This window comes from Poeciliopsis prolifica, unplaced genomic scaffold (genome assembly GCF_027474105.1).
Source record: "Poeciliopsis prolifica strain line A6 unplaced genomic scaffold, Auburn_PproV2 SCAFFOLD065, whole genome shotgun sequence".
Taxonomy (NCBI): domain Eukaryota; kingdom Metazoa; phylum Chordata; class Actinopteri; order Cyprinodontiformes; family Poeciliidae; genus Poeciliopsis; species Poeciliopsis prolifica.
In genome coordinates this window covers 623828-695916 of record NW_026562440.1, presented here as the reverse complement: position 1 = coordinate 695916, position 72089 = coordinate 623828, and the positions used below count along the sequence as shown (strand labels likewise).

Below are 72089 nucleotides of genomic sequence, written 5' to 3'. Positions count from 1 at the left end.
TCCATGAAGATGTGAAAAACTAAACTTTCTCATCCTGCGATTAGACACAATCTCTCTTTTCAAAACAAATCTGTTGGCTTTAAACAAGAAGGTAAAGAGGGAGCTTCTCCTCTTTTCGTTTCCTACATCCTTCGAGGCCTGATGGTTGCCTCCAGGCAAGCCTCAGGCTCCAAGGCTCCCCTCGTGTGGCAGGATACCAGATCGGACTCAGACACTCACAGCTGTGGCCCAGGGGCCTCAGTTCCACCCAGAGAGTGACTCTCAAGACTCCCTAGAGGCATATTTAAGAGCAACATTCAGTGATTATGTGTGTACATTATCTGTGTTTTTCTGTTGTTTTGAGAGTGACTTTTAGCCTCCAGCCAGCAGGTATGTGAAGTCTCTTTCAAATTAGAAATAGAGGTTGAAGGGGGTGAGATGAGGAGATTAGCCGATTCCCCCTGGAGCTCAGTGGGTTTCTGAGCAAGGACTCTGGGAATATCACCCATATCTGTCAAAGCTAAACATGGCAAACATCACAGCAGCAGTCATAAATCACACAGCTTGTCCTGTTCACCAACCGCAGGCCACAGGTTACACTGTGTGACTTGTACTGGCCCACATGTCAGGAACAGCAGATAATGACATAAAACAGGACAGAAAGAACTGAATCAGCTGGGTCTAAAGAGAAAGTTTATGCCCAGATGAAATCTGGCCTGTGGAGTCACGCACTCGTTGAGGTGGTTGACGCTACTGGTTGCTGAGACGTTCATGCTCGTCATTCTGTTTAAAGGATGAAAGCCAAAAACTGCTTTCACTTTATTTAACCAGCTCAGTCCCACTGAGATCAAAAAGGGTGACCGACATGATATCACCAACAATAATACTTGCCGACGTTAAAAACCCTTTCCAACAATGTGAATTGAAGTTATTTTATCATTGCGTCAAACCTGTTCATGCTACCAAGCGATTCAACCTGAAGTTCAGTTTATAATTAATGCCATGAATTTGGTGCTGAATTTCCAGTTCAGTTCTTTCATCAGGGATACTAAATTTCAGAGCTGTCATGAATCATTTGACTTTCATGTTTCCATGTTAAAAGCTCAAATAGGAAAGAATGACACCCAAATGTTTTTGTGTAGTTGTCAAACACATAAAAATGTTCAATTTTCTTTACAATAAAGTGCGTTATGGTAAATGGAGACCACGTTTGGTGATACGTCTCTGTTCCAGTATACACACAATCCAATACGTGAAGACAAACTGTAAAGGCATTCATATTAATTGATGCTTCACACTGAGAGAAAAGCTGTATTTGATTCAATATTAACGTTCGAGTAATTCTGTCAGGTAATTTTATTTAGTTTTTTACTTATTTTTGGACGGCAGCAGTTTTCCCTCATCTTTGTCTTCTTTGTCATGATTCTTTTAAAGGCCTCAGCAGGAGTTGGTGTTCTGCATCACTTATGCGTATCGTCAGCATAGAAGTAAAAATATGAATTACAGTTCATTTTTATGTAAACAGAAAATATTGATGGACCAAGCACAGAACCTTGAGGGATGTTCCTGGGGGACATCCATTTTCAACCTTCACTTAACAGCTTGTGAGATAATTTCCAAATCACCCAAGAGAAAAAAAAATGTGATAATGTTCAAAAGAAGATCCATAAACTCTTTGCAGGACATTATAGAGACACAAATTTTCCTTTTACTTATGTATGGTCTTCAGCTTTCTCAGAAAAAAAAGACTCACTTTAACAGCAAACCATATAAAGGCTGCTGTTGATCTCTCTTGTATGTGAGCAAGAAAAAATCCCTTAGCTTAGCTCTGATTTTAATGTTGCTAATTCTGTTGAGACGTTTGAGTTTCGATCATGCAGAATGTGATTGAGAGATTTCTCTGTTTTCGAGGAGGGGCCGTTATTCAAACACCCTCATCATTATTTGATTTATCACAAGTAAAGACTATTTAATTTCTCATGTTAGAGGAACAAGGAGTATTGACCTGTGAATACTGAGCTAATTTCTTTATACATCGCTACCAAGGAGCTAGACCTTCTTGTAATCTTTTAAAGTGGTCATGATCAATACTTCTCAGTTGTTTCTGAAGGTCTTGCAGGTTATTTAATGGTGACTGATTTTTCACTGTTTTTTTTTTTTTGTTTGTTTGTTTGTTTTCTGTCCAGACTGTGTGCCTTGATTTTACACATTAACAAAACAAGCAAAATAGAAATGTCGGGGTTGAAATCATCCTCAGCAGATGAACAGCATTTAAACGTTGTGCCATTGATAAACAGGAAAAACAAATTAACACAGTCTAAACCAAGTAAAATTCATCATTGAGTTTGATACTCAATAATGATTCATTGCGTCAAACTTGTTCATGCTAGCCAGCGATTCAACCTGAAACATTTTTGTTTCTTGTGGAAACAGAAATGTCCCATTCTATCTGCTGATTTTTTTGTGTTCTTCAAGCAACAGCAGAAATGAGAATCCATTTTGGTTTTGTGACTGGCTTTGTCCTCTAAAGTGGTGATAGGACTGATTTAAAATAGGTTTTCTGCTAAATTGTAATGTTTGCAGAGACAAAACTGTTTCCTTCCTATGAGTGTAGGAGCCTTTTTATGTCTAAATGGATTTCAGTTTAGGGGTTTTGCAACAAAAGTAAAGCTGAGATGTGTTGAGCTCGGTTCTCTAACTGGAGCTGGATGGGTCAACAAAGCAGTTTCATATTTGGGTAAATTTCTTGGAACTATTTCAATTCTAATCTGGACATTGAAAATAACACTTGAAATTAAGATTTCAGATAACACTGGTCAAGCCATCAATAGAAAACAGGAATAGCCTACCTAGGCATTACCCCCATCTAAAGGGACACCATTTGCAGTTATTTTTTATTTTAAATTCCATTTATCTAATTTCTTCCAATATACATAGTGGCTCAGACTCAAACTATGCTATTCTTTTATATCAGTGTAAAGTCTTCCCTCCATTAATGAAGGGAAGACTTAGGAGATTAAGTTAAAAGACATGTAAAAGTTAGGAAACACTTGGAAGGCCAGCTAAGATCTGAGAAAACAGCAGATCTGTGTTTTGAAGAAGTGGGCAAGGGGAGAGGTCCAGTTTCGGAGAGGGAACTGGAAGTGTGTTTGCGTGTGTGCGTCTCTGTGTACAAAATGCACTTGTGACACAGAGCATTATTGACAAGTGGGTCTGATGCCCCTGAGAAAACCTTCAGAATTCAATCTCATTGATTCCCACAGAGGAGTAGAGGACGCTGCCTCTGGTCCATACCCTGAGTCATTACACACACACACACCCCCACGCACACACACACACACGCACACACACGCACACACACCCCCCACCCCACCCCACACACACACACACACACACATGCCCCCAACTTGTACAGTGCTGGCACATTTTAAATGTTAAAACCCACAAACTAGTTAAAGTGGAAATAGAGCCTTTAAACTGTCTTTTTTTTAAAAAACTCATTTAGGAAGCTATCAATCTCTATCAGTCTGCAACCACAACTAAACCTTTCTCAGTCCTCAAAGCCTCATGTTGAGCATCAATATGGTTCTTTATTTCCCTCCATTTTCTTTGCATGTCAGCATGAGTTTGATAGAGAGAATGCATTCACATTAATTGGCTCATGTATGTTCTCACTTCATGTGTGTTTGTGTGAATTAAAGGGGAGGAAGAGATTATGGTGGGTGTTGAATGGGTTGTAGTGGCAGTGGAGTTGGAGGGGTGGATGTATGGCACAAAGTCCATGTGTTGTATGACCTTGGTCACCGCTGAGGGGACCTAGATTCTTGCCAAGCCAATCAATAAGCTAAACAGGCAGAGGATGGCTATTTGGAGCATGGGAAGCCAAATTCAAATACTGATAGTTTATCTGCCTGTCCCAGCACCACTTCTGTGCAAATATTGGACCAGCACATTTTTCACGGTGACTTGCATTTGGAAAAAAAAAAAAAAATAGAGAGAAAGAGATTCAGAGAGGAGCAAAGGGGAGGGGGGCTGGGTGTGAGAACAGATATGGTTGAGTGGATACGTTTCAGGGCAGAATCCTCCCTCCCCCCTTCATTTCCCTCAGACCCCATCAACCTACCACCCAAACATTCAGCCAACAAGTGCATCTGAACTCTTTGTTCACATTTTACACAAATTACAACAAAGTGACAGAAAGACAATCAGAAACACTCTGTTCAGATTTTGGAAATGCTAATGGATGAAACATCAACAATTCAGGCAGGTACCAACTCTAGAAATAAAAATTGGTGGAGGAAAATCTGTGTAGTGAACTACACAGATTGATTAGCAATAAGTGGGATCTAAGTATCACAAACTAAACAACAAATAGAGAAGAACAATCTAAATAAATGTTCATTTGACAGAATATGTTTGTTCTTTTTTTTTTAGTTGATTATGATGTTAGAAGTGCATTAAAACATTTTAATTTTCTTAATATTTTTGTTTTAAATAACACATTTTTTCCCAAGCTTTCTTGTGCAGTGTCCTGGGTGTCCAGGTCCACTCAGAGCCCATCCTTAGCCGAACATCAAACTATCAGCAACGTGTTATTAAAAATATGTATTTCTTACGTCTAAGAAAAAAAAGTCAGCATTTAGATCAGATGTGTTATGATTTGTTTATGATGTAAGAACAGATAAATTAAGCATAAAGAGTTTCCACAGAGCATAGAGACCAGAAAAATAGGAACATATTAGAGTTTTTGTGACTTTTACAATTGCCTTAAGAATATGATTTTGCATAATTACAACCAAAGTGCTTTTCACACTGATCATAGTAGGAAGGGTGTAGACGATCACCATCATTTTAGCTTTTATCCATCATCCCCATCATTCAAGGAGTTTAAAGCTCTCGCCATCATTATATATACTCCTGTTAGAACCCATTGCTTCATTCCCTGCTATGCATCTTGTCTGCATAGTCTGTGTTTTTACGACTGCTTACATCAAAATGTAGAAATTAAATATTTATGCTTCAAGTTCCAAAGTGTGGAGAAGGAAAATCTGGACATTTGTATCTGCAAAAGACTTGCATTCTGAAACATGACCTAGAACATGACAGAACTTTCACTTGAACACACATGACGATGTGTTTCTGTGTGTGTGTGAGGCAGAGAGAGACAATGATGTTTGTCAGAGTGATCTGTAGTGGATGACGGCAGCTGGATCTGATCAATAATGAATGAGTGACACATGCCAACAACTGTATCCCTTCCACTCTGGAGAGACGGCAGCCAGTCCAAAATGTGTGTGTGCATGTTTAAGTGCAAAAATGTGTGAAAGCGGCAGAGTGAGAGAGAGAGAGAAAGAGAGAGAGAGAAAGAGAGACCCCTCTGAGACAATTCAAAGCTCACAGAAAAAGAGGGAAAAGTAGTGGAGAGGTGGATAATTAGATAGACAGAAGAAGGGAGGGGAGGGGAGTGCTTTGCTTTTCCCATCAGGTGTAAAAGTCAAAGCCAGCTCATGTTGTTGCGGCAGAGACTGGAACAATGACTTCAAGAGCAGCGGCTGCAAAACCACATTAATTATTAGAGAGGAGCGATCAAAGCGCAACTGTGACATGAAATAAATGAATTAAAGCTGGAAAAAAATATCGCCATCTGGATAAAGGGTTTCACGTCCCAAAAAGAACTCAGAAATCCGCCTTTGTTTCAGCAGCATTGTGTTTTACCTGCATTAAAAATATGGATGCAGCATGGATACAACAGTGGAAAAATTATAACTCTGCTAATTTGAAAGTAACTTGCCAAAGCTTAATATTCACGAGTGAAAAAGGATATAAAGTCTCTCAGTGGGAAAACCTTTTGAATTTTATTTGTTGATAAAGAATTACAACATATACTGACCTAATGTACAAAGAAAATGTATGCTGTGAAGTTCTTTGAAGTGGGTAACCTTGACTGCATCAATAGAAAATTAAGAAATCCTCAGGGCAGACAGCTACCGGCTAGACAGAGGAAGGGCCGAAAGCAAGTCTGCTGTTTAGTTTTATCAGCATAACAACATCCATGTCACCATGTGAGATTACACAGCCTGAAGATGCCATTGAGTCAATCGGCCCCAATCGCCTCATTTCCAAACAACTGTGAGAACTGGAAATGCTTGGGAACCTCCCGTATTCAGCTGACAGTCTGATGCAAAATCAAAAAGTTTACTTCATTATTAGTTGACTTAAATCCGAGGGGCAAACTGATGGAGGGGAATGTAATTTTGAGTAGAAACAGATAAAAGTTTAATAAATGATACATTTACATTGTACAACTCTAGTCATACTGGCCTCTCTAAGCACTTTTACACTAGACCCACTTGTATTCATACACTGAGATCAGTGGGCAACTTTGCCTAACAGCATGTCGATTTGTGGCAGGAGAAGACAGAGGAACAGAATTTTCAGCATATTAAAGTTTCCCAGTCTGCTGTAGTAAGACACAAAAAAAACATAGAATCCGTTAATAAATATAAATTCTCTTTAAGGCCATTTGACACAGGTATGAGTTGCATGTTGTGGGTGTTTGGTAACAGAGATCAGCCTCTTTCTCTGAAGCTCTCGCAGGCCGAACTGCTGGGATGTGTTCTTCCTGTTTCAGCTCCTCCACTTGCTTCTGGCTTTCGTCCCTCGTCTTTCTGTTTCCAGCTATCTCACTGTCTCCCTAACTCACCCTCTCTCAGTGTCTCCCTCTCTCTCTCTTGATCACTGACACTGGGCATTGCTGTCCTCCCTGACCATCTGGGCTTCTCCTCCACAAACGTGCATGTGTGTTGGTGCACTGAGGGCTTGTGTGAGGCGGTTAGCGAGGAGTCGCTCCTCAAGAGGGAATAAATGTGCATGTCTCTGTTGGTGTTTGTGTGTGTCGGTGGAAGGGTTTTCCTCCGCCAGGTGGACAGCTGCTACTTAGTAGCCTTCCAGGCCAGCCAACAAAGTCAGGAAGAGAGATACGATGGGTTTAACCCCTAGATGTCCAGAAGAATTTTTCATTAGTTTTCTTGGACCAAAGATTATACTACTATAGAGTAAACTCTTCATTTTTTGAGAAAGCAGTTTCACCACAACGAGGAAGAAATCCACTTGCATAATAAGAAAGAGGCAGATAAATACAGAGCAGCTATCTGTCTCAGTCAAACACTGTACTGGCTTTATGTGAATCTACACATTGTATACGATGTACATTTCTGTTTCTGAGCCTGGCAGTCAGATTTAATACTCTTAGCCATCCCCATGGTCCTGCCTTTGTCTGGTCCTTAAATGGAGGTTAAGTCTCTCCATCGCAGGCCTGGTTGCAGGAGCTTAATCAAACCATTAGGGCCCTGAGCTCTGAGGAACATCTTTCCACCTCCTACTGAGATCTGCTTTAAGACTTGGTGGCAGTGGCAGGCACTCAAAACTCTGGATTAGATAAGCTCTCAGCGACTTAATGGCTTCCCTCTTGCTTTCTCCCTTCTCGACGCTGCTCTCAGTCTGTCTTTATCCATCTGGCTAAAAGCACCTTCTTTAGAAGCATTTTAATATAGTTTAATAGAGTCTTAGAGCAAATGCTAGGAGAAAATAGCATCGTGCAGACACAGCTCTGAGCTGTTCTGATTATCACATACTTTTCTAGAGCACAGATTGAATTTTCCAAATAGTTTGAGGCGGAGACCTTCACAAATGGAGAACTTATTGCATGTTATAACCTCAAAAAGTTGTACCATGTCCTTGGATTTGCAAAATCACCAGCACTTCTAAAACTTGGATCTCTTAAGTCTCCCTCAGCGCGAAGATTGAGCCCTGTTTTTCATGGTCTCCATCCTTAATTGATTTCCTATAAAACATACAAGAGTGCATTGTCTCCAAAATAAAAATGATGAGTAACAATGCAGCCTTGTCCCTGGTCTCTTTTCTTGGCTCCTCGTAGTTCAGTGTTCTTGCTTCGATAAACAATATAGAAACAAGTTCCTTCTCACTCCCAGAGGATGGTGGGAATTAGTGTTTTCCCTCAAATCTGGAGTCCACTTCCCCTTCATCCGAAGCAGAGCAACATATCAAAACACTCCCCAATCACCATGACTGATGCTCCATGTTAGGAGATTAGAAACAGTGGCTTTATTTGAAGGGGACAGCTTTGGAAATATCAAGAAGAGGCCACCCTCCCTTGTGTTTAGCTTGTAGGAAGTGGACGGAGATATCCCCCCATTGTGTATCTTTCACTGTGACATTTGTTTCAAAAAACAAAAAAAAAAAGGAGACGGAAAAAGAAAGAAATGGGCCACATCCTAAAGCCTTTCCATTTTTGTAGGAATTAAACAACTGCAGGAAAAAAAGGGGATAAAATCGGCTTAGACTGTTGAGACAAGTACATCTAAGAGAATATACAAAAGGAGGGGTGTAAACGGAGGATTCTTACCAGCTAAAAACTTATCAAGCACAGGCTTTGTGCTCAATCCATTTAAGTGAGTCCCTAACACGCCCCTATTGTATGCCTTTAATGGTCGAAAAGTGACTTGTGCAGGGCTATTGCCTCTTCATGGGGATTACAGCTAAGTGCTTAAGTTGTAGTGAAACCCGGATTTACTGATGGCAAAGAGAAAAGGGTGAGTGAGGGAGGGCAGGAAAAGGACCCTTACGAAGGATTTGTGTCTGGATTGTGCTGTTTGTCTCATCTGTCTGTGAGCAGAGGATGACAGACATTCACAAACACACACACAGTTATGACAATGATACTTTAAAAGATCCATTTATTGTCTTGTATGTCTTCCTTGCCACCTCATTCAACCCTTGCTCTCTCTCTCTCTCTCTCTTGCTGTCATTTACTCTTGTCCTTCAATTAATTTCTAGCTGGGCTGCCATGTAAGACTTGGCACTGGAAGTGTCTGTTTCCACTGTTTCAGACATTATCTCCTTCAGCTGCCAGAAGATGACTCGATACTTCTTGCTTTTGGAGAAACAAGGGTGAATAAGGCAAGTTCAACTACAAAGGCAGGAAAACAAAATCATAACAAACAATTGAAGAAAATAGCTGTTCATGCACTTTGCACATTTCAGGATCACATCTAAAAACAATTTCACAGAAAAGTCTTAAAACTTTGCATGCATAATAAAATCTAATTATGTGACTTTCCTTCAGAAGTCACTTAATTGTTAAATTTGACACAAGTGTGTCTAATTTAATCTTAGTCTAAGTTCAGCTTTTGCAAAAGCCTCAGTGGCTTGTTAGAGATTGAATAAACATCACATAAAGAAACAGCAGATAGGTAAGGGATTATGTTGCTGTGTAAAGCAGGATATGTCAAAGATTGAACATTTTTATAAAATAACTATTAACCCATCTTCTGAAAACTTACATATTTGAACAAAAATGCAACACAACCAAAGAATGGTAATCCACAAAAATAACAGTCTGGGAAAGGAGTGAGGAATCGGATTGCTTAATGATGCTGTGCAGATATCCACAGCATCATTAGAAGATTGGAACCATATTGAGTTATTAAAAAAAAAAAGAGCTTTTTTGCTATTACGTTGTGGGTATTCTGCTTTGACCTGAATGGAGAAGTGTGAGTGAAACTATTTGAGGCTGAGGAATGGGTTTGGGGTACAGATGGAGTTACTGGCCAAGGCTGCATTCATGCAATAACCACCACTGAATCCACCTTTCAGACTTCACTAGTAAACCAAAAACAATGAAAACCATGAACCATATGGTACATGGTTTAATTCCACTTCACAGTCATACTCTACTTTTCTGTTCTGTGAAAAAGTCCAGCAAATATAAATACTCTATCAAATAATGTGCAAACCTTTGAAGACATATTAGTTATTAAAGCAGCCATTTTTCTGAGTAAATATAATTCTAATTCAGTTTAATTGAGAGTACTGCATGTTCATCTTGTTTCAGCACAGGAAATGAATGCTTGTCATCAGTGGCAAAGCTCTGAAAGCGCTGTCCTTTCCAAACATGAGCAACATGATACGCATTCATTTAAATTGGAAGACACCCTGATGACACATAACAGATGAGTGCGCAAGTGTCAAAGAGAAACCCATCTCCTTGAGCATTGTGTGTTGTCTGAGCTAACAAACTGAATGAAGCCAAACTCGGGAGCACCTGCTCCTATTGTCAAGCTCGCACCCACCCACACTCGCACACCTTTCCCCTCAGCACACAACATCCAATACTGAGCAAAGATGAAGAAAGGGACCAAGCCCTGAGCAAGGCAAAGGCCTACCTATTCATAAAAAGTCAGCAAACCCTGTATCTTTTCTCTCACTAAGCCTTGATATGTTCCTCAAAGCCACCGAGACTCATTGTGTATCCACCTTTGTTGCCTTGTGTGTAAGCAGGATGATTATAAAGATGATGATGATGGTAACGATGACGGGAATGGCAGTGGCTTAAGGAGAAGCAGCTGCTGAAGGGTTGAGAGAAGCGCAGACAATCAACCTGTTTACTCAAGAAAAGGTGTGCTCTGGATCATCAAAGTGGCGGCTGCTGAATGCTGACTGACCTCCATGTGTTTGTGTACCAGTCTTTGTGCCTTCACGTCCATCTCAGACAGTTTGCAATAACTGCTTCAGGTTGATTTTTGTCTTCCTTTTTGTTTGTCTTTTAACAGAGGGTTCATATGTGTAATACTGAATAGGAATAGAAGAAAGAGAAAAAAAAACTATGACTCACCAGATAAACAATAAAAAGTGGTTATTTCTTTCCTGCAACCTGGGTTTTTGCTTAACACCTCAGAAGAGCCACAGGCTGATTGGCTCCATGCCATTCTACATTGGCATAAAAGGAGTCTTGTTTAATTATTAAATGTATAAGCTGTACAATACATATTATCATATATTTCAGCTAACCTTTTAGCAGTAAAACATATTTTCTGAGAAATTGAGTTTGGGGTTCTCATTACCTTAAACCAAAAAATATAATGATAATAAAAGAGATACAGTGATTTTAAAACTGGTCAATAATTGTCACAGTGGACGGAGCTAAAACCTGCCAAAGAAAAAAAAGTTTAGTAACACAGTAAGAAACTAAAATTCAGTCGTAATCCAATACCAGCGAGCATTTCACTTGTATCCAAAGAAAATGGCCAAAACAATCACAAAACAGCCAACATTAAAAAAAAAATCCCTATTTATTTGAGACCAAAATCAAGACAGTGGAGGCTCTGACCTTTCACATCACAAGGCCTTCACGGCAAAATTAGATTCACATAAAACTTTGACATATAACTTTGATTCTTGTCATAGTAATCACAATGTTAATACTGATTACCAAGAAAAACTGCGTACCATAATGAATAAAAGCGGCATCACTATGAACCAAGATGGTGCAAGCATTGTGCTGTAGGGAATGCATTTCTTCAGAAAAAAATAGAAAATTACAAAAGTTGTGTGAAATGAAATGAAAAAATTATGCAGCCCTTTGAAACTTTTTTGGTTTAAAGCGAAAAGCCTCTTTTGTAAGGCATGTGTCAGACTTCTGTGTGTGCTGCTACATTTGTGGTGGCATGACCTGCTGTCTAATCTTACAGGCACTTCTCAGGATTTGCTGTCCCCTCGCTGTGGCGGCAGCGATGTTTTTGCCCTACTTAAGCTCCAGATGCTGAAAGGCTCCTTGCCCTGGCTCTGCTGCAAGTGCACCAAAGAGGTTAATGCACCCAGGGAGGGAGACACAACCAGCTGTTGGCCTTCTAATATATAAAATCTTCTCCACCACCCCCATCCGTTCCTGCTCCCCTCTGTCTATCTTTATCTTTCTCCCCCCCTCCAACCCTTAAAGGAAGACAGCCAAGGCGATCAAGAGTGCTCGAGTGGTGAAACATCTGCTGGGAACGCTTCAGTACAGCTGAGAGCATCTTAACTCCTTCTGAGCAATAATACGAGCCCATTCTCTGGTCAGGGACTATAGGGACTTAGAAAGAGATAAGATGAGATAATGGCTGGATGAAGGACTTGGAGGCTGCAAATGCGCAATCAGGAGCTCCGCACGGAGATGTGGGGCAGGAAGGGAAAAGGGGTGGAGGCGAAAGGATATGAGAATATGAGGCCGTCGGAAAATTGTTTGGTAAACAATGGCTTTGCATTAGCAACATAATCTGAAACATGCATTAGTTTGATACAGATGTAGGTTATAGCGGGGGAGGAGAACCCCCATGCCATTCCACATTGGCATAAAATTTATGTATGACCATATGTTAAAGACTTAAGATGTTCCATGTGGTGCAAAGCGAAGTCATGACACAGCGAGGCATAAAAATGAGCTCCATTTAAGTTGCACACACGCGCGCACACACACATGCACACACGCCACTTCATCACCAATCACCTTTCAATAAAACTCACTTAAACTGCTTGAATTATTGGCATGACACAACTTATATTAATAGCAAAACTGTAAATGTATCTAAAACATGACACCTGATTAAATTAACAAACTCTAACTGGCAGATATTGTTTGTTGGAGTTATTTCACCTAATTAATTCATAGATGAGAATGACTGATTACTAGAAAATTACTTGAAGTTATAGGTTGTCATAAGAAATGTCATCAAAGTGGCTACATTACGCCATGGCTGGTATGTGAAAACTACTCCTGTTTCATACTTAACAGTCCAAAAGAACTTTGGTTTCAATAGAACATTACCCTCAGGGCAGGGAAGCAGAATATTCCTGTACACAAACTGATATTCATTGTTTAACTAAGTCTCACTGAAGCTAGTTTGTTTCACAGTGTAAGATACAGTAAAAGTAAGATACAGTGAATAATGCATTAAAATATATTTCTTTTTCCGCATGGTTTTGTTTAAATTTAGTTTCCAATGAAGCGGAAGTCATAAAAGCAAAATCTGCAACAGTGCTCATATTAGGCTTCAAGAAGCTGCCAGTTGCATGTCCTCTTCACATGTTCTTGACATGTAAACTGTGAGTGAGAAGGAGCAACAGCTGGGATTACAGTGGCGCCTCGACAGGATTGGGATGTGTGACTTTGTGTGTCACGCGTCGCCTGGCTTTCTTTCGTGATAAGGGTTATCTTTGCCTCTATGTTGTGAAGTGAAATGTTTTGTATGTCGAGAGAAAATCTAATTTAATGCATGATTTTCACTTGTGAATGTGTGGGCGGTGTGCACATGTCTCAGCGTCACTTGGTCTGATAAAAGTCCTTTGACACTCAGCTGTTTAGCTGCATAAACTGTCTATGCATGGTGGATTAATTGAGCACACACGCGGTTCTAGTGACCTTCATATAGCAAGGAATAACTCACAAGTTTGAGCATGAACAATCGCCTATGTGTGCTTGTGCAAAGAGAGCAAACCTCCACAAATGTTCACCAGCCTGCTGAGGGCGTCCTTTGCAGCGACAGGTGCTGGTCCATGAGACAATAGAGCTCCTCCAGAGCTGGCAGCCAGCTCACCACAGAGACTCAGAAACAGAAGAGGGTGCCGTAATTGTGTGCTCAAGAGAGGCAAAGAAGAGACTTTCCAGATCTTTCCTTTCTTCCCAGTTTTGCCTGAATTCAAAGGTGAGAATAAGAGGCTTTGAAAAAAAGTGAGAGAAGAGTTTAAGATACTGTTGAGATGAGAAATGGAGTAAGTGCTGCAAAGAAAAGGAGAGGTAAATATAAAGGGAGCATGAAAGACATGCAGCTACACCCTACTCACGCTCCTTTCAGCTCAAAAGACGACTAAAAAGACTGTTGAAAGTTTTCAGCAAGTCTTTGATTCAACCGGTCTGCAATGTGACTCCCGACAGCCGCAAAAAGTAGACATCAGAAGATCTTTTTATTCCCCCCTCCCTCTCAGTGGTCACACAATACAAACCCCTGCTGCCAAATTGGATTTGATTCAACATGTTTGTTGGTTTCTGTTAGTGTATTTTTAGTAAGCTTGTAATGTACTGTATGTTTCCGGGGTGAGAGCATACACCAAAAAAAACCAAACAAACAAACAAAAAAAAAAAAACACCACCTTATCTCATGCTTTACTTGTGGATAACATTCAAAGATATAAACAGACACTTTATCATTCGGAGAAATCCTAATTCAAGCGCAATCTGTATTTGAATTTTTGACAGATTTATGTTCCCACAGTCTTTAAGAGGCATTTTTATTGTTGCCTGTTGTGCAGTAATAAAGGATATTTCTATTCTACACATAATAGCAAAAATAATAGACAAATCCTATTTGGGCTAATACTGCTTTTTTTCATATTTCTGTAAAATAAGGTCATCGTAGTCATTTTGAGAGAGTGAATTTTTAATTTGTCCAAAAGAATCTCAAACATTTTTTGTTTCCATAATTATTCTTGTGTTGTACATAAGACCACTTTGCTCAATAAAAATATCACACTGCAATTTAAATAGCTCTTTTCTTGGCTTCATGTGGCTTAGATTACTCCAAAACAATATGTCTGGATAACGATTACATAAAAAAACATTGTAAAAACCAGCTGACTCATTGTTGTCAGATTACCAAAAGCACAAATGGCATCCTGAGATGCAGGACCATGACGAATCTGATCCTGACCCTTCCCTTTGCACGTGCAGCTGCTCAACACTCCCACTCAGTTATTGTTCGGCCCACTTATTAGTATTTAAAGAAAACACACAGGCCTTTTTCTCCTTGCCTTGATTGAATAATCTCTTGTTAAGCAATAGCGACATCATAGAGTTCATTGTGATTTGTTCCAGAAAATGTATAACTACATAATCCTAAATGTTAAAAACAAACAACAAAAAATATAATAATAATAATAATAATAATAATAATAATAATAATAATAATAATAATAATAATAATAATAATACTAATAAGGACATGTGGCTGTAATTATATTTTGTCCAGAATATATAATTCGGAATATCCCAACTTTGGCAAAATAAACAGCACGTACATTCTTGTTGTTGAGTGTTGTAAAAAGCATTTAATATTTATTAGGCTTCATTGTCTACTTTAATATTGTTTTTTTTAACTGACCTCAATTAGTAATCACCAGTTGTTCACAACTGGTGTTTTTTTAAATTTTAAAACATACCTAACTTAGCACATTTTGGGGGTTGTTAGCATCAGTGTGTTTATTTTGATATGTCTTGTTGATGATTCAGATCATAATGTTATTCAATGTAGTTCCATTAATGGTGTATGGAAGTGGCATGACTGGTTAGGCACTGGTTCCTCTGGTGTATAACGTACACCTGTATAAAAACCATAACAGAAACGTATATTTCAAATTTGACCTTTGAAAACAGAGAGGAGCTAAGTGAAACATTAGCTTCCTTAAAAGCATAAATTATGCTTTAAACTATTCCATTCTGTTCACCCGTAAAATAATATTTTCATGTCAAGTTTTTTGCTAAAATTGAAAATTGTGTATGAGCTCACCATTCTTTGCGTTTGGAGCCCAGGTATCTATCCTTGTCTACAAATATCTAAAATACTCTGTTGTAAAAGTCGCCCTTGTTCGCCTTAATTGTTAAAAGTCTGACTGGTTCAATGGAAATGATTGCCAAGGAGGAGAGCTGGCCGGTAGTACTTTTATTCATGTATGTCTTCGGTCTTCTCAATGCATAGAAGAAAAGCATTATTTGCCTACTTTCAGGCACAATTAGAAAAACTAAGTACAGTAAGTCACACGTGTTCATGAAAAATTTTGAACAAATTGGAGAAAGTGAGCATGTGCAGTACATATGAACTCCAGCATATATGTTTGCAAAATACAGAGAGACAGTGCTGTACTGACTGCCAACTTCAGTTTTGTGAAGTATTATTTTTGCTATTATGTGTAGAATAGAAATATCCTTTAGTACTGCACAACAGGCAACAATAAAAATGCCTCTTAAAGATGGTATTGAATGAAAAAAGGTAAATAAATAAAATGTTTCAATGATGTCTGAATTAACTGGCAAAGTACAATATGACCTCTTGCTCCAATTATTAACAACTTTATTGTTGTGGGGATTACCTGAAGTGTTTAAATTAAATGATATAGTTATTTTAAACTTAAATATTTAATTATGGATGAAACAGTAATTTTTTTTTAGATTTAAATTATGTAACTTTGCTTGAGAAGTCGGTGGAAAATTCTGATAAAGGGGATGACAGCTTCATATTTTTTTGTCTGTAAATCTTTAAGTACTTTTCTTCCTGATGTTACATTTTATGAGTTAATGCTGGGTCTCATCTTAGGATGTTGAATTAAATCTGTGTGCGTATGCGTTTGGGTAAGGTCCTCAAAGGATGCGTACTTGGCATGTCAAACAGGGGCCAGGTGCAAGGCTGGGTCACAGTCACGAGCTTCGTTTTGGCTCAGGATAAACAGGGTCTCTTTCTCATTTCCCCAGGGGCCGCCGTTTCCTGGTGCTCTTTGTAATGGGAGGAACACAACATCACAACAGCAGAGAGGATCAAACAACATTCATTTGCTGACTCAGGATTAAGAAAAACCAACAAAGTAGAAAACATGTGTGACCTAAGAGGTTCATGAGCTGAACCGTGTTCTGCGAAGGCTGCAAATAAGAGAAAGCCACTGTCTTATCAGGCCATTTTCAGTTTAAGTGTGTATGTATATAAATTGACGGCTTAGTGTCTTTTGAGTTTGTACAGATGTGAAGCAAAGTTTCTGCATATTGTTAAACTTTTTCTTTTCTTTACAAAGTTCAGCATTGACCGTTTTTTTTTTTTTTATTACAATACTGCATCAAACTATTTTTAGTCATTCGTTTATCTGTCCAAAGCTGAAAATATTTTTTCTCTTCAGGCTGTGATTACTTGCTGTCCATCACTTTTGTGCCCCAACAAGCCCCCCTACCCACTCCACAACCTCTGGTGGAGCAGGAAGTGGAGCAGCTCAGACGTACTGTACAGTCCCTCGCGTCTGGGCCGGAACCAGGATGTGTTGCTAGGCGCATGGATGATTGTGTCAGCACTTGCTGGCCGCTTCGTTTCCTTACAGGTGATCTTCTGAATGGACAATGACAGATATACGTTTCCTGCTATTTTTCAATGCTGCAGGACGGGATCAGAAAAACACAGCACTCAGTGACCACGGGGCCACCTTTGCGAGCAAGAAAGCGGGCTCCTGCAGTCCGTGGAGCTTGACAAAGACAATCATCCCGTCAGACACGAAAACTCGAGGTGACCTCGGGACCTCAGACTGGAGGCGGGTGCTGGGTTTGGTCATTGGTGGTTTCAAATCCAGGAGATGGAGGGTGGATGATGAGGAAATATTGAGGAAGTTACTCTTGATTTCTGACGCGTTTGATGAACTCTGATGGGTGGAAGGTCGAGGAGGATGAAAGGGGTGACGGTCTGGCAGGAGGGGGGTAGGGGATGGGATGAGAAAAGGAGAAAGGTGGGTGGCATGTGGCAGCATAGCTGAAGCCATTTACTTGATTTATGGTTTTCTTTATGCTTTTTTAAGTGGGGAGACTGCAGAGTATATGCACATCAGGGTAAAGGTGATGTTCATGCTTTTCCGATTTATTACTTAACTGATTTATGCTAAATGAGATCCCCTTTGGCAAAACTTCTGCTCCCTTAACTGAAGTTGTATTTTGCTACATGTCTTGAAAACAAGCTATTAAGCCTCAGTTTGTTATTATTGCTTGAAGAGGGGTCAGTTCTTCTTCACAAAATGTGAAAATAAGAGGTTTCCTCACACCAACCACAAGAGATTTGAATCATGTCAGAATGTGGTTTTCAACTCCAGTAAAATTGTTCTTTAGTAAAGACATACACTTTTCAGTGTCTGTCAAATGCATTCATTCACTGAACCTTTTCACTATTTTTCACATTGCACCCAGAAACCTGAATGGATTTTATTGGGAGTTAATATATCAGGCTGACATCATTTCACTATTTTTCACTTCAAAGTGGTGAAATGAAAAGAAATGCATGCATGGTTTATTTACCTTTTTTAAAATAATTAACAAAATATGTTACGTGTGCTGGTTAAATTACTATACACATAAGTATGGCATGGTACGGTATGGTATGCACATTTTACAAAAATATTTCAAGCTTTGCTACAAATTCTCAGTTAAATTTCGGTCTGGACTTTGCACCAATCAGGAGCAGCTTTCTAGCACCATAATGCTGTGACCATGAGGGTTCACTTTCAGTTTTCCACAATACGTCACGTTAGCGGCAAAGCTTAGCTATATTTTTGTCACCCTTGTTCATGTGTTTTTATGCTCCCCTCTCTTCTCCCGTTTCTCGTTTTTTGTTGTGTCTTCTTGAACAGCGATCGATCGAACTGTGCTGAAATCTTTCTATTGTCTACAGTGTTTGTTGCTCAACATGTTGCTGTTTGTTTATTAGTGTCCTTTTACAAACCTTAAATGCCTTTAATTCTGTAATACCTTCACAGTACTGATGCACTTATACTAAGATCAAATTACATACAGTTTAAATCTATTCCTACTCAGGTGATTTCCAACTTCCATCCATCCATTTTCTGTTACCTTTGTCCCTTGTGGGGTTAGGAGGTGTGATTTCCAATTAAAGGCACTGAATTTCATGTAAAAGGGGCTGAACACAACTACCTTGACGTTTTTGTGGCTCTGGCATGATAAAGTGTGAAAAGGTGGAAAGAATGTATTTTACATTTGCCAGGTTCTTTAACATGCCTGACTGTACTTTCACATGTGATGGTAAAGTCACAAAAAAAGCTGGAAGAAGTTATAAAAATTACTCCAAAAGCAGCTTCTATATATAAACAACTTCCCCTCATTCACTGTGTCGCTTGCTGGGTCAGCCAGTCTGGAGTCTCTAAAAACAAACAATGCAACAAATCTTAGCATTTCTCGTTCGACTCCAAAAACTGTGAATCATGTTTTTAACTCTGGTAAAACAACTTTTTCTCCTTGTTTATGTACAGCACTTCATGTACTGGTTGCTTGTCTGCTCATACTTATCCTTCAGAAATGTACATACACTTTAGCAAGTGAAGAGGTGACAGGAAACCCTCAGGTCAACCATGGTCTGGAACCTCTGCTCAGCCATCGTGTTTTCCGAGGACATAAATCACATGAAATCCACCGGTTCCTCTCGTCTTCAAAGGCCTTTGTTTTACAGCCTCGGCACAGAGGTTATCATGGGGGCAGCAGCAATAGTGTGCATAATAGGTCTACTTATGCTCACTGATAAGATACACTGAAAGTGTTTGATTCTCACTCTCTAGGTTGTCAATAACAAAAAGGCAATCGGGTGTTTTTTCAGGCTTTCAGTTGTATCAAGTCGCTGTGTCAGGAGCTCCACTTTTTTTATTTTTACTTGTCTGCCAGGGTAAACAGGGGAAAGAATTGTTTGGGTTCCTGTCTGTGGGTTTTCTACGACTGACCCTGTCAGGGTGATTAAAAGACTCAGTGCTGCAGGTCTTGGTGCCATCATCCCCGGCTGGATCAGAAGGTTATGCACGCAGATGAATACAGTAGAAATTGATGCTGTCGATAAAAGTGTCTTGGAGTTATGCTAACTGGCTAGACGCTCCAAGGTTAAGCGGTGTTAAGCACACCTTCTCGTCCTTGTTAGACAATGTTTGCCCCGGTGTCAATCACAACCATATGTCGGGAGCTTTTATGTTTGCGTGTTCACTCACAGAGACAACTTTTCTTTCTCCCACCACAGAGACCCCTCCTTCCCACTAAAACATACTCATCTAGCTAATCGTAGGTCACCCTCACGGTAGAGCGTTTGTTGAACCAAGGAGTGCTGATGAGTAGGAGGGGTTGGGGGCCATCAGCTATCGCTAATCACTGACACTGTGGCTAACAGTAGCCCTGTGGAAGCAGTAGCCTTGCAGCCGTGTGATCTCCAGCTAACCTTGCCCACGGGCCTTTTTTTTTGTCTGCACGCCGCACACGGCTGGCTCCATCCTCTCTATTATTGAGCGGGTTGTTGGTGAGGCGGGGGCTAAATCAATGGCAAATCACTGGCACTGTTCTCAGGACAGTGACCGAAGCTCGGCATGTTGGCCCCCTCCATCTCCGTAACGCCATAGTTCCCCCTCTTTCTCGTGCGTCCCTCAACCGGTCCTCCACCCCTCTGTCACCCCTCCAACCCCTCCCGTCTGATTGACACTTGAAAGGTGGCCGAGGACGGGGCCGGAGGCGATGTTCCACGCTCTGGAACCCTCCGTGCGGGGGAACAGCTGGTGACATCTGCAGAGAGGCCCACAAAAGGCAGTTGAAAGCGTGCAATCGCGCCCCCTCCTTCTCTTCTTCCCTTGTTTCTCTCACTCTCTCCTTCTCTTTCTCCCCCCCTCTGTCTCGCCAACCCCTTCTCACCCGCCTAGTTCTCTCTTTCATTCTCCCCTGCTCCTGTCTCTCTCTTCCTGCTTCAGATGTCCCCTCTATCTCCGAAGAGCCGGCCCTTTTGTCTGAAGCAGTGATACAGGCACCCGTTTGCCTTTGAATTGTGCGCTTTATACTTGAAGAGCGTACGCGGGAGCATGTGTGTCTGAGCAAAGAGAAAAAGAGAAGACAGAAAGAAAAAGGGGGACAAGCGTGAAATAAAAGTGTTCTACAACAGCAAAACAACAACACATAAATGCCTTCAACTCAAACTCCCCCTGGTCATTTGATTTATTTATTTGCATCTTTATGGAGAGCCCCACCGCCCCCTCCTAACTCTGTGTGTTTGATCTCCTTACATGGAAAACTATCAGCTTTATTGATATCCATGAGCACGGAGCCAGTTAAAAGCTGCCTTTTAAGAGGTCCCATTGTCCCCGTTCAATGGCATTAACCCTGGCTCAGCTCGCAGTAAGTGCTTGGGAAGCGGAAGGGGGTATCGACTCCCGTTAAAAGAATCCAAACGCGTTAACTGACGAGACACACATCGCCCACAGGAATGTCAAACTTCCGAGGCGTTCCTTTTTCTCTCCTCTCTCCCTCTCCTCATCCATCTTTCTCTCACATCCCTCTGCTTCTCTATCCTAAAGAGTCAAAGACTAACCCCACACTATCTGTCCTTTTTTCAAGGCTCTTCTGTTGGACTTTTTGCTAAAGTAATGCATATCAAGGCCAGCGAATCTTACGCCTGCACATCATTAGCAAAGCAAATTCCATGAAAAGCTCCCTTTTCCATCCAACCACACCTCACACCCCTTCTATCCTCGTCTAAGGAGAGGTCAAAAGGTCGGCGTTCTCCAGGTGCCCTTTTGGCATCAATATTTCAGAGCTGTGTGAATCCCTCCTTTCAGGAAACTGGCCGCGTTGACTGAAGGTATCTTCAGGACTCAGGGGTTGGCTGATGGATGAGCACAAAGCACCCGTCAGGCTCCAAGCAGCGCCGCAACGCACACTGTCCACGTTCTGCGTATTTGTGTGTGTGTGTCTGTAAATGGAAGGCTCAGGCAGGTCCCCCGCGGTCTCCTTTGTTGGACTAACTTGCCATTTGAATGGGATGGGAGTCATGAGTGACAGAGGAAAGTGTAGCTGGTGGTAAAGTGAGATATTGACCTCTCAATCGCCGTGGAGAGGTGAGCTGGGGGAGTTAAGCAGTCAGAGCTTTGGCTTGTATATACAGGAGGTAAAATGTGAGTAAAATTCAACAGCAAACACAGTTCAGATAAGAAGCAGACATTAAAGAGGTTGACTTGTAAGAGTTTGTCACAGATTTTTCTAAAAACGAATCTCTCTTTTGGACGAAGGTCCCGTTAGCCGTTCTACTGGCTGGGTGCGCAGTAACATGAAACAAGATTCCCCCCGATGATAATATTCAGTTTCAGCTCTGCCTGCATGTCCTGTCTGCCCCTGTCCAGAGCCCCTCCAAGACAAAAGGGGAAGGAGCCTGGCGGGGGAACAGTAGCTTCTTGTTATTATGACATGTGGTAACATGAACTCCTTAGAAGACTTCTCCTGTCATCCTGACCTGAGGTCCTCTTTATTCCACAGTCAGGGGATGTGGAGGTCACAACCTCCTGGACAGATTATGCTGGAACATGCTATGCTGCGTTGAAACTGACTTGAATAAGTTTATTGGTTAAGCCGCCGATGGTCCTTTGTGAAAGTTCTCTCTGGAGACTGAATACAGATTAGTCCTTTGATTAACTATTCATATTCCTGCATAGCAGAGTATTATCAAACCTCCACATTGCCTCTGTGTTTTACTTTGAAATCTAAGAAACATTGAAGTGTTGACTTTCACATTCTGATCTTTTTTACTTCAAATTTAAAGAAGCATTCTTGAAGATTACCAGAGTGACATATTCAATTTCCAAATGCTGTAATCAATTTTGATTTCATATTATACATTAATTTGCACACAGGAGGAACTAACAAATTAAATTACTGCTGGTCTATAGCAGTAGGCTTCATTTAGGCTTATCTAATGTGTATGTTTGCAGATTAGATTGAACAAAATCATTTTTAAAAACTTATCATTTATCCTCAACTTGAGATTCAAGCTCAAGTGTTTGTCTAATCACCTAAACTCTCGTTAAGACACTTTTGAATTTGCTGTGGTAACTTTACAAATATAATAGATATTATGAATTATAATGAATCTACCTGAAAAAATATGTTTCTTTAAAATGGCAATTAATTGCCACAACAGGTGAGCGTGCCGGACACTACAGTGTCATTGATACTTGGCGTCTGACAGAACCATGCTTTTTATTTTTATTGTCATCATTGTTGCACTATTAATATTCTTGCTCTGTAGTCTGTGGCAGGGTTCAAAGGTGCGCGGTGCAGTGTTGGAGATGACAGGCCTGCTGTGGCACTGAGCAAGCCAAAAAAGTGACAGCGACGTGGCCACTGTCTCTTGTTAACGAAATGAATAAATGTGCTCTGAAAAGCCAATAAGCGCTGGACGAGAAGTGAAGCCAAGGATTGCTGCGTCAAAACCAACCGATCTATCCATTAATCTCTTGCTCTCAGACCACCACCCCTTTTTCTCCCCCCCACTCCTCACTTCTCACTTTCTCTCTTTCCTCTGAGAGAATTATTGCCATAGATGTATAATTCACGGTGGTTTGGCTTTAGAAGGCAGCGGTTCTGTTGGAAAACACGGTGACAGCCAAGTTAGCGCACCCTCTCATTCAACTCAGCCACCTGTTCACTGGGGAGGGGGCAGAGAGGGACGCTTGATTTATATTTCATCTTTCCACCGAGTCTAATGACTTTGTTGCACACTCGGGGCCGGAAATTGTCTCATGTATTAAAGATGACAACTTAAAGGAATCCTAAAGCGCCGACATGATTGAGCACTTAGGTGCCCACTTTTTGTTGTAGTTTAGATTGCTTGTGTCAAGTTTAACTTGTCAGCTTTCTATTCCCAAGGCCACTTGTCATTTCAAGTCCAATATCTGTCATCAAGTTTAATAGCAACGTTTGTTCATTTACTTGTACTAAGCTCTCCCTGAGCCCTCCCTGATTTGCAGATTTTATTGCACAGTTAATTTCTTGCCATAAAAGAAAGGAAAAGGAGAATTTGAAGCGGAAAACGTACTTCCTGCTTGTGTTTTATGCATGCAGTGTTGCATCTGTTTACATGCATGCTCACGTCAGCAGCATTTGTTTGTGTGGCTTAAATTTTTTTTGGAGGTGAAGAGGAATAACAAGTTAGAGCCTTGGCAGCCGCTTGCGCTCGCCCATCTGCCCGGACCCTTCATCGGTCTCAGGATTTCCTCGTCCATGATGAAGACTGTCAGGGGCTTTTTAACCTCCTAACTGCCACTCCCCATCGGCCTTAATCATGCATTAATGACATCAGGAGGACCCCAGGGCTGGCCACGTTGCTGCCTGCGCAGACAGGATACTGATGAAGAGGGCAATTACTGACCAGCAAATAGCATAACCTCCACTGAGCTGCAAAAGAGGTTTCAGGGCTATTAGCTTGCAGGTTATACTCTCGAGATCCAGGAGGAGGCTTAAGGAAGGATCTGGTGCTGAGAGTAATTGGAGAGGTGACTGCGTGTCAAAGGAAAAAAATGTTTTCATGTGTTTGTCATCCTCTTCGTCACTCTCTCCATTAAAGACATGCTCGAAGCCTGTCACCAAAAAAAAGTGTGATTGCTAAGAGGTCTAGCTGTGAAATACCTCTGAGTGGGAAAACTATTCATATTTCATCAAAGAGTCTTTGATTAGTTGCAGACACATGCACACACTTGCCCCCTTCACACTCTCATTCATGCTGCGCTCTCAGTCATGTCCGTTTTCTCGCTTGGAGATGAGTGAGAGTGTTTGTATGAAATATTAACAGGCCATTTGCTTCTCTGCTCCTCTGTTCGAGAGCTGGATCTTGGCCCCGTTGTCTCTAGTTCCTCTTTGAGGCCATCTGCTGGGTACAGGCACGAGGGAGGCTTCCAAGAGGGTGGAGGGGGGCCCTTGTCACCCAGGCGGGCAAGCCCAAAAAGCAGCGGCACCCTGGGGATCGACGCACCCGACCTGCGAGGTGACGGAGCATCAAAGCTCCGCCAACCTGCCAGATCACTGTACACGCCACAAGGACCACTGATATGTAAACGGCACTGCTTACCATCAGACCCGTGGGGAGCAGACTGAGTCTTTGTGACACTTCTGAAGGGCTGTTTTCAGCACAGTTTAGCTGCTATTTATGTACGGCTTTGTAGAGTGGCGGTTTGGTCACAGAGGCCTTGACAAAAAGCCCAGGATCCCTTTGGAGAGGCTTTCTTTTACTTTAAAGGGCTGCTTGCTTAGTTTGGAGGAAAAAAGTGGAACATTTCTCTTTCATCTTACAATAATTATTCTTTAAAAATCTGTTAGAATTACTTACTCCTTTTAAAACAGTATTAAAATTTAAAAAGATACACACAACCTTTAAAAAGAAACAGACTTAAGAAGGAAAATGTTGAACAAAGTTTATTTCTCTACAAAATATGTTCTGCTTTATTGCAAAATTTATACTTCTTGAACTTGTAACACATGTTGTCCTAACTACAAAATTCAGGTATGAATTTTGAGTAGGCCATTTTTACATATGAATATGCTCAACTCTGGCTGTACATTTAGTGTTTGCTAAACATGGAGTCAGAGCTACATCTAAGTCCAAGTCTTTTGCAACTTCCAGCAGGTTTTCTTACAAGACTGCAGTGCATTTTACATAATCCGTCTTTCTATGAAGTTTTGTTAGCTTCCCTGTTCCTGCTGGAAAGCACAATGCCACCACGATGAATCGCAGTGGAAACAGTGTGATCAGGTACACGGTTAGGGTTAGCGTTTTGAATATTAGCCAAAAAGTTTTATTCTATTTTATTAATCTTTGTTGTATTCACTAACATGTTTCTCCCACTTTAATTATGCACCACCACCTTTCATAGCCTAGCACACAAAATGTTAATAAAGTACATTAAAGTTTGATGCTATAAAATGACAAGATGTGTAAATGTTTGAGTGGTGAATACTTTTGAAATCTGCTGTAACAGACATATTTTGGCATTAATCAACCCACTTCAAAAAAAAGTGTGTACAACTGTCTGTGCTCACTGACATTTGATGTCCTTGTTTGGGTAATGGATTTGTCAGTAGCAGTGAGAGGGCTGGGCCAGATTCAGTCTTATGAGGCCCCTGGGTTAAGAAGGGTGCATTAGCTCACTGCTAAGTGATTACTGATCGCGCAGCTGGTACACACACAGAGACATGCACACACACATGCATACAAACATGGCGGCATACATACATCCAATATGCACACATGCACATGCTTACATTCATGTTCGTATGCGATTGAAACAGTTCAGTTCCTGTAATGAAAGGGTGCACAAATTAAAAGGCTTTAATGTACATGGTAACAAGTAAATGATGGAAAGACGTTTTATGGTTCTTAAGAAGCACCCGCATTAATCTTGCTTCCCTGTCACTGCATTTTTTTAAATTGATAATTTGATCTCACTGATGAAATAAAATAATTGATCGAAAGAGAAACTTTAGTGCGAAAGTATTCATATCTCTTGAACTTTGAGGGATTTTGTCACCTCACAATATTTTATGCTGTTCTGATCTTCATCCTTTTTTATGGAAGAAAAACTTATATAAAGTGGAAGAAAACGATCAGACATTTGGTTTGCAATGGTAATAAGAACCATTTTGTGTGTTGCGTCTAAATAAAAACCAATCCACCTGTGAGTAATGGAAGTCCAGCTGTTTCTGAAGGCTTCATAGATTTTTTTGAGAAGTTTGCATTCATTTATTTCTGTTTTACAATTATACATCTCTATTAGATGTCCTAGCATATACTGTTACAGAAAAACACATTGAAGTTTGTTGTAGAAATGTGAAAATTGTGTAGTTTACAAAAGAAATAGCATTTGTGTTTCTCATATTATAAAATGGATTGCAATTTTGTTTATCTAATTTCTGTAGTAATTCTGGCCTAACCTCTGATGGACCAGTCTTCATGCATGCACACTTGAATGCATTTACACATCTTGGCCCTTCTCTCATGGCCGTTGTGTCTGTGCCAGCTCACGGCAGCGCCATGCGTGTTCATGTGTGATGCTGGCAGCACCTGGGGCCTCGCCATAAAAAATAAAATACAGCCATCATCAGAGGTCTTATTCACAGAACAGCTCACCGTTACAGAGTCAGAAACACAGACTCTCACAGTCTACAGGCTCACAGCATCACAGGCTCATACTTAGCTTTACAGTGAAGCTTTTTTTTATAATAGATTTGAAAAATATGACTCTGCATAGACATGATGTACTGTTTATCTTTCTTGATTTTAAACACACAGACAGGAATTTCCAAAGCTCTGCCCATGAATTCAAAGTTAGAGAGGCTGCACATTCAAAGCGCTAAAACCATAAACAGCTTGTAGAAGTGTAATATAATAGAGAATAAGTCATATTATGGCGTATTAATAGATGATTTTGGATTCACATTACACCCTGTGTGAGCAACTACATTTTGTATTCATAAGGAGTCCCAAAGTCATCAACTCAATCACACAAACATGCATGATTTTTTTCTTCTATAATTTTACATTGAATAAAATAGAATAGAATTTAATTTTAAAAAATTGTATTGGATTTTGTTTCTAAGTGGCTTAGATTTGTGTCTGGGAAGTTTAGCATAAATGGAGCGGATGGGAGGATATCAAAACTGTATCTTCCTATGTGTCTGTGAGCACAGAAGTGAGCCAGTGCTTAAATAAGGCAAACTGAGGTGTTAACATCATTATTGCACATTTCCTCCCATGAAATAAAGCATTGTTTCCTCCGTTGCCGTCCCAAAGGGAATAACATAATCCCAGATTAAAAAGGATGGGTTAGCAGACACACTGCGACGCACAATGAGGCTTTTGTGTTTGTGTGAGTCTCTGTGTGTGCCGAAGCATTTTTTGTTTACTGTACAGCTTAAACACCTGCGAGAGGGAGAGGAATGTTCTCATGCATGCACTTTAGCAAAATGCAGGCTGCTTTTCGGCAGCGTCTGCTCACCAAACAGCAACAATAATTTGTGACGAGAAAGAGCTGGAATGATTCATTTAATCAACAGCACAGCATACAAATAAATATCTGGCAGTGAATAAGACTGTGTATTATCGGCTTTCCTACTGTTATTTTACATATCCACAATTAGTATGGGGCTTCCCTAGCTCAGCACAGGGGCAATGTCCCCCTCTATAACTTTTATAGTTCTTGATCATTCATGCAAGAGAATTTGCGGGTCGCACAGTAAGCAGGGGGGAGCAGCTAACAAGTTTCTCAGTGTGACAGATGTCCCCTGGAACATTTCTCCATCGGTTCCTGCACCCTCCCACTCTGTTATCCACCTCTGCCACCCATCCCTCCCACCCCCGGAGTGAGTGTTGCGAGGTGATCCAGGCCTGCTTAACCTACTTCCCAAGACCTGGCTCTGAAAATGTCTGCACGCGTATCTCTGCTGGTGCTTCAGGATAACCTCTATGCAACATGTTAATGTCTGTGGTTGCAGTCAAATCTCCAGAAGAATAAGTCTGATTCTGATTGGCTAGCACTAAATCTTATTTCTTATTGGCTGGATAATGTGTCACAACTCCAACCTTGCCCAAAGGCCTGCTCCTTTGTGGCACAGTTACTTGTTTATCACAATAGTGCCTTTCTAAGCTGTTTGGTTTTGAGTAAAGGTTTTGCAGTCATGCCAGAGACTCCTTTATGGCTTTAGAAATGTTTTTTATTTATTTATTTTTTTATACATGCACTCTTTGCATAAACAACCTAATATAAAGGAACACGTCCCAAAAGCCAGAACAAGGTGTTCATTAGCTCCGGATAAATTTATTTGACTGACATTAAGGCAAACTGATCAGATGTGGAAAATGAGGTGACATTTTTGTCATCCAGAGTGAGACTGTTCGAAGCTTAAAGTTCTGACTTGTTATTTGTATGGTTTCTAAAACATTGACTTCCTTCCTGTCTTGCTCTTGACACTTGAGAATTGAACAGATATTTGTTGAAATTTTAAATATGACAATTCTTCCTGGAAAGGAAGACGCATTCCACTTTGAGCACTCATATAGCAGCTAATTGTTCATCATCTCCATTTTTGTGTTTGCCTGGCTGTGTAGTTATACTCAATTTTGTACATCGCATTTTCATGTAGTTATGTAATCAGTTAAATATATACATAAAGATTAACGTATATAAATATGTTTCTATGGAATATAATATGAAATTGTAAGTGATTATTTTTATGTCATCTACAGCTAGCACTGCTATCTCTGTTAGGCACCATTGATGCAGGAACCTTGCAGGGATCAACTTTGGGATGTCATTTGAGACAGAGATCAATCAGTGAGATGAAGGGAGAAAATCTTCAGCTAAAGAGAAATTAAACAGTGGGAGGTTGTGACGATGGGAGGAGGGCATCCTTTAAATAAAGATAAATTAAAACAATGACAGGGACAGTGTCTTTAAATACCGCTCAGTGCTCCGTGCAGCTTCCCTCATCTTTTAATGTAATGAGAAGAGCTGGAATAAAAAGGCTTGTCCCGAGGATGAAAAGGTGATGCCGGTTTTTTATTCTTTTTTTTTTTTTTTTTTTTCCAAAGTGGTGAAAGCCTTATACTAATGTAGATTAGAGGTTAAATCTGACAGAAGGGTGAAGCTTTTGTAAGTCCTCATCTCACTCCGCTCCCCCAAGGTTAACGAACAATTGCATTCTGATAATGAGAGGGAAAAGAAAAGCAAAGTGGTATAACATGGGATACAAATCAAGATTCCAAAAGAAGCTACTACATTTTTTTCTGCAAAATGAATGGACAGCAGTTCGATGTTTCTTTTTAGTGTACCACAATGACTGGACTGTCTCTTACATTGACTTTCAAAATAAATACCTTTCGTTGGTCAAGCAGTTCATTAGTGACTGACAGAGAAGGTAAATCTCTCTGAGTGTGGGGGGTGCGCATTTTCACTGTAACAATAATCCCCATGAAATCCAGATTTCTCAATCCAGTAGCTCAAGCTGACACTTTAAATAAAATAATTCTAATCCCACACATGGTAGGAGAAATGAAAATGAGGAGATTAACATGGCGATGGGAGTTTCACCCTCCTCTTCGTCTACTCTGTTCTTCATCTCTCTCCTCCTTGAGCCTCCCTAGAATGATGCTGACAGATTTCCAATATAAATACAGAGAAAAATAAGATGAAATATTTTACTCAAGTACTATAAGAAAAGAAAAGAAAAGGATTTTGGACATTATGCAGACTTTAGTGTAACAACTTTAGAATCTGAAATAGTTTTTATACAAGTCAGTATGAGTAATTCCGCAGAGCTCCAGTGTTCCCAGAAGAAGAATGGAGAACCAGTCAAATCTACATCTTCATGATACAACAAATATGGCAACCTGCTTCAATTTTCCACAGAAACATCTCAGAAATTGCCAGATGCGGAGAAACAAAATATTCTGGTTCGAGTAGAACTTTTTGGCTCAAGCCCCAAGCATCACTTTTTGAGTTAAACAGCTACTGCTCAACTTCAAGCCCACTGTGAAGCTTAGTGGTGGGAGCATCATAATGTGGAAAAGTTATTCTTGGACCAGAATTGGGTGACTAGTCTGTAGGATAGGACAACAGCAGCTAAATACAGAGAGAGTCTCAGAAAAGATGTTTTTTTTTTATTTTGAACATGGGCATAAACATGTTAGAACATTGCAAAGTACTTCCACTAAAAATTTATATTGTTTATATTGTATTCACGTAACCTTCAAATGTACAGCAGATTATGTAAAATAAGAAAAGTCTCTTTAAGTTGCACAGTGAATGTGTGGAAGCATTTCTGGTTAAAACCTGCTTGTTCTTCATTTAATGAATTAAATACAGGTAGAAAGAGTAGCCAGAAATTGTTCTCTATTAAGAGCACTTACTTCAAAATTGCACTAATCGAGTGAAAATAAAATGGATGGAGCAGTTAAACTACTAAACTACTAAAGCTCAACTGTTTGGAGTCACTCAAGTGTGTGTAACTGAATAGTTGTATGTACCAGTGGTTACGACTCCGCTCTGATAGGCTGCAAACACAAAATGTGTTTTTACAGTTTAATCCAACTCTTGTCCTCATCCTTCCCCTCTTCCTCATTACTTTATCTCTCCATCTTTGCTTTCTCTGCGTAAACCTTCCTCCTCTCTCTCTGGCTAGGGTGCCTATTCTCCACCTCAGCTTTTTATTTAGGTATTTCCCTTCACGACATTCTCTCTTCTCGCTTTTGTGTTAACCCTCTCCCACACTCATTTTATCACTGCATGATTCATTTGCCCTCTCCCTGTATCTCTAACTGTCCTCGCAATATCACACTCCATCCACAACCCCCAAAACTTTCTCTTATGCACATCCTTTTTTCTTTTCGATGTCCTCCATCTCCAACATCCCTTCCTTTTAAAGGATAATCTTCACATAAGAGGACACTAAAGTCTCTCTTTGGAGACCATCCGATAATCTCAGGACTTGGTTGGACAACCGTAAGCCGGAAGAAGGGAGCAGATGAATGGGGAGGGGGTGGACATGTCAGCGATCCCAGAATGGAAACCCAAAAATGGGTCAAGACAAGGCCAGTTCCTGGGCCCTGTGGGGCTGATTGGGCCAGAGTTGGATTGAGAAAAGGCCAATGCCAGATAAAGTTGGAGAGAGATCATCACAGCAGATGGACATAATCTTTCTATAATTCTATCCATCCACTTTGTTCTCTCCCGCTCTCTAGCTCTTCAAGGTTCAATAATCTTACTTACATATGTTGGCATCTGTTGTTCAGAGCTCGGTTTGCGTTACAGGAACTCCAAAAATGGGCTAGAGACAGGAAATAAGGATGATGTTGGCAAGGTCAGATAAAGACTGGGTCATGATACACACGCAGAAAAGATTGTCCTGATTACACAAGTTCTACATTGTCTCCTTAGTGGAGAGAAAAGAAACCCTTAGTCAGGCTACAAATGTCCATTAACACACCCACTCATTTCTGTTTTCTTTGCTTCCTCTGTTGTCTTCACAGGTCAGCAGGCGAATAAAGTCGTTGTCACTTTCCTTTAGGAAGCGTCGGTGACAGTCGGGCCGATCAAAATAAACTTCCGAATAGGAAGAGGAGATTTTTGTAAGGAAGAGGCCAGAAGGATCAGGAACAGCCCCGGGCAGCACTTGTCCGCTGGCTTAGCAAAAGACACTGAAAACACCAGTGTGTGTGTGTGTGTGTGCAGCAGGGGAAGCTGGCTGATTAAATCATCCCTCTGCCACTTAGATAGAATAACTAAATAGCTTGAATGTAGTTTATAAAACTTAATGTTTTATAGATGTAAAAAAGGATGATTTCACCAAAGAAGCAAGACAGAGTTAAGTAAACCGTAGTTGTATTGCCAATGTTCCAAAATATGGAGAAATAAATGTAATTAAGACACCATAGAGCAGTGAAGTTGATAAATGTGTGAATTTATGAAGCTGAATCATAAGGAAATCAGTATTACCAATTCATTAAAGTCACAAGTCAAAGTATTGATATCCAAATTTGTGGTTCATTGCATTACCTACCTCATAAAGTAAAAGTTTAATATTTTGTATAAAGCATGACACTTGCTAGTCTTCTTGGATAACTGGATAACTTAGATAACTAATAAATAATGCACCAACTAACCTGTTAGTTGGTGCATTAACAAGTTTTCTATTGCTTTTATGCTTGTTAAGTGCATAATAATTTGAACGAGAATGTTTGTCACGGAGGATAGAGAGACTGGGTTACAAACTGTTTGCTGGACTGCGCTGTATTTTCCCAGCATCACAAATAATTTGTTGCAGTTTAATTAGTTGTGGGAGTGGCCAAAATAATGGACTCTGTGGATCCCTGCAACTCCCGCAGTGTTAGTATTGACCTCTTAGCTGTTTACTGATTAATGCTTTTGTTCATTGTTTGGGTGTGTTTGCAATTGTGTACTCTTTTGCATCTTTGCAAAGAGAACACAATTGCGAAGATGTTCAGTAAGTGCTCAGTAAGATGTCTAATGATTGGATGATTGGATCATAACCAAACCTTGCGCTCTCCATAGCACTATTCCTGACCTAGCTTAAATGACATTTGGTCTTCATGGTATTGTTAGTTCTCAATGTTCTCCAACAAACCATTTAGATAGTCACGATACAAAACACAAACTGGTGGACTTTACTGACCAACTGGGATACTTTTGAAGGCTAATGGTTGCACTAATGTATATGGGAGTCTCAGAGTAAAAGGGGCATTTTCAGATTTTATTTTTAATAGATGCTAACAATAATTTATCACTTTTACTTAAACTGTCAAATTATTAACAACTTTTGCAAGACTTTCACACACAAATTCAGTTAAAAAAATGTTTTGCTTGGTAACATGTTCAAATGTTGACAATATTGGCACATGTAATGAACATATCCAACTATCCTGTCTCAAGTCAAGTGTCAGGAAGAGATTTCGACCTTTTGTGTAAATGCATTGACATGCAAATACCTTTTTGCATTCACTCATGCATTTAGCTGCATGTATTTTGAACTTAAACAAACAATCCGCTGTATTCAAAATTCAAATCACATATTTCTTTACTCAGAAATCATGTTGCATGTCAGCAGAGCAAGACTAAGTACTTCTAAGGACATGTATAGATAATTGTACAGGAAACAAGTTCATGTTTATATTGCAAACAATGGATAGCAGAGGCTTGTTCTTCCACACATTTATTTGTTTGTTTTTTATATAAAGATCTTTCAATGGGGTGGTTAGAATGGAATGTTCTTGCCACCCCATTGAGGTGAGCAAATAATTATGTGAATTATTTTCTCAGCTTCTCCCTCTGCAGCACTAAAAATCAGGGGAAACAATCAGCAGATAACCCAAAATTTCACCTATTCTTTGTTCTCTTTTATGTGTCGGATGGCTTGTGCAGCCCTCTCCTTCTTTCCAGAAATATTACACCTCCTCTGGAGAGGGTCATGAAGGAAAGGTGCACCTCCTCAGCCAAATTCGGCACGCCCTGAGGTAAAACGAACAGAGAGAGCTGATTGGCTCTGAACACCTGTGCCAAGCAGGCACACGACAGGATGAGGGCGTTGGCATCCTCCTGGTAACCACTTGCTTCCTGCTGTTTTGCACTGCTCCTCTTCACATTTTTTATTTCTCTTTTTCATTCCCCTCTTCAAAGCAGGAAGTCATTTTAGTGACATAAAACAAAGAAGGGGAGGGGAGAGTATCCACTGCGAACAAATGTTTCCCACTCCAACAGGGGAATGAAATTGAAATTCCTACAGCTTAATAAGTTACTCTTATAGTAAGTAGCAATGAAGAGAGGATGGGCAAATGATGGGGATGGAATGGAAAGGAGGAGGTCAGTTGGGGGCATCCAGAATAGAGGTGGTGGTGGTGATGGCAGGGGGAGGGGGTCTCCTCAAAGGTCATACTCAGAGGGCGCCGGGCAGCACGAGAGGCAGGATGTTATGGTTTATTCAGCCCAGGATTGGGGGCGACGTGCACAAGGTGCGCCTTGCCCTCAGCACCATCCTCAGCTTGATTTATAGCGACGCTGGCAGACGCCTCTGTCCAGAGGGAAGTCTTTGAAAGTGCCGGGAGTGTGTGCGTGTGCGTGTATGTGTGTGTGTGTGTGTGCAGGCGCGTATGTGTGTGTGCTTGCATGCTCATGTACATTAACCTAAGCTTGCGTGTATGCACTGTGCATACTTGTCTGAGGCATTTCAGCATATGTGTGTACTTGAGCACTTTATGAGCTGCTGACATCTAACCTGTGGCTGGAACTTGTTCATGCATGGCCCCAACAGAGGAGAGGTAGTGGAGCTACTCTGATTAATTACAAGCGGCACACATACATCAGGTATTTTTTTAATCCTTATGGTAAGGCACAGTCGTGGGACTATAATCATTATGTTTCTGTTATTATGTATGTTTTATTATGTATGTGGCCCAAAGTTTTGCTGGACACCAACTTGAAACTGTTTTTTTTGCGTTGATAGCATTACAGCATGCTTCTGGAACAAATGCATCACAACCATTAAGTGGAAACCAAAACAAATGTCAGCAGAAAAGAGCATGAAGCAGCAACTTGTACCTGCATGCAGTCTTGACACGGTTTTGATTTTATTCTAAAGGATTAGATGCGGTTGCATTGTCTCATTCACTGGCCTTTGAAAAATTGTAGGAGGAAACTTTTCCTAAACTATGTGTTATTTGTGTATTCACATAATTCAATGTAAGTATGCTGCTATTAAGCAAGAATACAGCCACCATTAATTGCCAGTTGTGATTTGAAAACATTTTGTATAAAAAACAACATTTGTAATATTTATTTTAAGGTGAGATCTCTGCCTTTCTCAAGAAAAAATCCTAAAGTTAAGGTTGGATTTTGAGTCTTATGCTATGCTACTGCAGAAAAGAATCCTAACATATCTCTACAAAGAGTGCCAATAAATGTGGCCGGGGCTAAATGTGCTATCATCCAATGATGCCAAAGGGAATAAAAAATGATGGCTTGTTAATATTGATCTTGTGGTTAAAAGCATTGTTTTTTAAATCACTGAGGTCATTCAAATTTAATTCAAGACTTTCTTATAAAAATACATATTTTAAATAGAAATAAAGGACAGTAAGTTATTAAATAAGTCATGAAGAGTTAATGTTCTGTGGTTGCATTCAAACATTAAAATGTATATACCATATGTCAGTAAAATTGTGCAGTGCAAACAATAAATAGGCACAAAAATATTTTGTTTTAATTCAAACTCTTATTTGTCATCTGATCAAAATCAATTAAATAAACGTACCAGGCTCACATGTGCAACATTTTGATAATTCTGTAAGTTCTTGTCAGCCTCATACGCTGGAGACATAATAAATAGCTTTCACTTTGACAAATGAGTTCTATTCAATTATCAAGCAACACACTCCTCAATCTGAATGTCTGTGTTTTCTGTCTGTCTGCGTTCGTATTCACAAACCAATTATAACTCTTACCCTCGTCCCGACCTCCCCCGAGGCGGCAGATCTCCTTTGGTGCGAAAGGTCAGAGAGATGTCACCAGAGAAAGGCTGTCCTGTCGGGTACTGCGGGGCCAAAGCTCCATGGCAGAGGTCAGAGGTCATGCAGATACATATACCAGACAAGAGGGTGCCAACAGGTACAAGAAGTGTGAACATTCACTGCTGTAACACGAGATGAGACTGTTGCAGAGATCTGAACTTGTACTTTATGAGGTGAGAGAGCCACTTTAAAGCTATAGTTTTTTTACATTTCACTCAATATCCTATAAAAGTATCTCTTTACAGAATTTGAGGACTAAATCATGGCTTAATTGATTCTAAATAGAAAAAGCTTTGTTAAAGTGAATGCATGCACCTCTATTAACCAACCATGTAGTCATATAAGCTATTATAAACTCATTAACCTGTGTTTTATTTGAAGCCTCCTGTCCTTGTCCGTCAGAGCCCTTGATGTGTTTTTCCAGGAGGGATTTTTTTCCCCTCTCTCTCCCTTTTAGATTTAATTTAGCCACTCTTTGATTTTACGGCTCGCCTCTGTTATTGTAAGGATATCTTCTCCTTTCCTTGTAATTTTATTTTATGACATGGAGTGAGCGGAGTACAATGCGCCCCCCGGGGAGGGCCACTTACCTCCACGCCAACAAATATAATTACACTGATCAGAGGAGTGAAAACAGACCGCCGCTTATCTGCCGCACCACTTGCCTCTTTTTTTGTTCTCTCTTCGGCTCTCTTTTTTATTCCTCACCATACTCAGGCAGGAGAATGACGGCTGTAGTGGAGGGCTTATGAAGAGAAAAGAGAGCACCAAACGTAAATATTTTGTGATTTGATCAAACTGATGGAAGACTTAGTACACTTCCTGAAAATATTTCATCAATTACTGTAGATTTAGACTCAAAAGAGTTTTGTAAAAGTGACCAGATGGGGACTATTTTTAATTTTGGGGGGATGATTCACCAAAATCAAAATGAAAAACTATTAAACTTTCTTTAGAACCTTTCTTTAGCACCTGCAAAAATGGATTGCCTCCTTTAAAATGGATACAACACCCCAGATGCTTTGCTTAAACACGTGATCCTATTAAAAAAGGGGCAGTGGACAGTTTGACTAAATAGTACAGTATTAAAATGTCGTATACATAAATGTATGCATTAAAATAATATGCCTGGAATTTCTGGTTGAATAAAGGTTACAAACAAATGTTTTTAGAAAGGAAGAAATAATGTTGTTTATGGTAATGGTTAGGTCAGGTCCTCCTTGAATAAAAAGGGATTTTAATCTTGAAGGACTTCCTTGTTAAATAAATATCGAAACTGCATAGTAATAAGCAATGGCTCCCAGCCTCTGTTTGGTGGCTCCACTGAAAAAGCGACACCCCTGGCAGAAGCCACAAACAGAGATTATTGCATGTACTTTCGAGAGGGTTCAACCTGGCCACGAAAGGCTGTCGAGAGACGCAGCAGCGTCACACAGACTTGTATCTGTGCAACTATGGCCTTGCAGTGGCTAAAACAGACCAAGTCGCCGCCCGACGTAAACAGCTAAAGTCCTTTTGTGTTTACCAAGTAAAGTCCTCTCCTCCATGTTGACAGGTGAGAGTTCATAGGAGCAAAGTTGGACCCCTCCTCCTTCCTAGTGGAACTGTGAGCGTGTAACCCCCCAAGAAATGGTGTGTGTGTGCGGGTGTGTGTGCGTGTGTATGCGTGTGTGTGTGTGTGTCAGACAGAGGGAGAGATAAACAGGGAGAGTTGCTGAGGGGGCTCTTTGACTTTGAGCACATAAGCCCTTATTTCATGGTGCCATTGTTTGTTTTAAGGACGTCGGGCTTAATACAGTTCCAGGCGATTTCCCAGCATGTCTGTCCGCCCGAGCACCTCCAAGGCGCTGCATGTGTGTGTGGTTGTGTGTCCGGGAGTGTGTCAGTTTACTTTTGCTCACCCTACGTTCTAGTTGACTTTGGTGTAACTTCCATCACAAGCAGAGATTTAAGCACTTTTAAGCACTTTCTCAGATATTTGTAAGGCATATGTGCAGGGCCGGATTGAGGGGGACGGGGAGCCCTGGGCTGCAGATAGTTGTGGTCCCCCAACCACATGTTTCCTTTTTTCATCAAAATCACATTAGATTGATACTTGGATACAGATAAAGTTGTATGATTGTTTATTCTTGCCAAGATTAAATTTTTAATAAATAATCTCTGTTTTTATGATTTCTGAAAATATTCCAGAAAATAGCAAGAATTCAATTTCATATTAAGCTTGAGCAAATTCAGCTATATAGCTAATGCTAATGTCAAACATGCAGTCAAGCTGATCTGCTAATGCTGTGTCTGATTTGGTAGCTTGGACTTTTGAATGATATTATGTACAAGATAGTCTGTGATTTTGCAAATTTTGCAACAATTACCATTAGCAAGAAATAATGACAACAATCTCAAATTTACCCTAAAAGATTATGATCACAAATAGAGGTGTATACAGTTATTTTAATGAGAGGAAAATAATCAGACGTACCAATCTGAAACACAGAAAAGTCAAATTCACTCATGCAAGTGCAATTTAATGACTTTGGGAGACACCATAAAAATTGCCCTTCTGGTCAGGCAATCTCTTATCCATAAAATATTTTTATTATGAATCTAGAAAAATGGAGGACACACTCAAAGAAGCTGTAAATCTGTAACATTTAATTGAATAATCTATGTATTTGTTTTTATTTAATTAGTTAGACGATTACTCATTTACTCAGATCATGTTTTTGTCCACAATAGTTTTCCAGTTGTTCTTAAAGTTGATTACTCACTTCTACTCCTAAACCCCTCCCCCTTAAACACGACCCCAACTCAACAAAGCACCTGCAACCCCATGATCAACCTCACAGTCCCCCCACCCCAAAAAGGATTATGCATAATTCCTGCCTATTCCCTTTTGAAATCTTAGTTAAATTCTAAATTAGTGTAGGATGTTTGGTAGCAACCATTGATATTTGGTGTTAATGGAACTGCTGCATTTTCATCATCCACACTGCACAATGCGGCTTTGATTGTCTGTTACGTCCTCACAGAATATAATACATGATTTTTCAACTTCGAGGTTTCTGTCTAAAAATGTCGAAATGATAGGGTTCCTAATCTTGAAAGGTGTTGCAAAGTGTTGTCTCTTGTCAAGACGATACAAGTGTCATTAAAAAATTGTGTTGGGGATTTTGTTTATTTATTTGTTTGTCTGTTTTTTTGGGGGGGTGGACGTGCTCTCATATTTCATTGTGAGGTTGTGTTTAGGTCATGTATTATATTCTGCAGCGATAGCCAATAGGCATTCATGCAAATAAAGCATATTTGAATTTGTAGTGTGTTCATTCAGTGGACAGCCATTAAAGAGGCCACAGAGGATGAGCCCCCCTTCTCTTCTTTCTTTCTGCCACACACACACACACACACACACACACACACACACACACACACACACACACACACACACACACACACACACACACACACACACACACACATAAACGCAAACAGACACAAACATAAGCCAAAATCACCACTACTTGTAGCCTCGAAAGAGAGATGTGAGTTTTGGTTCACAATCTGCTAATCATCTCTGCTTTGAAGGTAATAATGACATATATGTAAATGTGTGTTATTTCACTGCAACAACAAGACAACATAGTTGGTTCTTATTTTATGTTCTGGTCATGCAGGCTCCTTTTTTAACCCAAAAAAATGAAAAACCTCCAAACAACCCAAAGAAGAAAAAAAACAAAAAACAAATGGCCATCTCTCTTCCTCCAGCATCCTCATCGTTGTCATGGATAACGAAAGCTGAATACATTAAGTCTCGGACACGAGGTCCAACAAGGACTTCAGACTCCTACTCACTTATTACACTCAAATCCTCTCCTCCTCCTCTCGGTCCTGTCTCCTAAACCTTTTTATTCAGGGACCCGGAGACCTCACCGGAACAAAACAGCTTTTAGTGCTACCATCACTGTACATGTGTGCGTGTGTGTGGCTGCGTGTCGACGTGTATATTTGTGTGTGTTTCTCCCTGTGTGTTTTATCTCGCCATCATTTCTCTGAAAACTGTCTCTCTGAAAAGGAATGGAACTGTTGTATGCAGCTCATCAAGTCATTATCTGATTAAGGTCATTTTTATAAGAGATTGCTTCCTCTTCCAAATAATGTTTCACTAAGTTTGCATACACTTTGCTAATTTCCTGCCTTCGAACGGCTGGGAGAGTGCCAGCAGAAAACAAAACCATAAAAAATAATAATCATAAAAGTAATTATTATTGTTATATCTGACTCATATTCTAGCCAAACCCAGATAGATAGATAGATAGATAGATAGATAGATAGATAGATAGATAGATAGATAGATAGATAGATAGATAGATAGATAGATAGATAGATAGATAGATAGATAGATAGATAGATAGATAGATAGATAGATAGATAGATAGATAGATAGATAGATAGATAGATAGATAGATAGATAGATAGATAGATAGATAGATAGATAGATAGATAGATAGATACATAGATAGATAGATAGATAGATAGATAGATAGATAGATAGATAGATAGATAGATAGATAGATAGATAGATAGATAGATAGATAGATAGATAGATAGATAGATAGATAGATAGATAATTTGATAAAATTAAGAAACACATTTGTCAACACATAAAGGTTTGTTATATTGAAAAGGTTTTAAATGTGTCAAACTAAAAGGGTTTTAGTGCCAAACCAATATAAAAGTTCCTTTTTGTATCGTCTCAAGAACAAAACCAGTTTGAAATCTCAGATTATTTTTGAAAACATTTCTGTTTGTGACGTTGTCTAATAACTATTCAGAGAAAAAAAACTTCAATATAGGACTTAATAATATGATGCTGCTCATCAGACAACAATGTTTTAATTGTTTTTACACTATCCACACCAAATAGGTTTCATTTTATTTTATGGTTCTTTTTTTCCCCTTTTTTTTATCATTGCCTTCTCTTGGTAGAGCTGCCCTGGGCAGACAGCCATACTGCTGCTCCCCATAATAAAAATAATAAAATAATAATAATAATAATCATCATCATCATCATCTGACACGTCATGGATACAAATTATATGGCGTAAATACATACTCTTTACGCCGCAGGCCTGTTCGTAAATACTCTAAATTTGATTTACAGTAAGTTTACAGCACCTCTGGGGAAAATACTGTGTTCACGGCCTTCCTCATTTGCTTGGACGATGCTCCAATAAATGTCCCTGTAAATTTACCCATCAGCGCGGAACGCCGCTGCACATTATCAGTCTCGGCCATCGAGGTGTGTTGCGCTCGTCCCCCCCTCAAAAAAAAAAAAAAAACGTGGAGGTGAAGAGGGGGGTGAGTTTGGAATAAATGCGGCGGGTTGATCCACCTGGAACGGGCCGCGATAAGAGCTGCCAGCCAGTGTTAAAACCATCACGTTTCCTCTTCACCTCGCCCGAGTCTTTCCTTTTGCAAACAAGCTTTTCTTTAATGTCCCGGCCCTGTTTTTCCAGCCTGTGTGCGTATCGACGGCACCCTGGGGAGCCGGAGGGCCAAATCGAGCCACGGAGCAGTTTAGGGGAGCGGGACACCTGCTTTGGAAAAGCCACTCCAGACACTAAACTTTTGCTGACTTCGTTGCATTTTGTTCGTCCTAAAAAAGAAAGAAAGAAAAAAAAATCCCACTTGCTTGCGACATGGAAAAGAGACTCGCCTTTTCCTTTTTGGCACCTGACAGAGGGGTATATGGAAAATAAGATTTTTCGTTAAGTACTTTAGGATCCTGTTTGTGCAAATGATTTTAAAGAGTCGAAAGAAAAGCTGGAAATAAAAAGCAAAGGGATTAATAACTTAATAGAAACAGTGCAAGAAAAGGGAAACATTTTTGTTCCTATTTCTGAATAATTTTCACGACAATTTTAACAATAAAATATGAGTAATAATGCTTATATGAGTTTGCTTAATATATATATATATTTTTTTTTAAATGTAGACATAAAGGTGTCTCAAAATAAATGGTTCCGGCCACACCGAAAAAAAGAGCCCTATGCAAAATAAACATTTTATTAAAAATATATATATTTCTTGCACATTAAAGTCGGAAAACACCGCGCCACAGTTTGGCGAAATCACCTGTTGTCGGCACCAAGGACTCAAAGGTTTGTTTTCCGGAGCGCACAAGCCGCGCTGCAAATTTTGGGCATCGAGTTTAAAAGAATGAAGGAAGACCAAAAAGCAACAGCCGTCATCTAGTCATAAATCTGAAGCGTCATTTTTTTTTTTTTTTTTTTTTTTTTTTTTTTTTTTTTAGTCCAGCATGGAAAAGATCGAATGTCATCCTCCGCAGGCTTCGGGAGTTACAGGTGCGGAGATGATGAAGAACATCCAGCAATTCATCAAGCAGAAAAAAAAATAAAATAAAAATAATAATAATTTGCATCCCAGTCAAGCAACATTTTCAAGTTTACTGATGAAGCACTTTTGATGGTCTTTACTCACTGGGGTATTTCGGTAAGCGGGTGTGGATCACACTGACAGTTAAACGCTTGAGGAATATATTTATCACTATACCAAGCTGTTTCTTTTCTTTTCTTTCTTTCTTGTTTTTCCAGAGAGACTCTTTGCTCTCTTCTTATACAGATTTCTGTAGGATAATTTGAATTCCAAAGCAAAAACTACGCGAATCCCCTGTGCTGCCTTGCTACTTCATTAATCGGACTGTCCTCTGTTTTTTTTTTTTTTTTTTTTATTGTTGCAACCAATAGGAAAACTCTGATCATAAAAGGTCTCAGCATGCCACACTAACGCGCGTCAGCCAGATTTGCTGTGGAAAAACTTCCTTACATTTGTGGAATATTGAAAATGTATTAGAAATAAGCATCAACAGCAATTCAAGAATGGGAAGAATACTTTAATTTCGGATTTTGTTGCGAAAAACTGAACTCAACTGAAAGATAAACATTTCAATAAAAAAACAGAATATAAATTTATGCATTCGAAATTTTGGAAAAATATTTTAATATTGCATGTTATTTCAATACTAACGTTTGTGGTTCGTTTATTATTATTATTATTCAAACAAATTTGTTGATATTAATCAGTTTAGGCAATTTTCACTTTTTTAGAACCATTGCAATTAGAAAGATGTTTAGAAGCCAAAAGACTCTTAACTGCTGCGGACAAAATATGAAACTTTCGAGCGTACCGATGCTTACTCGCATTTCTGAAGAAACGGATAAGCAATAAGTTGTATTTCCTTTCCTTTATTCCTCCCACTCCCTCACTTTGGCTGCACGATCGAGTCCCGTTCCTCTGGTCAAGTTCAGCGTGTTGTTCCCCCGGCCCTCGCGGACGCTTCTTATTGGTAGGCTGCGACAGTTACATCACGGCGCTCGTGACGCGCACGTCTTCCTGTTTCCTTCAGCCGCGTCTTAAAGTGAATCTTAGTGGCGGAGGAGCGCTCCGGCAGCATCCAGTCCTCCGCTCTGCATCCAGCGCGCCTCAGAGACGCACACACGCGCAGCTTCTCTCTCTCTCTCTCCCTCTCCCTGCCTCTCCTGTCTTCTTTCAAGGTCTCTCACTCTTTCGACCACAGTTGAGGATAGAAGGAGAGACGGACGCGTAAGAGTCGGTTTTTTTTCCCCCCGTTTTCTTTTTATATTTTCGCCTCTTTTAGTTCGCGCCGCTCACTTTATTCCGGCTCTTTCTTTCCTCATATTTTTGTTCCGGCTCCTGCCCACAGCAGTCCGCGGCGCTTTTGCTCTCTTTCGCCGCCGCAGGAGTTCAGGTTGTCTCCCCCCCACCCCTCACACACCTTAATCTTCATCTTGGACCGGGTAAGTAACCTTGTCCTCGGATGAGCTCCCTCACTTTTCTCGTTCAGATAACTCTGAAACTAGCATCACTTATTCTGCCCGTCAGCGGCGAACTGAATAGGTGCGATAACACGGGCTGCACTTGGTTCTCTCCTGCTCGGTGTGTGCTGAGAGTTGCGTGAGCAGCCAGTGTTTTCTGGTGAGGATGATTTGCGAACGTTAGCCCAGCCTTCCTCATCAAAGCACAGATCGAGTTGATTTGCAACTCTGCGAAGTAAGTTTCAGAAGTGCGACTTATTTATTTATCTATCACTCCGTGATTCAAAAGTGTTTATTCAAGGCGAAAATTTTGATTTAGACTACTTGACCTGTCTGTTTGGAGATAGATCTCTTTGTCCCGTGGGGTATGTGCTTTTCTGTCCTCCCCCCTTTTTTTTAATTATTATTTGTTGACAGAACTTTGCGCAGACGATTAGGGAGCTTTAAGCGCCTTGTTTTTGGCTTTGCGTTTATTTTCTATTTTCTTTGAGGTTCATGGTGAAGATGACCAACCGGTTTGGAAACAGTGTGCGCAACTCCTGCGTTTGAACGAGCAAAGACATCCCCATATCTCAGTTTTCTTTACACAGAGCCTGTTTTGTTGTCACTTCAGTTTGACTCAGGCAAACGTTATTTTTTTACAGGTATGGTGGTTCGTTTACAAATTTTTTTCTTTTGCCAGAAAGGTAACATTTTTAGTGAGGGAAAAGTTTTTTTCAATACCTCCCTAAAAATCCTTTGTATTTGCCATCTCTGTATTAGGGAGATGGAAAGGGAGAGGGCAATGTGGGACAGGTGCTTCCACATAAGAAAAAAAGACAGGTGCTGGTGACTATTTCAAGCTCTTTGTTAAGATCCCAAAGCAATCCAGTCAAGTTTAATCCTGCCTGTATTGCTTCTTCTCCAACCTGCTGTAAATGGCTTTCAAGACATAAGTCTTGCCCAATTGTCAAATAGTTTCATTTAAAATACTTGCTAATGGAGACACTTTCAGAAAATCTGGTTTTCCATTCTTTTTATGGAGGGTTTGAAATGTTATTTTTATTGATATTTTTTAAGAAAATAAGTATGTCACGTTGTTGTCAGAGTACAACGACGCCAACAGCTCCGAGAGGGTGTGTGAAGTGTAAATTAGTGGCTTAGTTCCATTACATTTAAATTTGTCTTGTAAAAGTGTCAAAAGGTGGGGTTTTTTATAGTGCTTGCGCAAATGTCACTGGTGCTTTAGGAAATGTCCTCCAAAAACTATTAAAAAAAATTAACTACATCATATAAAAAATAATAACTCATGTAAACGTAGCTCAGTTTCTTTAACTTCACAAATCTATACTTATAATCAGCCTAAATTGTGGAAAAAAAACCTCGTATGTAATTTGGTGTAGAGAACAATTTTTTTTTCACAAAAGTAAAAAGAAAAAGAAAAATATAAACGTCTGCTGTTTTAGTGATGTTAAAGACATACGGGGGGGGGGGGGAAATTACATGTTTAATTTTTCCATTTTGCTTTTATACTTCCATGCACTTTAAATATCCTCCTAGAAATTTTTAAAAATTAAAACGAGAAACATCTGATGTGTCACTGACTAAGACTCTGCAACCGCTGCTTACATAGCATTATTCGCGCAGACCTGTACTGACAAAACGTTTTGCTTTCAGAGGGGCATTAGGGTTTTTGTAAGAGCGCTTTAAGTTGCTCTTTGCCAGAGTTGACCCGTGTGACCTATTCATTTGAGCAGAATTAACTGGCCTTGCCAGATGAAAAGACAAACAAAAAACACAGAAGTGAGCTCACGCTGGCACCAAAATCAATAGGTCTATTTTGTGCTTCTTTTTTGTGTCATTCTCCCTATTGAGTAAGATATGATGGCCATATTGATCAGAGTGAACATAGGACTTGTTTTTAAAAACTGTACAATTTATAGGAACAGCTTAAAATAATTTCTTGAAGCTGATGAAGATCATTTACTCATCAGTCAAGTATTGTGTCTTTCTTGTGTAAAATATATTTTTCCTCTATCTGTATACCATTAAAAATTATATCCCAACCCTATTTTCTTATTATTTGAATTTGTGAGCCTCTGCCTCGTATGTGGGCTACACTGCACAATCATGGAAATGAGGACAAGTACTTAAGTAATTATCATAATTTTATGCAGCTTTGTATTCCGTGGGAACTGGTTCAGTGTCGCGCAACGTGTAACAGGGGAGAGTATAAAATGTAGGACTTTGCCCTGGAATGTCGAGCCAAGGCCTAAATCTGACCCCATCATGCTTATCTTAATGTAATCAAGGTTTTTTGAAGTTTGAGCATCTTATTGCTAAAATTTGTGAATGCAGTTGTTCATTTCAACTAGTTTACAGTTTTAGATTATGTGTGTGTGCTTAATGACAAATAAGGCCTTCGGGAGATTTCACTTTAGTGTGTCATGCCCATTTATTTTCTTCTCCTGTATAGATACTCAGAGGCTTTGACCCTAGAGGACTGGGTTTGTGGGATATGGCCCAATAGCAGCAGCCCGTGATGCCGGACCATGACAGCGACTCCCTCCTGAACAGACAGACCAAGCGACGACGTGTGGACATTGGTGTCAAGAGGACAGTGGGTAGCACAGCCTCCTCCACAGCAGCAGCTACTACCGATAACATCGCCCGCGCCAAAGCAGCCATTTTCAGTGCCATGAACTCTCTGAGCTCCCATTCTCACCACGGATCAGACAACGACTCCATGGAGTGCTCTGTAGTACAGCCACATGGTGGGCCTGGCGTCGTATCAGCAGGCGACAGTGAGTCCAAATCAAATGTACTCCGAAAGCTACTGAAGAGGGCCAACTCATATGAGGATGCCATGATGCCCTTCCCTGGCACCACCATTATCTCTCAGCTTCTCAAGAATAACATTGCAAAAAATGGAGGCGGACCTGAGAGAGGGGAAAGAGGAGATAGAGTCGAATCAGGCTTCCCTGGATCAGGGCTCTCGAATGCTAGCTCTGATGCCCCGCAGGAAGATGCATGCAGTAACTCCTCCCAGGACAGCACCCCTCAGGAGTGCTTGTCACCATTTGGTCGTCCTCCTGGCCTTGCCACCTTTGACATTGAACGTCTCAATGATGAACACCTGCGTGCCAAGCGGGCCCGTGTAGAGAACATTATACGTGGTATGAGCCACTCTCCAAGCGTGGTGGTGCCTGCTGCTTCCCGTCACGAGCGTGACCATGAGATGGATGGAGAGCGGGATCTAGAACTGGATTGTCCACCTCCTCAGTCCCAACAGCAAGCCCCAAGCAGTCCACGGGGAGGTGAAGTGTGCAGTAGCAGCCGAGAGAATAAGCGCAAACAGCGACTGCCTCAGCAGCAGCAGCAAAGCTTCACCCAGCTGGTTTGTCAGAGAAAGGAACAGAAGCAGGAGGAGCGGCGGCAGCTCAAGCTGCAGCTGGAGGACATGCAAAAGCAACTACGGCAGCTCCAGGAGAAGTTCTTTCAGATCTATGACTCCACCGATGACTCAGAGCACACTGACCTTCACAATGACATAGGAAACATGTCAGAGGACAGCCCAGACAGGTCCGACACCGGTGGAGATGACCGGGGTGGAGATGACTTGCGCTCTGACAATGAGATGGCTGATTTGGATCCAGGCCATTTCCTTGACAGGGCGCGGGCTCTGCTTCAGGAGCAGGCCTTGTTGGCCGACACTGAGAAGCCAAGAAGAGATGGCCTCAGCCGAAACAAAGGACAGGGAGGTCCAGGTTCCTCCATGCATGCTGAAGGTAAACAGCTGGCAGAAACACTGAAGCAAGAGCTCAACTCAGCCATGACCCAGGTGGTGGACACAGTGGTAAAGGTGTTTGCTAAACCTCCTCGCCCTACTCCTCAGCAGGCCTTTCCACCTCTTTCTATACCCCCTGAAAGATTTCCTGCTGCTGTCAATGGAGACAACCCAAATTTCCACACCACCAACCAGAGGCTGCAATGTTTTGGTGATGTCATCATTCCTAATCCACTGGATTCCTTTGCTAGCATGCCTGGCATACCAGGTCCTACCAATGACCAAACTGAGGCACTGCCTTTAGTAGTACGTAAGACACCCAGCGAGCATCACCACCAGTCTTCAGCTGTGGGCGCACATGGTGGTAGCCACCATCCAGTTCTCCATCCATCATCTCTCTCTGCCTCCATGGGCTTCAGCCCTCCCTCCTTTCGACATCCCTTTCCACTGCCACTCATGGGTTACCCCTTCCAGACTCCCATTGGCCCACCCACAGCTTACTCAGGCAAGGACCGTACTTCACCAGACTCCATGGACCTGCCCAGAGAGACTACCAGTTTGAGAACAAAGATGGCATCAGGTCACCACCTGGGGCACCACCATCGCTCTTGTTCACCAGCACACCCAGGCAGCACAGCCGAAAGCCTGTCCTTGTCCCTAATCAAGTCAGAGTGCAGTGATCTCCAGGACATGGCTGACATCTCACCTTACTCAGGCAGCAATGTATCCTTTAAAAAAATCAAGATGGGTTGTAGATTTTTAGAATTGTGAAAGCCAAAGATAAATATATCTTGTTACACACTGCATTTTTCATTTTGAACTAATATTACCTATGTAAGAGAGGAAAATTTGCTCTCGGGTGATGGCAGCCCTTACGGACCTACAAGAAACCATGTCTGATACACCAAGAGTTAAAAATCAAATCCTTTTGATTCTGTTTGAAACTAGCCTAAGAAACTGAGAAATTGTTGATGAATCACTTTTCCCTCCCACTACTGTTCTCTTCTCCATTGTTGTATTTATTTTTATACCCGTATCTCTTCTCGCAGCACCAAAACAGCAATTTCTTCCATCTTCAATCCTAAGTGCTTTAAAAGCTTTCTTTTTGTATGTAATTTTATTGCAAAGAGATGTGATCACCCCATTTTCTTTTTATTAAAAAATAATATTAAAGGAGGGAGACAACATTCTGAAACTTGGCACGCGAGGATGTTGTATAGCATAGCATATAGTTTAACCCTAGTTTGCCCTGATGCTGCCCTGTGGATAAAGAGGCTTTCCCCCTATGGGAGGCTCAAATTGAATCCCCTGTAGACACAGGGCTAATAGTTTAAACAGTAATGTTCAGTCCCTTCTCTGTTACCCTTATATCTCCTTAGTACCTTAGCATTCAACACCCCCTAACCCTTATAAAAGTTTGATTTGTCTCACACCGGCTGCCCAAAAAGAGCTTTGTCTTCCAGTCATTAACATTCATCGTAGGCTTAAGAAATTAATCCTACAGCTTCTTCCTTGTTGGATATATTAGTTAAGTGAACATCTCGTTTTTCCCTTTTTGTGCACCTGAATGTTTAGTCTTTTTTGTGTGTGTGTATGCTATGCGTGCGTGTGTGTGTGTGTGTGTGTGTGTGTGTGTCACAAAAGGTTTGCCTGAGGACTTGGGGTAAAGATGTATATTTATGATTGCTTGTGTTTTCTCTTGTGTTCCTCTTATCATCCATCGCTGTTGTAAAAGCCCACAATCATTGTCGTTTCTTTTCTCTTTTTTTTCATTTCATAAAGATCTGTCAACAGCCCGGGGGGCCCTTCGGCTGTTGCTTGGCAGCCAAATACTTCTTTTTTTGTTTTCACTCCCTGCAAATTCCCCCCTCCCACCTCTCCGTCTTTTCTTTGAAGCGGACGTTAACAGGTGTTTGCAGCGAGCTGTTTATCTTTCATTACCTCGCCTTGTCTTGTCTTCTGACCCAAGGGTGAACGCTTTCCAGAGATCCATAATCCTTTGCTTCTACGTGCTCCCGATGGAGGGATGAAAAGGAAAAAAGGGAGAGAGACATGCATTGACTAAGAGAAAGTAGAAAATAATCAAACAATAAGCGCATATACCAGATGCTGTGGCTTTCATGGTAGCATTTATAAATTCAGGGCAGTAACAGATGTATCACCCTAAATGAAAGGGAGAAGGATAACATGTCCACATTTTGTCCGGTTTTGTTTTTGATTCGCCTAATGAATATTTCACTGAAAAGTTTGACATTTTTAGTGAGACAAAAAAATGACAGCTTGCCAGACATTTAGCGAGGTCCGTTCAAGTTCACCAGCATTTTGGAGCAGATGGCCGCTATCACTTATCACATTTGTTCTGAGTTCGACTCCAAATTTTCTTGTCCTTACACCTGGAATTAGGAAGTGTAGCAGCTTTTTCCCCCCCTCATGACTTTGGGCTTTAGGGAAGTGATGTGAGAATGATGATATCTTGTCAGATGTGGCAGGCAAACAGTGGGCCAGCTGGTGTGAGCGTACCATCATGACAAAATAATGGCCTCGCACACCACCCTGAAGTCCAATCACAATTACATTTGCAAGCTGTGAGTGAATTGGGAATGAAAATGTCTAATCAGGAAGTATGAGGCTTTTTAATTGGTAGCTGAAGGGAGATGATATTGAGCTGAAGGCTGAGGAAGTTAAATTTCAATGCCCGATAAAGGGAAGTGTGTCTATTCCTAATTGAAAAAGCATAAACAAATTAGTCTGAATTTAAGCACACCTACGCTTTAAGAACAAGTTCTCTTTTTCTTTCTTTCTTCCTGTCTGAGAATTCATTGTATCCTCCCTGGTCGGAGCAGATGGTGTGGTGTGGAAAGTGAAGTGCTGCTCTTTTGGCCAGGCCTTACTGAGTAACTCCAGCCTGCCAGGGTTTCCCCCATAAGACCCTCGCTACTTTCTGTCCCCCAGTCCCTTGAATCAGACAAAGTAGACGGGGTCTTTAAGGAGCCAGAGCCCAGCGTGTTTCAGGATTTGCTGGCTCTGCTCTGTAGCCCAAAGGCCAAGGGCAATCCAATCTAGCAGCTGATGCCTTCTTCCCACTCTAGAGCTACAGCTACATCTGGACACTTGACTGAGTTTAATAGTGACAGCCCACTCTGTACGTCAGAAAGCCACTCAGGTGTAAACGTATAAACTTTATGTTGCTCGTTCTGTGTCGTTTTAAGTCACCTCCCCAACTTGATTTGACTTCTTAAACCAGTTTGAGGTTTGAACATGCACCCCCAGCCCCACCCCCATTCCCTTTTCATAGTCTTATCCTCCAGACTGAAATTATCAGATGTATTATACGGCCGTTAATTCACCATGGAAATGGCTTGGGCCATTTAGTGGCGCAGATGTGTTCCACTCTTCCCATCGCTGGCCGAGTCCAAAGCCTCAGTGCCTCTCTTCTTCTCCTCCTTCTTTTCTTTTGCTCCTCCAAGGGTTTGGCAGCAACTGAGAGGCTTGGGGGCCAGGGGTGGAGCAGAGGGAGGAGGAGGGGGAATGTAATTGAAGGCTGGAACCATGCTATCCCTCAAGGTGCCCCCAACAGCCTATCTCCATCCTTTCCGCTGTTCAATCCAGGGGATCCATTAGGAAGGCAAGGCCTCTATTTGAATATGTGAATGCGAGAATGTTTTTCATACTGCCTGGAACAGTGTTTGGGATCTCTTAGACCTTATTTCGTAGCTGATGTGGCCAGCAGCAGACAGTCATGTTCAGGCTTGGCATGTGTTATCGCCAAGCCATTAGGCCTTCTTGCCCGCCACTGGCGTTAACTGCTGTCTTTGTCTGTGATATGCAAATGTCTCCTTTTTTCTTCCTCCTTTTTTTGGGAGGAGTTTTACGCAGGGTGTAGGCAAAGGCGCTTAGTTGCTTTGACAGTGAAATGAGGCTCCTTATGTAAAAGCACAGGCTGTACTGCTTTATTTACCGTGAAGCTCTCACACCTGATACAGACGATGCTAATGTCAAGCAAATGGTTTTGCTTCAGTGCACCGTCTTCAGCTCACCCCTTCCAGCAGCTCTACATTCACACTCATGAGAAAATTTGGTTACCCTTCATCCAAATGTACATTTCAAACTTACACTGAGTCATTAGCAAATACAACAGTATTTGTAATATACCTATGTTTGCTTGATATACCAAAGGTTCTTGGCCTCCAAACAGTTGTTAATATTCTTAACAGCAGCTGTTTTCAGATCCAGGAGGGCCTCTCCCCTAATCATCTGAAGAAGGCCAAACTCATGTTTTTCTACACCCGCTACCCGAGCTCTAACATGCTGAAGATGTTTTTCTCTGACGTCAAGGTGAGTCTCAGATAGCTTTTAACCTTTTCTTTCTGTTCCAACTGCTTCTGTGGTCTTGTACCTATTTGTTTTATTTTGCTTTGGTGTAGTTCATAAACACTGCCTTTCGATACCTTATAACCTTAATGCAGTAATAGACATACACAAGATGCCCATTCATCTTTGCAAAATATCTCAATGTCAGTCAGATTGAATCTGAACCAGTTCTTGTTTAGATTGAGGTCTGAACTTTGACTGGGCCATTCTAACATAATTATTATTTGATCTAAACCTTTCCATGGTAGTTCAAGTTTTATGGTTAGAATCTCACAGGTTTTATTCCTGGATTACATTGGCTATCTATTTGCCTAGCTGACATCTTCCCTACTAAATAAAAACATTCCAACATCATGATACCGCCACAACCATGTTTCGCCGTGTTGATGAGGTTTTTAGGGTGTTGTGTTAGTTGACCACACAAATCAAATTTTTACTCTCATCTGACCAGAGTAACTTCTTCCTCATGTTTGCTGTTTCCCCAACATTGCTTTTTGCCTGTCTTCTCAGCATTCACAACATACAGTTCTCCCGTCTTGGTTCACCTCTAATTTAGGTTTGGGATTCTGGTCATGCTACACTGAACAGTTATTTTTGAATCCACTTAGTTTCACTGGATTTTTTTTAGATGGTATCAATGTAAAGAGGAATATAACAATTTATAGTTAAGTGCTTTTTTGTTGGTTTGTCACATAAAATCTAAATAAAAATATAGAGGTGTGTGACAGTGATGTGAAAAAAGGATGAAAAATGTTAAGGGATATGAAAACTTTTGCAACGCACTGCATAAATGGAAGCACACATTCACATATACTGTAACTGTTGCTTCGTCTTTGTTCAACTTCTTCCTTATATTATTTTTTTGCACCTGAGTCAAAAAAGGGAAGTTGGTTGGAAATTGCGATGTTCCAGTCTCAGTTACAACAAACAATGTATACCTGTCTTGCTTGGAAAGGGTGGATTTTCACTCGCTACCTTAGGTGTTCATGCAAAAGATGATAAAAGAGGAAGTTGAATAGGTCTGCAAAACGGAAAAGGAGAGCTACTGAGTTCTCCAGAGGTGACGCGAAGGATGAGTAATGGAGGGACAGAGGGGGCAGAGAGGAGAATGGAGCGGGAGATGGTGGCTCTCAGAGCAGGTGTATGGAGGATGGTTTGATAAAAAGGGAGGGGCGTAGAGCAAAGAGCTGGTTTAGAGACATGGCAAGGATGCATATTGGCCCCGCTGGGAGTTTAATGACGGAAAATTTGGAAAACAAAGCACAATATGTAAGCTGCACAGGAAAACAAGAAAAACAACACAATAGCTCTTGTATCATGTGTGGTGAGTTTGTGGTGTTGATTGTTTGTGTGTGTTTGCGTGCGTGTGTGTATGTGTGTGCTCCTGGACCATGATTGGGATAAATACTGTGACAGATCCAGGCCATCTTATTCAAATCAGAAGATAAAGGCTTCCTTTCCTACCAGCTGCCCCCTCATGTATGCCATCACGAAGAACCATGACTCTGAACTCATATCAGTCTTTACAGGATTTTATTGGACAACTTTGAAAATAAGAGGCAACAAAATAGTTGCTTTTATCAAAAGCAACGTTCAGTGCTCATGCCCCCTCTTTTAATAATCAATACCATAATACCATCTAACTAATATTTGACATTTTTGGAATAAGAAGTGAGATTAAATTTCAGCTTTGCCTAACTCATTAGGGTTTCCCATGAAGGTGGCCTCGTCATGAATAGAACTCTAAAGAAGGTCAAGATATTTAAGGGATTAAGTGCCACATAGTTTGTTTTTGTTCTCTGTAAGTGACAATAGACTGGTTTTAAATTAGTGTATGGGAATGGGACTATCAAATTAAATTCAGCCAGCACAGTGTCTCAGCAAGAGCTTGTCTTCAAACAACAGTCTTTTAAGGTTAATCAGGTCTTGTCTAATTAAATCTGGACCTGGGAGGCCCTGGAGCTGATGTTCATCTCGAAGAAGCTCATTTTAAGACACTGTTTTTTCCCCTCTAAGTGTTTCTGAAATGTTTTGACAGATTTTACTTGATACCCTTGTTGGTGTCATGAATGATAGCTTATATAATCCAAGTGGATTTATAACATATCTTTATTTAGATAGACAGGGTTTTAGAGCAAGAGCCAGTAGATCAGTTCAAAATAATTTAGTCAGTTTAATAAATCATCTAACAATGCTTTGTTAGCATGTTTTTAAAAACATGTTTTTTTTTTTTTTTTTTTTTTGTTGTTGTTGGATGGTAGGTTTTTTTTTATGCCAAACAATGTTTGTTTGTTTTGTCAGGACTTTTTGATGTGGCAGAGTAAAAATTTGTTTCAGGTTCTCTGATAAAGTTTGGAAATTTAATAGAAAATAAAGGATTTATAAAAATGTCTCCTTTGATGCATAACTGTTTTTTATTAAACTAAAAAAGAGACAAAAGTACAAAGTGTTGGTTGACACATTTAAACATGGTGGGAATTGGGGTAAAAAAAAAATATCCCTTTTCAGAGTTCAATCTGCTGATCACCAATTAGATTTTATCAATGGGATATCAATCAATTTATTGGTGCATAGCTACTTGATAAAGAAAGAAAACAAAAATCAAAATTTTATTTGTCAGTGTTCGATCTGCTGCTCATGGAATCATTGGCCGTTACGTTAGTAGCATTTCTACTCAGCTTCTGTGTTTACGTCAGTTATGTGCCATGTTGCAGCGAATGTCAGGAGGGGTTTTGTATTTTCTGTGTCACTCCTTCCCTTTTCTCTTTTTTCGCTGATGTTGTGGCATGGTATGTGCACCTCGGCGGGGCCGAGGCCTGGAAAGAAAAGCCAGTGGCTGGATTTTGAGTCACAGCAGCAGTAGCAGTGACAAAAGCCCGCTTTCCAGGGCTATGTTTTGTGTGCAGTCAGCCAATAGACAGCCCCAGATTATCTCCCACAATTCACTCCTGCAAAAACAGGAAACGTTGGAAAGCCTTGATGGCTGTGAGGGGATTTATATGACAGAGGGAGAGACAGAGAGGGAGGCCCGGGCAGGCTTCTGTGTCTTTCTATCCTCCTCTCTGGTCGTTTTGGATATAGCCGAGCACTCTGAGGTCATCTGTCTGTTTTCTGCTCCACTGTTGAGAAAGTGTTTGCTTTCTGTTCAAACACCTTTCAGCCAAAAACCACAGCAAAAAGGAAAACACCTGACCAATTTTACCAAACCCGATAATGAGATGTATGTACACCTGAGCACTTTCTGCAGGCGACTACAGTTTAGACATGAGATATCTCAGTTTTTTTTTTTTTTGTCTATTTTAGACTTCAGCATCTGCAGAACATATGCATGTGAGTGTGTGTGCATGCCACTTTCTATCTTATGCTGTTAGCACTAAGCACTGACCTTTCACAGGCTCTTGAGTGTGAGTGTGAGAAACACGCTTTCACTGTCTCTCTCTGCTCTACCTCATAGCCAAGTGCGCACACCCGCACACACACTTGTATGTTTAAACACATTGTATCAGATTCAGCGCACACACTTTCCTCACTGTGCCTCATGTCTGTGCTGCCTGACCCCTGCCAGCTCTGATTAAGGAGCTGCAGTGATGTGCTCCTTTGAACCGATTCCCTCCTTTTACAGCGAACACACCCGTCCTTAGCTGGTATCAGGGGGGGTTTCGGTGCCCCCTACAGCAACTTAATGAACCAAGACCGCTGGAAGCTGTAAGGGGAACCTGCCAAAATTTAATCCCTGAGTGTAAGATGGGCAGTTAGCATGGCTGCAGTGCAGTTTAGCATATTCACCAGCATTTACCAGCGGTTCCAACCAGCACCGGCCGCAATACATCTTCTCTCAAGCTGTCAGCATAATAAAGTAATTTTTTCCAAAGTGACAAATGCATTGAGTCACTCTGCTGCAGTGACACTAAAGGTCTCCCAACATGAGTGATAGGAACTTTCACAGTCCATAATCTCACTGTGCATTGCTCAGGTGTGTATGTAAGCACACGTTCATGGATAAAGAGTTTCAAATGCAGCGACGGTCAATGTTGCACACAACACAAAAGATGTTTCAGCGTCTCGGCTCTGCTGTCACACTCTGACTGTCTGCCACAGTGAGAGCCATGTATTTAAGAATAACTCTGCACTGCCAAGGTATTTGTAAGTGTCAGTACTTTGTTTGTTTGATGCTCAGATGTCATGACCCTGGCTTGCTGACTGCTCACGTTCCAACCCCCTTATCCTCCCCTCATCCTTTACAAACTCTGCCGCCGTTACCACCACGAGCGACGCGCTATTGTCCGGTGGTGCTGACCTGCACCCATCCCAACCCCGCCCTCTCTTTCTCCTATTTATGCTCACCCTGCACTTTAGGACAGCCACCTTCCCAACACTTCCTCCCCATGCACACCCACCCAAACTCCAGCCAAACAAACAGACTTGTTCTTCTCCGGTCCACCATTATCTCATTTGCAATCACTTCAGATCATTTCAGAAAAGACCACCATCGAAGAAACGTACCTCCTATTTATCAACGTTCCCTACAGTCTTCATGAGTTTGACTGTGCTGTACTGCCGTCCCAGATCATGACGAGTGTTTATGTCAGTGTTGTCGAACAACAGTCAGAGTCTAATCTCCATGTCAAAACCACTCTGCCCCCCCAGCGAGCAGTGTGCTCAGCATTTAGCAGCATTTAGTCTCCCTTTCTTTCTGCTGCAGAAAGAGCAGAGGGGAGTATGAATGATGTATAAATGATGTCTGCAAGGTAGAAATTTCACTTAATTTTAGCATGTTTGGAAAGTGAAACAAGAACCCAAAGCACATAATATTATTACTGGCTGTCTAGATTTTTAGACAGAGTTGTTTTCCCTTTGAGGTCATGATGAAAAGGAGCCAGGACCAGCTGAGGCTCCTAATAGGTTTACCTCACCCTATTGAATTCACCCGAGCAGCACTAGATCAAATAGCCATTGCCTCCTCGGCAGCGCTTGTCGCCTCTGTCTTCTTATTTTTGCTCTTTTTTTTTTCCTTCGTTTCCGTTTCTCCCTGCACGGGAGGTGCGGTGAGGGGAGGAGGAACAGGGTGTAATTGGTGAGCGGGGTTAAGTACATGTTTGAGCCCCCCTGTGGGCCAGGGCGCTTCAGATGATGACTTAATCGTTTTTCTGGTCAATTATGTGTTTGCGGTCTCACCCCCTCTCCACCACCTCTCCCTCCACTCGCAGGGTTATGATAGGGGGGAGGTCTGCTCCCAGCGGGGAAGACGAACCACACACATACTCTCTCTCTGGCGTTTATTCTTTTCTTCCCTCGCCAACCTCCTCGCTTTGCTGTCTTACTTAATATCTCTATCATCGTCCCTCACTCTGCAACCTGTTTTCTCTTCCGCTCCTCTTTTATCTCTCCCAGCTTCCTCCCACCTTACCTCACGGCTCAGCTACCTGGCATAAAAAAGGATTCATTCAGATTCATGTCAAAAAGCTGTATATAAGAAGTACACTGACACATTGGCCTTGTCTTCTGCTGACCTCTCCATTCCTCCTCTGTCTTTTCTTCCAGTTTAACCGCTGCATCACCTCCCAGCTGATCAAGTGGTTCAGCAACTTCAGGGAGTTCTACTACATCCAGATGGAGAAATTTGCCCGGCAGGCCATCAACGACGGTGTCACTGGAGCCGAGGAGCTGAGCGTCAGCCGGGACTGCGAGCTCTTCCGAGCCCTCAACATGCACTACAACAAAGCCAACGACTTTGAGGTAAATGTTTCAGTGTCTTGACGTAGACTGCAGCGAAAGGCTCGGTGAAAGGAGGAGCTGAGAGAGAAAACTGAAATTTCATCGGATGCTTATTCCAATATGTATTCTGATACATTCTCACTGTATCCTCGATGACTCTGGATCTGCTTTTTATGCAGAGTTCAAGTCTGATACAGAATTATTCAAACCCCTAAGCTTTTGTCATATTACACACACAGTTGCTTATTTTAGAGGCGTTTTATTTGACAGCAACATAAAGCGTATTGGACTATAACAGAAGCGTATAACAGAAAACCCACATGATTTAATCTCAGTATAAATTCTGCTTCTCTGTGAGGATTGCCAGAGAATAGTTGTGAACAAACATGATCATGAAGATCAAGGAGCTGCCATGATATGACCATCACTTAAACTGGCAGGGTGGGAAATGAGAGCAATAATCAGAGAAGCAATCAAGACAAAGAGGTAACTTTGGGTCAGCTTAGAACTTAGACAGCTCAGGTGGAAGAATCTGTTGACAGAACAAATCTTACCTGTACATTCTACAAATCCAATCTTTGTGGAAAAGTGGCAAGAAAAAAGCTGTATGCCTGACTCCCATTTGTAGAGGGCACAATGAGACTGAGATTAAAATTACTGTCCTGAATGCATATTGCTACGTAGGACAAACACTGCACACATTCCCCATACACAATCCCCACTGTGAATCATGGTAGTCACAGCATCATCCTGCAGGGATGCTTCTCAGTGAGGCTGGTCAGAAATAATATGGAGATGGAAGGGGCTAAAAGAAAACCTAAAAAGAGACTACAGAGGTTTGCCTTCCAGCAGGATGAAAATCTGTGCCTTGAAATTTGCTGTTAACAAACATTCACCTTCTAAACAGACTCAACTTTAGCTACTTTGGAAAGAATAATGCACAAAAAATCTGTATTATATCAGTGAGAGAAAATATAAACTACACTTCCCAGATTTTTTAAAAATAGTTTTTCTTCCATAGTCTGTCACATCAAAGCCCAATAACATATCTCAAAATTTGTGGCTGTAATGTGACAAGATGTGGTAAAGTTTCAGGGCAATCAATACTTTGTATGTTGACGTCATGTACTGGAAAGGCAGAGGAATATTTGAGCGCCTTTGGCTAAAAATATTCTAACCAATAAAATGTCACATTTGTTTTCAGTCTTGTTTAAACCTGTTTGAGGAAGTTTCTTCTGATGAGGAAGAAATGCACAAACACCTTGCTTATTTCACTTTTTCGTCTTCAGCAGTTTCCTCTCGACGGTTATTAGCTTACACTACCTCTCTGTGTGGGGATGTTTTAATATTTTGAAAAACTACACGGTACTTCCCTGTCCTCATTTGCCTACGAGCATCAGTGTGACCGTCCACTGCTTTCCGTTGATTGTCATAAATTCCTAGCAGGTAGCTTCACCTTTAATATGTTCCATTTTTTTTTCTCACTTCTCCTTTTGCCGACATCTCTTTGTGCGTGCGAAATGTTTAAAGATGGACAGAGTTCCTCTCAATGTCAGCTCACAAAAGAGCTTTAAAGGACTTGGTGTTAAGAAAGACCTGGAGCGAGCTGCCTGTGTGTGTGTATGCGTGTGTGTGTGAGTGTTTTGTTGTTGCTGCATTTCCCGGTGTCCTGTTCACCTCGAAGGGTACAGCCGTCCCTTGGACCGGCCTGGCATGCTGGCAAAGCACTTCTCCGGTGTGTGTGTGGGTGAGAGAGTGTGTGTGTCACTTTGAGGGGGGAAAAATCTCACTGTTATCAAGGTTAAGCGTCCTACTGTTTTAGCTAGAGGAAGGGGAAAGAAAGAGGGGGAGTGGGGGACAAGGGAGATGGATAGATAGGGGACGGAGGGTGAGAGCTCGGAGACAAAAGAGAGACCGATGAAGGGAGAAGGGGAAAGGGGGGAAGCCGATGGGGGGAATGGAAGGAGAGAAGAGGGAAAAGAGATGACGTGCAGGAGCGAAGTGCCCTTGCGAGCAGTGGGAGTTTTGCAAGCTCTCACATTTAAAGGGCTTCGCTTTCTTTCCCTGTGTTTCCTTCTGTCTCTCTCCATCATTATTTGTCCACTGGGGCTGCTCTGTGTGCACCCAAACACTCACACAAACACACACTCTCCCCCACATCCATCTTCAAACCTCTTAAGGGAGGCTTTGAAAGACTCTGGCAGACAGAAGCACTTGTATATATGAGGTCTCAATCAACTGGAAGCACATCAGGGCAAAGCAAGATTTCTTCTATTTAGGCAGGGCCCTAATAAGTGCAGAAATCAGTAAGAAATGGATATAAATTTAACAGACAGTAAGTTAGAGTCTGTCTCCTCTGAGTTTGACTAAAATGAAACTGCTAAAATATAAAGTATTTCATACTATTCTATGTGCCTTAGAAAACAGGATAAATATCTACATATTAGAAGTTTTTAACAAAATAAAAACCCATCTTAAGGACTTATTTCAAGTGTGACATCACTGATTTGGGCATTTAAGGCTCCTTTTTGTCACAGTCTGTTCCTATAAAAAATTTAATGAATAGACATAGAGAAATATGTTTTCCCTCTAATTGATGTGAAACTGTGGTTGAAAAATTAAAAACAAAAAAAGGAAAAGGACGTGGTTAAAAAGTGGTTGGGATTGATAAAAATAGCTAAGTAAGCCTGACATTTATCTTTGATTGGCTGGGACAAAAGACACATTTTCAACATATTTTTTTTTATTTATTTATTTTTTCTAAGTAAGGTCTGCTTTAGCTCAAATAACTGATATCCAGTGTTTATAGGATTCACTTTCAAATTATTCTCAAATCTTTTTGAGACTCCAATGGCTCACAAACATTAAGTTTACTTGTTTAATTGTTAATGTTTCAACCTGGCTGCTAAAATAGTTTCACATCAGCAGGGAAACAAGGTTTTAGTCTGTTCTTCCAACAACAACCAACATCAGAAAACAGCAGCCTCCACATTTATTACTCTGGCAAAACATATTAAAATAGCTTTTCGAAAAATGATCTGCATTAATTTGTGGCACCCACAACTTTTACTGGGTTATAAATATTATGAGACACTCCCTTTTCTGTCAGACACTTTTTAAAATGAAAAGGGCATTTCATTTAAGGCAGATGTGTATCTTGAGGTTTTTAGGTCAAGAAACTGACACATCTACAGTCAGAAAAATCATTTAAAAGTTTAAAACAACTGGAACAAAGCTGGACGCTGGCAAAAGGCTATTTTGCCACCATGTCTGGGGAGGATGAAAGCAAGGGAGGCAAAAGAAGCACAAAGTTAATTGTGAGATCACCACCAAAAGCTTTTCAGTGTGAGATTAGGCTACTATAATAAAACATACATCTTCATTATAAGTACTAATAAATATAGTGGGCAACATAAATGTAAAGGCGATGGATGGCTTCGTTGACTTTCTGAAAGTGAATTGCACTATGTTACAAACTGAATTAATGATTATTAATTATCCAAACATCTTGTTGGTATGTTTATATTTTGGCCAGTTGGGGTTTAACGTCTTTCAAGATGACTTTTAAAACAATTGAAAACATTTCAATATGAATCAAGACATAAACTGTTATGGCAACGTTATATTTTTTGCATTTTTACATTGCAGCCATACAAACCTGCACATGAGCTTGAACATGAAAATGTGAAATTATGTTGGAAAATGTTCATCCTACTGGAACTAATGATTGCATTTCACCTGAACAAACTTTAGAAAATGTGGATGTGTCCACCTGTAGGGATCAAGTTTGCAACACATCCGCTCAAACAGAGGAGACATCTTGTTCCCTCTTACTAATTTTCCTACGATACCTTTAAACAAGTCTTTCATTCTTCGCCGGGCACCAGGAAGTTACTGTTGAAACAGGCTTAAGGGGAACAGCTGATTTGCATACATAAATGTAAAAATTTGCAAGAAGACAGGCAGGGTGGGAAAGAGTTAGCGAGGCCAGGTGAATAAGTCTTCTGTTGGCCGAGGAGCTGCCTCAGTGGAGGAGGGTGGGAAGGAGTTTTGCATATTAAGTTTTTTTTTTTTTTTTGCACGCTGGGCAGGTGTCTGAAAGATACAGGAGCTGATTAGAGTTTAGCACAAGGAAAATTTGCCCAGCCATGCAAATTTCTAACCCCCCCTGATGAACCGACCGCCTTGGTGAGCGCTAAGACTCTTTGTGTAAGTGTTTGGCTTTTTGGTGTGTGTGCGTGTGTGTGTGGGTGTTGTTTGCGTGTGTGTTTGCGAGTGCGTGGGTTGTGTGCGTGCTTTTTTTTATGTTTGTGTGGGGAACAGTGTGTTTACGTGCGCTACACATGAGCGCGGACACACTCGTTATGTTTCCCGTCTTATGTGTGTGTGTGAGTCATAGAGGTAATGTGGAGATGGAAATGTACTGCATGTGTATCAGGATGCCTCCGAGGCCGTTTTCCGTGGATCTCTCCCCTTTCTCCTCCTCCTCCTCCTGCTCTTCTTCCTCCCCTACCTGCCTGCACCACCACTTGAAACAGGAGCCTACGCAGATTCAGCAAGCAAACACACACACACACACACGCAGAGTTTTCCCTTTGCCAGACTCTGCATCATCAAAGTTCCATCCACCTTGGTGGCGTCTTTGGAATGAATATGTCCTCTGTTTCTCTGATCGCAAACACACACACACACACTTACACACACACGTCCGTGGCCTTTCTTGTTTGATGCTAATCTGCTCTGTCACTGTGCTGGCCTAATACGCTCCCCATCTCCCTCCCAGCTTCTCTTTTGTCGTGATTGTTTCCCCTTTCCCCCCCTTTTCATATCCCTCCTCTCTTCCTTCTGTTCCCTTCCTCCTTTCATCCTCCTTTTTCTTTGCATGTCTTCTGTTGTTGCCTCCCTCACTTTTCTCCCCTCCATTAGGAAGTTTTAATGGCATAATTGTCACATTCCTTCTGGCACAATGAACACCAGCAGTAATTAAAGAGCTTGCCGTTAATTACCTAGACCCCAGCTCTACTTTCCTCTTTTCTCAGCGACCCCCTCTTCCTCCCCTGATCCTCTCTTTTCTTCTCTTTCTTCTTCGCTTCACATTCACTCCGTCAGTTGTCATCAAAGTCCTCCGACAACATGCCCGGCCTCCCAAAGCCTTGACTTTGAGCAAGCGCTGCTTTCATGTAAGGACTCAAGTGAAAATTCTCACTTAGTGTCCTTTTCTTTGCCGTCCTTGTCTTTGAACCCCCCCAACTCAATGACAACAGACACATTGCCTTTCATAAAACAGGAATGTGTGTGACCCAGTAATGGGTTAGAGACACAGAAGAGAGGTGAGGTCTCTTTATGATGTCTCTGGGAAACTCTCAGATTTCCATAAGACAGACCAGGCCAAGTTTTCTCTGTCAGCTGCTGCTCCTCCCACAGCAGACACACACACATCTTGGCGTTTAAAGAGGAAGTCCATATGATCTCTATGCGAAAGGGAGGCACCGTGAAAAGTGGTGAGAAGCCTTCTTCTGCGCTCTGGGATCATGTGTCCTCTCTTATCAGCTGTTCTTTCTATTACTGCAAAGACGTGTCACTCCTTTTGTCTCCCGTTGTCTTTTGTGCATCCTTCCGTCTGTCACTGCTGTATTTTGAAATGTACTTTTTTCTGGACATTTTTAGGGTTTCTTAACATTTTTCATGTAAAATTGCTGAACTTTCCTCAATTCGGGTTTACAGAGTTTTCTGTCATTTATGGTCGTTTTATGAACGAGAATTAAATGAATAAATGAGGAAGGGGAAAGGAAGGTTATTCGAGAAAAACAAATAAAGGCAGAACAAGAAAGAAATGGAGGTGGACACAAGGAGAGTACAAAGCATGGAAGTTAGGTATGACAAGGAAAAACGAAGAATGGGAAAAGGAAGAACAAAAGTAGGAAACGGCAGGAAAGAAAGAAAAGATGACTCGTATCTTTTTTGTTTTATACTTATCTAGAGCTTAAAAATAGTGAAATTAAATTCCAAACTTTGTAGGCACCCTGCACAATCCCTGAAAAAAAAAACAAGAAAGAAAAAGTAAGATTTTACACCGTCACTTCCTCTGTCCTGTGTCTTCCCTTCCCGTCTTCCTACTTTTCCTCCCGCCTTCCTTTTGCCCTCCTTGTCTCTCCAGCCTTTCCCAGAGCCACAGAGAGCTGAGAGCAGATGCTGTCTGTCCAACTGCCTTGCCCCATAGCATTGTGTGCTTCACCTCTCCTTCCCCCTTCTTTCCCCTCGTTCCTCCTCTTCACGTCCCTCTCGGGGCTCCATTTGTTCTCCACCCAGAGAAACTAATGTCTGTTTTCTCCTCCTCCTCCTCCTGCTGTTCCACTCCTTCATTCCTAGGCATTTTTTTTGTGATTTTCACACCACATAGACCATAACTTGTGTGTGTGTTTGGGTACGTTTATGTGGGTGTGTGTGTTCATGTGTTTGGAGTGTGTCTTTGACCAGCATTTGACCTCAGGGAGTTTGAGGTGAAAAGGTCGCAGGCGTTTCACTCTGATGCAAAAGCAAAAGACGCAGATTCAAACATCTTGAAAGATACATAAGTACCTACAAACGCGCGCTTTTACACAGGTGTGGCTCCTCCACCGAACAGCTTTAGGGTTCTCTTTGAAGAGCGAGTGAAGACAAAAAGGTAGACGAAAGAAGTGGAAAGATAAAAAACAAAGCTGGCGGTATAGATTTAGGTTCAGACCTGCCAAAAATACGAACAAATACAGTATGCCTTGCCAGTGGGTTTATTTCCACAGCAAGCACAAACACCTCTCCTCTCATCTTCTTCTGCCTCTTCCTGACTACAATCTCACTCGCTTTCATTCCCTCTCATTTATCTCTAAGTTAAGCAGAACATGCATTAACAATGAATGCATGTTTGGACAAATTGCAAGGAGTTAGAGGATTTAGACAATACCTGTAACCTGTTTATACACAGTTTTGGAAAATTTGGAAGTCTGGAGTTTTGTATGTAAGATTAAGCAAAGCAACAAATGTTAATATTTATAGATATTACAAAAATGATGAGCTGAAGGATGAAACATCTTAAATCAGTAAGGGGTGCCCTAAGTGTTTGAAAGCAAAAAAAAAAGGAAGTAAAGATATCTGTCAGATTGAATAATTTTTCTATTATTGATATTATTCCTTTTAAGATTAAGTTGACAAGTCTTTTTAAATATTTTTAAGGAATTTGAACTCCATTTAAACATTTCTTGTTTAAAATCTAAATCAAAATCTGGTCAATCTCGAATGAGAGCATTCCCAGATTTTGTCAAAGGGAAATTTGACACTTTTAAAACCTTAACACCCAATGCACCATTCCTTCAAAAAGTCATTATCATATAAGTTATAACAAAAGCATCTAAAGTATTAGTTGACTTATCAATCTAATGAAAAAGTCCAATAATGTGCCTCACCTCTAAAAATCAATAGATGAAAATCATCACAAAAACAGCCTTATTCCTCATTTACCTTTCGGGACAAATCTATATTAAGTTGGTAATAGAATAAAATGAATCAACAATTAATCTTGAATCAACCTCCACAGTAAATATCCAAAATTACATATGTTTTCTGACAGATCCTTTCCTCATTGTGTTCTGTTGATTCACACAATCAGATGTGATTAAATGACCAGAGTGGTGTGAGTGGCACCTGGGGCAAAATGAGTTGTAAAGAGACACTTAAACATTTAGACTTATATGATGTTTTCACTCCTTTTCCACACCTGCTCACACACACCTCATCTCATGGCATTTTGCTAGTGCTAGATTTCAGCCCACCTCCTCCTCTTCCTCTGTCCGTCTTCCCCTCCTCCTTCTGTCCCTGGTCACCTTGTGCAGGGCAGTCTGCTCTCTGTGGCACAGCTGCTGATTATGTCATTATTTCTGGACCATTTTGGTCTCCGTCCGTGTGTGTGTCAGACTAATGAAGCGTGGCAAAGGGACGCATGCCAAAAATGACCAGGGCGTGCATCAGAGCTGCAGATGTGTCAAGACACCCCCCACCCCTTCATACGCCCCTCTCCCTCCCCCTGCTGGTGCCAAACTCCCTTTCCTTCAATCCAATCTGCAGTTTATTATTTATCCTTTCTTCCCCTGCCATTTCCATCTTTCACTTACCCTCACATTTTCTCTCCCTCCCTCTACCCATCAATCAATCCATCCATCTTCCAAGCTCTCTTCTGCGGTCCAGCTCCTTATCTCCCATCTTTTGTTGTTCCCAAACCCACCCACCCTCCTTCGCCTGTTCTCCTCCTCTCCAGATGTCCTGCTCCTATCTTCCAGACTCCCTCACTCCTTTCTTTCCCTGCTGCCTCCTGCGCTCTCAGTCTCTCAAAGCTTGGTTGACTTCCTGACCTCAGAGGCCCAGCACTCAGTGACCCCCGTCTCCCCTCTATCATTTAGATTGTTGTGTCTCAGCTGGGGACACCGTATAATATGAGGCGGTGAATTTCTTAGTCTCTAAAAAAGGTTTAAATTCAGTTTCTTCTGAAATCATAGATTCAGACAAAAACTGTAGCTTTATTGATTTTGATGTAGTTCCTGTATGCGTGAACTTTTACACACGATAAAACAACATTTTCAGTTTGTTTTATTGTGATTTTAGGTGTTACATCAAACCAAAGGACTTGTAATTGGGAAGTGGAAGAAAACAAATTGGCCCAGTCAAAGTCCAGAACTTGACAAGGCTTAAAATTTGAGGTCCATAGGCAATGTCTACCCAATCCAATTGAGTTTGATATATTGCAAAGAAGAATGGACAACTACTTTATTCCCTAAATGCAAAGCAGGCAAAGATGTGGTCTCAGTACAATTTATGTGCTACTTTTAGCTTTTTATTGTGGAAAATCGCAAAAGATTACATAAAATTTCTTGATTTTAACATGACCTTGTTTTGTCGAACTCAGGGTGCAGCAGAAAAGAAAATGGATGTCAAAGAGATACCAAATACATGTTCAACTAGTATGTGTCTAAGGGTGGAAGTCCAGGCACAACGGAGAACAACTTCAGTGTCTTTGACCCTGTCCTGTCCTTGACTCTCTCTTGGAAGTGCACCTTGAGAAGACTACCATGTGACGCTAATGCTTCTGCACACAAAAACACACCAAGCTTTCTACTAGATACAAATCCACATACACATATACACACAACGGCAGCCCCTCAAGGCTCTACATTCTCAAGGCTATCAGTGGAGTGAGGGTGGCTGATGTTTGCTCAGCTTTGAGGCCCTTTTCCCGTCCCAACAGTCTCTGAAGCGCAGACCTCACAAGAGATAGTCTTGAGGAGATGAATTGTATCATGGCAATACAGAAGGCTCTGAAGATGAAGAATGTCAATCAATAAATTAAGAGTGAATTAATTTCAGGAACCATTCCTACTTCCCTCTTCCTACTTTTGTGGCTGTTTGACGTTTCAGCCATGGCACAGTGTTATCAGTGCTAAGGGGCCAGGGGACAAGCATGGTGAGGGGTAGCAAGAGAGGGGACATGGGTTGTGTTTGCATAAAGTGACAGTGTGGGCCACGGGCTTATCAAGGCCTTTGTAGATTATTGATTGGGGCAGATACGTGAGGTACATGGGCTTGTACGTACCAAAGTGTGTTGGAGGTTTTGGAAAACTCTGGCTTGACAAAAAAAGGATGCAGAGATGTTCAACTATGCTTCTTTTGTGAACTATTGAATCTTCTTGCAACACGGCAACCTTGGATACCATCATTCGAAAATGTTCCTGCCACACATATCTAAACATAGGGTATGGAAAACATGGGAAGTGCTGATATTCCCAGGCTTAGTTGGAGTTAGGAATTAACCTGGCTGTAGCATGGGGCTTATGTTGTGTCCCTGCATTTCATCCTTCAAGGCAACAGCTTGCTAGCAAACACCCTCTCTTGTGCACGCACACATACACACAGCCTTATCTTCCAGGGTCTTGTCTTGTTTGGCTAACACTGTGCAAATAGAAGGTGCAATACATCTCCTGACAGTTCCCAAAAGCAAAGGGGAGAAACACGCTGGTCAAACAAACAGCCAACCCTGAGTCACCCAGAGAGAAGGAGATTTCTCAGGCTTTAACGAAACACAGATACACACACACACTTGGTGTGTAACAGTAGCCTGAATTTGAAGGCTTTGGGGCCTCTGGCTACCTTTTTAAACGTTTGTCTAAGCAGTCTTAAGACAGGAGCTGCTGCTCCTGGAGTGAATGGCTCCCAGCAAGCCATCCACAGGCTCCCTTTGTCCTCCGTCATATTTTATTATCTCATCAAAAAGCAGGAAATCCGATTCCCTCTCTCTGAAAAAGAGCTTATCCTTCTGTCTGAAAGCAACCTGTCACAAGAGGGAGAGATGGAGAGAATGGGGGAGAGTTGTTGGGCCGACTGGAGACAGTGTAAAGGAGTGATTAACTGCCTCATTGCTATCAGACTCTCTTTTCTTTTTTCTGTCTTGCTTCGGTCCGTCCCTCTTGATTGGTATTTATCCAACACAGAGCACAATGTGAGGGGTTAGGAAGGCACAGATTTATCACCTTTGTGGATTCTTTCATCAGCCCTTCGTCCTTGTCTTCTTTTTTTCATATAAAGTTACACAAGGTAATAACTGCATAAATATCAGCTTTCAAAGAGCTGTGTTTTTGAACATCCTGTCACTTGTGTCCTTTGTGTTTTTTCACACTAAATATTGAGTCTATATTCATCTGGTAATTTTCTGTTATGGACATAATCTGGCTCCTTTCATATGAAAATCACTGCTTTTATTTTATAAACAGGACAGAGGGACAGAAGTCCATATGATGGTTGTCCCAAACAACAGTGGTTCATTCCAATCCTTCAATGAACCACTGTTCATGCTGCAGGTTTCAGATGGACGCAAGGTGTGTTTCAGTGCATCTAATTCAAATACCCCAGTTAACTAAACCACAAGAAGATTTAAAACCTGCTGGGCTGAAAAGAAATCTTTCCTGTATTCGTTGTCATTTTCACACTTAATAGAAAATGAAGTCCTTCTTGCAGCGCAGAGGGGGAGACACACAAAAAAAGACTCAATGTATATCCACATGTGAGGCTGTAAATGCACCAGAAATGTTTTTTTATTATTTTTGTGTTAGAGGACTATGCCTCACTCACTTTGTTTGCCTTTTCCAAGTGCTGCTGCAAACTCCACAAAAAACTTTCCGTCCTTTATTGCCTTCCCTCCTCGTGCATCTGTGTTTTAATTTTGGGCTCTGCTGAGAAGTTGTTAAAAAGCCCCATGAAATATGTATGAAGGATTGTGAGCCACGCGATTGGCCCCATTTACTGGACAGCAGAGCAAATGAACAGCCACACTGGATAATCCCCCACAATGCCTGTGGAACAAAGGCCCAACAGCTGACCCTACAGAGAAGGATGGAGACAAGAGGAGAGTCTGGTAAAAGGGTGGGGGTGCAAACAGTTAGGGCTCACTGGTGGTCAGGAGGCAGTTCACTCATATGCGCCTCACATGTAGTGGCAAAACAAAGGCTTGTGGGACAGGAATAACTCTCTGTTCTGTTGTTCCACACTCTCTCCTTAGACTCTTCTCTGCCCCTCCTTCCTTCACCATCGCTCCCTCCCTCCCCCTCTCGCAGTCAAGAGGATCTGAAATACCAATACCCTTTTCTCCTTGACATTGCTTTCTCCTTGCAGTCAGCGTTTTGCTGTCCTTTTATAGTCAAAACGTCAGGAGAAATTCCATGCAGGAATATTCTTAGTAATGCAGCACTGCCTGCATCCAGCGGCCAGGGTGCTGCGCTCCTTTGGCCAGTCAGCGGAGTCTATGGGGAACAGCGTGCGCAGGCAATTGCACAAACATGCTGTGCCACACGCATTACCTTGCCCTCGTGCCAGGGTTATTGTGCCAGTATTTCGGAAGCTACAAACAGCCCAAACAATGAATCATATCCTCTTCCACTCCTCTGGACAGGGGGATTCAATATTTGGGGAATTGGGTTATAGCATCCAAGCTCCTTATTCATGACTCACCTTTTCACTTCCACAGAATAACATACACACCACACGCCATTCATCACCCCTAGAGGGGGTGGGTGGGCTGTCCCATGTGTGTCTAAGAGTGTGAATAAACCCTGCATGTGTGTGTTCATCATGTGTGTCCACTAACCTTGCTGTGTCCTGACACTCCTGATGAGTATCTGCAGGACACTAGGAGAGGAGCGCGCACTGTCAGGCGTTTAGACTAGCTGCTGCTGTATCTATATATTCATGTGTGTGTGTGTGTGTGTGTGTGTGTGTGTGTGTGTGTGTGTGTGTGTGTGTGTGTGTGTGTGTGTGTGTGTGTGTGTGTGTGTGTGTGTGTGTGTGTGGGACAATATGTGTCTGCGTGTGTATCAAGAGAAGCGGGCAGGGAGATAGTCAGCACTATCCAAGCAGGTGACCCCTGAAGGCTGCATCGCCCTGAGCTCTGAGTCGAGGAAAGAGCCAAATACACCAGGGTAGCTAAAGTGTGTGTGTCACCATACAGGATGTGTCATCTCCTTGGCACAAGAAGGTGTGTGCGCTGGTGTGTGTGCTCACGCCTGCATAGGTGCGTGTGCATGGGTGTGTGTGCGTGTGTGACAGAGTGTTGGCTTGGGGGAAGGTGTCACAGATCTTTGCCAGACTAATCATCTCCACGGTGTCGGTGAGCGCTGCTGTCAGGGACACTAAAGAGGCGGCGTGTCTCCCCGTTCCCAGAGCATTTAGTACTTCCTCTTTCGCCAGCACCTCTCTGTCGCTCTTCAAGTCGACTCCGCTCTCTCAGTTGGTCACAGATTTGCAGCGAGAGCCATAAACATGTCACATGTGCCATGTTGCTGTAGAGGGGGCGGGGAGTGAGAAGCGTGATGATCCTGAGTATACACAAGAAGTTGCTTTTTTCTCAGGCTGCCGCCTCACTCGCATTTTAAGGAAGTACACAGAGGAGATTTATGGTTTTACATTCACAGGGAAGATATCAAGAACACCACCCTAGAAGATATTCAATTCACAATGGCGTGCAAAAGTATTTACAACTCTATAATGTTTTCACATTTTGCTGTATTACAACCAGAAACATCGGTTGGCCTTAATGGAGATGTGTGTTTTCCAATCCCATTTAAGACTTTCCACAACATATGTAAACTTTCTAACGAAGGCGCTCTAATCAGATTACACTAAAACTGGCCTTTTTGTCCTAAATGGCGGTGGCAGCATCTTACTATGAGAATGCTGTTCGTTGACAAAGATAAAAATGTTGGTTGAAGTTCAGGGAAAGATGGATTGAGCTAAATGCTGGGCAAGCCGGATGCAAACCTGAGAGAAGCTGCAGGCAACTTGAGAAAATAAATCACCCCAAAAACTAAATGCAAATATTCCTTTCTTCTCTTTGTCCACTAAGGTCCCTGATCGCTTCCTGGAGGTCGCTGAGATTACATTGCGGGAGTTCTTTAATGCCATCGTGGCCGGCAAAGACGTGGACCCTTCCTGGAAGAAGGCCATCTACAAGGTCATTTGCAAACTGGACAGCGAGGTCCCTGAGATCTTCAAGTCCCCAAATTGCCTTCAGGAGCTTCTACATGAGTAAAATTCCTCCTACATCTCCATCTCTGCTCATCTCTTTGCGCTTATTTTGTTTGTCGTTACTGATTTAATTGAATTTTCAAAAAATTCCCCCTTAGTTTTTTTTTATTATTATTTCTAACTAAACATTTGATTTATTTTTTTTTGTTCTTTTATTATTATTTTTGAATATATAAAAGTTATGGAGTAGCATTCCCAAACTAAAGCCTCTGTGGCATTTCCTAAATGATCTAGCTATTGTGTTGTTGTTCATATATTATTATGGTTATTATATGTTTTGTTTTTCTAACATTCTGAAGTGAAGAGACTTTTATTACTGGGTGATTTTGGACTGTGTGAGCCCTCACCTGTATGGCCTGTTTTATGAACAATACTACCTGAGTGTGCGGAGGGATTTTGCATTTACACCACTACAAACACAGGCAGGGTTTACTAAGAAACTGTATCCCTCCAGTTCTAGGGGCATCCTGACAAACCGTCTCCTGCTTGGCTGCCTAATAGACTCTGCTTTATAAGATGTCATGAAGAAGACACACATGCACACAAAATTGAGGCCCACTATGGTTATTGACTGGACTAAAACTGGACTCGTGTTACTGGTCAGCACTGGTCTGCGGAATTTGGACTGGTTTTAAGAGGCTACTGAAATCTACCACCTTTTGAAGTGTATTTTCCCTTAAAAGCAGGGCATTGTGTTTATTGGGTGTACATTATTTTGATTAATATTCTTATTGTTGTTTATGATTATTTGTCATTTTTGCTTGCTGAAGATTGGCACTTCAAGATTTGTTTGTCCCTTGATGCCGTTGCAGAAGAAAAATAAATTATTATTAATATTACTCCAAGCGCATTTAGATTCCTAAATACTTTCTCCATCATATTTCCCTTCATCCTTTTCTTTGCTCAAGTTCCTTCATGAAAGCAATCATGTCAGGTTTTCTGTTTGATTGCAGCAAAAAATGTCCTTACCATGTACTGTGTCCAAAAAAGGTTGCAGTAACATTTCACATAAAAGAGTACAGAAATGCAAAGTGAACACATTATATTTGTGTTTTTTTTCTTCATAGTCATCTTTAAATCAGCAACATTTCAGATAGTGCTCCACCTGAAAGTGTGCAACTGCTATCTGCATACTATTTATATCCAGATCTTATAAGATGAAGACAACCCGATTACTATTTAGGCTTCTGTTCTAATAATCCTATGCGAAGTGAAAATGACATGCTAAAGTTTCTTTATTTGCAGATGATACCTGAATATTTCAGGATATTGTAGATAAAAGTAGCTTGAAGCAACACACACACATGTGCACAT

The 72089-nt window shown here is 41.1% G+C and overlaps 1 protein-coding gene across 1 annotated transcript; it reads left to right on the top strand.

The window, feature by feature from the left end:
• Positions 1 to 42895: 42895 nt before the first annotated feature.
• LOC129351155 (prospero homeobox protein 1-like) lies at positions 42896 to 71816 on the top strand. Its single transcript, XM_055019983.1, has 5 exons — positions 42896 to 43309; positions 45783 to 47816; positions 51321 to 51428; positions 57006 to 57200; positions 70594 to 71816. Exons 2-5 carry the CDS (start codon positions 45849 to 45851, stop codon positions 70777 to 70779), a joined length of 2457 nt encoding a protein of 818 aa, XP_054875958.1. The 5' UTR covers positions 42896 to 43309; positions 45783 to 45848; the 3' UTR covers positions 70780 to 71816.
• The last annotated feature ends 273 nt before the right edge of the window (positions 71817 to 72089 follow it).

Bases quoted from the DNA above. Each gene is read 5' to 3' on its own strand.
- LOC129351155 (XM_055019983.1), top strand. From the start codon at position 45,849: ATGCCGGACCATGACAGCGACTCCCTCCTGAACAGACAGACCAAGCGA. The intron at 47,817-51,320 runs GTATCCTTTAAA...AGCTGTTTTCAG, and splicing joins CACCTTACTCAGGCAGCAAT to ATCCAGGAGGGCCTCTCCCC. The intron at 51,429-57,005 runs GTGAGTCTCAGA...CTTTTCTTCCAG, and splicing joins TGTTTTTCTCTGACGTCAAG to TTTAACCGCTGCATCACCTC.